Raw genomic sequence first — 72,089 nt, 5'->3', positions numbered from 1 at the left:
AGAAAGAGGAAGTAGAGAAGAAAGAAAGGAAGTAGAGGAGGAAGAAAGAGAAAAAAGAAAAAGTAGAAGAGGAATAAAGAAGGAAGAAAGGGGAAGTAGAGGAGGAAGAAGAGGAAGAGGAGGAAGAAGGAAGAAGTAATGAAGAAAGAGGAGTAAAGGAGGATGTAGAGGAGGAAGTAAAGAAGATAGGAGGAGGAAGTAAAGAAGATAGGAGGAGGAAGTAAAGAAGATAGGAGGAGGAAGAAGGAGGACTCAAAGAAGATAGAGGAGTGGAGGAGGAAGAAGAGGTGGAAGAAGAGGAAGCAAAGAAGATAGAAAGAGGAGGTAAAGAAGGAAAAGAGGAAGGAGGAAGAGGAAGTAGAGAAGGAAAAAGGAGGACATAAAGAAGAAAGGAGGAAGTAGAGGAGGATGACAGAAGAGAGGAAGTAGGAAGATAGAAGGAAGAGGTAGAGGAGGAATTAGAAGAGGAAATAGAGAAGGAGGAAGAAAGGAAGTAGAAGAGAAGTAGAGGAGGAAGTAAAGAAGAAGGAGGAGGAAGAAAGAGGAAGTAGAAGGGAAAGTAGAGGAAGAAGTAGAAAAGTGAGTAGAGGAGGAAGAAAGAGGAAGGAAAAAGGAGGAAGTAAAGAAAAAAGAAAGAGAAAGTAGAGGAGGAAAAAGAGGAAGTAGAGGAGGAAGCTGTCGCTGGTGATCTTGGTTCAGCTGTCTCTGTAGATTTCTCCCTTGCGGTGTACCACACCTGTCTGTGCTCTAGGTGGCACCACCATACAGTTCGTGAACTGGGCAAGGGGCTGGAGATCGAAACACACAAAGAGGCACAGAGAGAGACAGGTCATCCTTGATGCCAGAATGCCCCAAGAATGCCCCCTATATTGGGGCTTATATAGGGAGAGCCATGCCCCAGCCAAACCGCCCCACCAGAAACCACTTTCCTGCCATCAGGAACTCCTGAGGTCTCCTCCTCAGATCAGAGGAAAACAAGTTGTTTCAGGATCTGCGGGTACACAGCTCCCAACACTCTCTCATGATCTTTCCCTCCCTTGCTCATGTATTACCTCCTCCTTCTCTTCAATTGGATTTCTGGAGCTTGGCTTGGTGGTTGGTTGTGTTAGTTCTTTCCTCCAAGAGAAGGCAAAGCAGGAAGAGAGACAGGCTCGTGGCTTGCCAGCGCTTGAGCCCCCTGACTCCCTAGGTTTTCTGGTCTGCTTCCAGAAAGCACTTGTAGCTGCCTCTGAAGGCTATGTTCAGAATTCAGTTCTATTGGCCCACCTATCTGTTTTTATGCCAATACCAAGCTGTTTTCATTAATAATATAGCTCTACAGTAGAATTTAAAGTCTAGAGCTTTTGGGTGTTCTGTTAATTCGCTAGTGTGAGAATTTTTCCAGCTTCATTTTACATATAATAATATATATATTATATAATTGCTATGAATTTTCCTTATATACAATTTTCTCTTTTTTGTTGACACCAGTATTCTTCTAAACATCCTCTTGTTTGTCAGATCTCTGTGTCCCTATGTTATCTCACACAGTCCTCAGAGCCTTGAAATTCTAATCACAGGACCCTGAATGCTGAGCACATATGCAGGTTGCTCCTGTGACAGGTAGCTATTGCTTGACAGCAGGGAAAGCTTTCAAATTGCTGGACAACAAAGCAAAGGGTTGATCCTGGGGTGATGGATAAGGCCCACAGCCAGGAGGGGAATCCTGGGGTGATGGGTAGGATTCACAGCTGCAAGGCCACACATGAAGGTTCCAGGCTCTCACGGATTATCCCACTTGCTTGAGAAACACTTTTATTTGGAGGACTTAGTTTGCAAGGTTCTAAGAGTAAAGAGATATCTATACTGGTTTCACAGAGCCTTTCTAACTCAGAGATCACCAAAATGCTTTAAACCAGCATCAATAACTCTCCTAGTCTTGGCCATGACAAAGGCTCAGTGTCTGTCATCATAATTACCACGTCTATGAAATGGGAATCATAGATTTACCATCTAGGCCTGCTGTGAGGATCTGGAGGGGAAACACACATGAAACTCGCTAGGAGATTCCTAGCAATGTCCCAAGGGACCATTTTAATTGTCTCATTGTTTAGTAACAGCACTACCTCTTGCTCTTACCCTCTGGGTCCTTCTCCAGACACAAAACCAGAAAACTTTTTCAAGTACTCATTTTAGGAAATGAGCCAATTCTCACATGGCTCATTAATGAGGCATTGCCATCTGGGGGCCAGTTAAGGAGTCCCCGCTTGTGAGAGCCGTGGATCTGCTGCCTTCTCCTTTCTCCAAGCTCACCGTCTTCTCCTTCAGGTTTGTGGGTACACCTGAGTCAGAATGAAATCTCTAGAGTGTGACTTTTCTTCATGTTGACCTCTGTGGTGATCCCATGACCTCTGTGAAGTAGGCCCAGCTCTGAGCAGCAGGAACATTTTGGTTAGAGCAGAGGTAGAGCCATTAGCTTGAACTCTCACATTAAGCATCTGATAGTCAAGGGGCAGATTCAGCCTTACCCCAGAAGCAAGTGGCCAGGCCCTGGAGTTGGTTCTACCAATTCACCAGCTGGGTGACCTTTGCCAAATTGCTTATGTTTTCCAGGTCACTGTTCCTTTATCTGTGCAATGGGCAGGTGGAAATATTCTTGGGAATGTCTAACTGTTGCAGTCATTAATAAATACAGCATGTGCAGTCCTTTGGAGCAGCCATGTGGCCCAGCCATATCTACCTACCTTTTTGAGTCCTGATTTCTATCATGTATCTGTTTTTCTGCCATGTTGATGACATCCATATCTAATTCAAAGAGTGTGTCTGTCTCCCTCTTGAATCCCTTCCCATAAATCTATAATAAAATCTCAATGACCAAAAGCAGCAAAGTCAGGGTGACTGTGTCATTCTACACATGACATTCAATTGGTTCTGTCTGCTTCTCTCTGAACCTCTTTCCTTATCTATCCTGGGGGAGGAAAATCTCTGCCTGGACTCCACCACATCTCCAGAGTTGACGAGGATCAACAACAGGAGTGAAGAAAGTTGGGGGTCAGAGCTGTGGAACAAGGATTAGCAACACCACTGCAGGGGCCAAGGTGCTTCTGATTAGTGCTGATTGCAATTACTAAGGTGTAAATACACCCATCATGGCCAATGTCACAGTTGCAACACATGCTACTGAACAGCAGTTGAGATTACACATCATTAATTATACAACGTTTCAACCACCAAATGCACCACACTAAACAACTGGTAGAACAGAGAGTACAGAAAAATGGAGTTGCTCATCAGGATGTATGGAGCTCAGAACCTGTGTTGCCTTTATATGTTTTTAATGCTATGAATCAAACTCTAGCTCCAAACCTTCTATTTAGTCAGTTGCAATAAAGTTAAACACATTCGTAGACACAATAAAATTTATTTAATTGTCATTTTATAATTAACGTTTACTATTGGCTGAGTTTAAGAAACATCTCACAGGAATTTTAACCCCTTATCAATCAGCCACTATAACCAGGAAGACTTTATAGTCCAGTCTTCTTCTGAATCCTTAGGAAACCAAGACACAGAAAGCAGGGATGAAGATTCCAAGTCAAGGAGCACTGGCCAGTATTTGGGACAGGGTGCTGACCTCATCACGTTTTATTTCTCTAGTCAGCCATTAGAGAAGAGGTTACTATTGGAATTTTACAGAAGAGGCTGCCGAGGCAGAATAACACCAAGATCCAAGAGAACATGCTCTAGAGCTTGATATATTTAGACACAAATTCTTATTTACAGTTAAGAGACATGACCTGTGTATTTTCTCACTCCACTGGCCTGGAGATGTCACTGCTGACTCCATGTTGGTATGTCATATTGTGGGATATTTGTACACTGTGAAGAGGCATTAGTGTGATCAGTATAATAAAAGCTGAACGGCCAGTAGCTAGGCAGGTAAGTCTTCTGGGCAGAGAGAAGAAGAGGATAATTGAGGTACTAAGAGATACCATGGAAACACAGGGATTCAGACATACAAAATGAAAGAACGGTAAAAAAAAAATCAAATGGTAAAATGAATAAGTAAGTTAATTTAAGTTATAAGAGCTAGTGGGGGGTGCTGGAGAAATGGCTCAGCGGTTAAGAGCACTGACTGCTCTTCCAGAGGATCCGGGTTCAATTCCTAGCACCCACATGGCAGCTCACAACTGTCTGAAAATCCAATTCCAGGGGATCTGACACCTTCACACCAATGCACATAAAATAAAGATAAATAAATCATAAAAAATTAAAAAAAGAGCTAGTGGGACAAGCCTAAACTAAGCCCAAGCTATCGTAATTAATATTAATTCTCCATGTCATTATTTGTAGAACTTGGCCCAAAGAAAAATCTACCTATGATATCATGGTTGACATTTTGAGTTTGTTTTTCTGTATACATATACATACATATATATATATATATATATATATATATATATATATATATATGAGTGTTTTGTCTTCACCTACGTGTATATTCCACATGTATGTTCCTTGGGAGATCAGAAGAGAGTACTAGGTCCTCTAGAACTGGAGATATAGATGGCCATGAGCTTTTATGTTAGTGCTGGGAATCAAACCAGGTCTTCTGTAAACCCAGTAAATACTGTTTTCTCAAATCTAACCCGCCAGCCTCAATTGTTGATGACTCTTCATTAGCACCAGAGTTTCTGGTTAACTTGCTCAGCTATCACACACTGGAGAAGGGAGGACTATGGCTGAGGAAGGAAGAGGAGTGTGACTCACATGTGGACTCATTGAGTGTCAGGGCTCAGGGTTTGGGCAGTACAAGAGGAATCTGAATGAGAAATAAGGTCCTTGACTTGTGTATCAGGTGACCAGCCAGGTCCCACCTCCTCTTCTCTGAACTACTCTTATTCCCCAATTAGTGTAGGAAAGGGAACAGGTCACCAGTTCTACCTCTGTGAGTTGTTTCCTCCTGATTTTCCCCCAAGGGCCTCACTTTAGTGCTCTTGTTGACAGCATCCAGGGATGTCTTAGCATCCCTACTGGGAACAGAAATGGCCCTTTCCCAGCTCTCCTAGGGAAGCTCAGAGAGGAGGCAGGGTCATAAAATCTCAGGATCTTGCCCCACTGGGAAGAGATGAAGATGTCTGAGCTTGCCTTTGTTAAGCAGGGTTTTATAGGTGCCATCTTCAGCTAGGGCAGGCTTACTTGCAGAGGAACAATGAGATTCAGTCCCTCAAACTCCACAGTACCTTGGAACTTTTCTGGAAGATGAGCTGCCTAGAATCCCAAGTCTTTGGACTCGGTTGTTTTAGTCTCTTTTCCATTAGCAAAAGAAACAGCTAGTTGTGACACAGTCCTTGGATTTACAAGTGGTAAGATGGTCACTGGTGTTTGGCTTGTGGGTGTGGTAAGGCAAGAGGGTCTAGAGATAATAATTAGTCTAGCCATCCATCTCCAGGGCCTCTGTGCATACATCTCAAGCTCCCCAGACCCCTTCCCTTACTTCTTTCCTCTCTTTCTCAACCTTGTGTTCTTACTTCCTTCTTTCCTCCTCCCTTTATTAATTTAATAAATATTTACGGAGTGTCTGTTTCAAGTCAAGTTGAGAAACATAGAATATGGATTTCTGAACTCAAAGATCTCAAGTGAAGCAGAAAGCCGTATCCACGAAAGAGCAGTGATGGTCAATGCCCTTAATGAGACCCCATACCACAGAGACATAGCTTGATACATGTGGACAGAGCAATCATGATTGTTTTTTTTGGGAGGATGGGTGTTGTGAGTCTGCTGTAGCCTAGCCTGGCATTAAACTCTCTATGTATTAAAGTATATCCTTGGATACCTCATCCTAAACCTTACAGATGCTGACTTTGTATGTTGGAACTTTGATGTGTAGACTTTACTGCCTATAAATCAATCATGATGTCTTCATCTGTGAATAATTGGCTCACACACTTGGGCCAGGAGTCCTGGTGTGTCCCTGTAAGCCAAGTCAGAGGCCACTGGGCTAGGAAACCACAAAGGGCTGTGGATCACTATATCATGTCCCAGTGCCTTAGAAACCACACCTCAAATGCTCTTTCCTTGGATCCTTCTACTGTTAATACATTCCAGGGCCTCCCACATTCAGACAGGAGGGGAAACCTCCTTAGAAGACCCAGTTTGTGGCTAGCCATCCGATTCTGTCCTACGAGGGCTCTGGCCTCTGCTGAGTCATAAGCTCAGCTAGATGAACAAAGTGAAGACTTTGCCTTCCTCACATCCCCACTCCAGAAGCTGTGTGCCAGAAGCAGAGAAGGTGACTGAGAGCCAGCTCTGATGACACCCCCCCTAAACTCCCGGTTCTTCCATGCAGAGATTGTGTGTGGAATGAACTGTCCTCTCCAGGCTTCAAGTGTTCACCCATAACACACAGGTAAGAATCCTTCCTTCACTGAGCTGTTTCGATTTTCAGCTATAGTTAGTGCAACAAGAGCTGGAATGTATAATTTACCCAACAAATCAGTTAATCACCCATACAGCCATAGCCTATCAGAGACAATTCTCTCTTACTTGTGTGGGGTTCCAGTGGACAAAAGTGTAACAAAGGGTTTGTCCAAGTTGTTTGGTGTCAAAATTGATATCAGATCCCTCTAGCCTTCTTCAGATTGTCATTGGTCAATGAACAAGAAATGCAGGCTGTCTCTTACCTGGGTTAGAGTGGGAGGTGGCAGCATAACAGGGAAGGCTTCCTGGCTAAGCTGAATCCTGCTGTGGCTGCAGTGTGGGCAACACGGTGCAGGAAGTGATGTGCTCTATAGGGTGAGAGTCTAGGCACATGGTGCAGGAAGTGATGTGCTCTATAGGGTGAGAGTCTAGGCACATGGTGCAGGAAGTGATCCGCTCTATAGGGTGAGAGTCTAGGCACATGGTGCAGGAAGTGATCCGCTCTATAGGGTGAGAGTCTAGGCACATGGTGCAGGAAGTGATCTGCTCTATAGGGTGAGAGTCTAGGCACATGGTGCAGGAAGTGATGTGCTCTATAGGGTGAGAGTCTAGGCACATGGTGCAGGAAGTGATCTGCTCTATAGGATGAGAGTCTAGGCACGTGTCTTAAGGTATGAGAGAGGCACAGGCGTGCAGGATTCTGGGAGTGCTTACATGGCGATTTGTGCATTGAGAGATGGCAGACAGAGGAGACAGATGTGTGCTGAGTCTGGGTCTTGACAGGCAGGCAGGGTAGGAATGACCTGTGCATCTGACTGAATTGACAGGTATTGAGAGTTGTTAAAGGATTTTAACAGGGGCCAGATAGGAGCCCTTCCTTCCTTCTGTTTCCTTCACCTTTGCACCACCAATTCCCCATTATAGAATGGGGATTCACTCCTCAGAGAGGGTAAGGCTTCCCATGGGGAGTCAACAAAGCCTAGCATATTGCTTTGAGGCAGGACCCAGCCCCTCCCTCCCGACTATATCTAGGCTGAACAAAGTATCCCTCCAGAGAGAATGGGCTCCAAAAATTCAGAACTGAAAGTATTTTTAAAAAATTAAAATAAAAGAGACTGTCATGAAGGAGGAATATTTAGAGGTGTAGGCACATGGAGATGCTGATGCACAAATGCCAGGGGAGACGATGGGCTCCTGACCTGGGTGGAAAGGAAGGACAGCTGTGAGGGTTATGAGCAGTAGACTGGTCAGGAGAGGGGATGGGGACAGGGAAAGAGAAGACTGGGGATGTCTAGGAGTATTCTTCATATTTCTACTCCCATCAAAAGCAATTCCTGCTCTAACTATTGTCTTGCTGATTAACATGAGTGGTCCAGGCTGTTTTGAGCAGTGTTAGGAAATTTCCTTTTCATGTCTTTCCTTGAGCGTGTGTTTGTGTGTGCCTTTGTGTTTGCATATGGTTTCATAAATATAGTCAATATTTGTATTGCATTAAATGTGTTCAACTTTAGGGAACACAGCCAAACACACACTAAAGGAATCAGTTGTATTTCCTCTCCTGTTGGATTCAGTAACTCTTGTCAATAGATTCTGTTATTGTAGCCAGGCTGGCAGGGGTGTGGTGATGTGAGACTGAGAAGAGGAGGTGGGCGTTGGTGCTGTGCTGTTCTTTTGTAGTTTCCAGATATGTAATGGTGCTGAGAACCTCAGCCTCCTCAGTGCTCATGAGACAGCTGCCTGTGAAATGCCCTTGGGATGTGGTTCACTGTTCTATGGGAGCCTCTGTTTTTATTACATATTTTCTAATACTTTGTATCAATATTTTGAATACTTCTAGCTTATTCTAGATTACCATTATTTTTTCCCTCCACAGAAAGTGCTCTTTTAAAAGAATTCTTACCTTTGCTTTCAATTAAAAAGATTAATATATTTATCAGGTTTGATTCCAAAAAATTGGCTGCTTTAAATTTAAAGTTCAAACACATATTATATCCAGAATTGATTTCTGTGTGCAGGTGGAGCTAGGAGTAGGAAAGGAAAAAAGGAATTTTCCTGCTCCCATATCCACACCATCCATCATCATTGCCTGGGAAGACTACAGGGTCTTCAGTGCACTGCACACGTGATCTTCTGTCATTACCCATAGGACTATTGTGTGGGCCTGCATCTGAATGATACTTGCTCTGTCTTATTCATCTACTGGTTTACTCTCTATTTTGCATATATCTGTAGTGTATGTGTGTGTGTGTGTGTGTGTGTGTGTGTGTGTGTGAGTGTGTGTGTGTGTGATCATAGACTGACATAGGATCCTTTCTCAGTTGCTCTCACCTTATTCATCGAGGCAGGGACTCTCAGCTGACTTCAGTCCTCATCATTTCAGTTGGTGTAGCTAGCCTTCTCTTTTTGGGGATTCCCTGTTTCGGCTTTCGCAGAGCTGGAATGAGAGGGTGAGAGTGCACACAACATGTCATGTGATAAATGATATTTCGAGGTGTTCTGTGGGATGCTTTAGATATTCATCATCATCCTGAGACATGAGTGTCATCAGCCTCTTTTAATAGATTAAGCAACTGCGGCTTTGGGAGATTCAGTCCCTTAAGAAGAGTGCACAGAAATGGAACCGTGTGCTCAGAACCCACACCCTCGCCTTTCTTTTCTTAATTAAACATATTATTTTTTCTTTTATGTATATGGGTTTTCTTTTCCTACCTGCATGTCTATGCACCACATGTGTGCCTGGCCTGTGGAGTAACAAGAGGGAGTCAGATGGCCTGGAACTGGAGTCACAGGCAGTTATGAAACAGCCCTGAGCTGTCTGTTCCTGGAACAGAAGCCAGTGCTCTTTAACTCTGAGCCATATCTCCAGCATATGTCTTCCCTTTCTGCCTCTATTGCTGAAATGTGACAGGAGACACATACATGAATGTGATTCTCTTACAGGCCCCACCATGTGGATGCTTCCAGGGCAGAACCAAAGCTGGGTTTCTGAGTTCATCCTTCTTGGCTTTTCCAGTGACCCCACGACCAACAGCATCCTCTTCATTGTGTTCCTTCTCATCTACCTGTGCTCAGTCATGGGCAATGGGCTCATCATCCTGCTGATCTGCCTGGACTCACATCTGCACACCCCCATGTACTTCTTCCTTTGTATTCTCTCTCTGTTGGATATGGGCTATGTCACCACCACCATGCCCCAGATGTTGGTGCATCTTCTTGCTAAATCTCAGACCATCTCCTTTGCTGGCTGCTGGATGCAGATGTATGTGTTTGGTGCTCTGGGTATAACTGAGTGCACCTTCTTTGTTGTCATGGCTTATGACAGATACGTGGCCATTTGTCACCCACTTCGTTATACTGTCATCCTTAAGTGGGATCTGTGCATATGGTTGGCAGCTGGAACTTGGATCTGTGGTTTCCTTTTCTCTCTGTTACATACTTTCTTCACTATGAGTCTACCATATTGTGGGCCTAACAAAGTCAACCACTACTTCTGTGAAGGTCCTTCAGTGCGTAGCCTGGCTTGCATGGATACCCACCTCATTGAGATGGTAGACCTGGTCTTGAGTGTTTTTGTGGTTGTTACCCCCATTTCCCTCATTGTGGCCTCCTATGTTCATATTGCCAAGGCAATTCTCAAGATCAAGTCAACCCAGGGACGCTGCAAGGCTTTCTCTACCTGTGCCTCCCACCTGACTGTGGTCACATTCTTCTATGGTCCATCTACTTACATCTACATGAGGCCCAACTCAAGCTACTCTGCTGAGCGAGACAAGCAGATCTCACTTTTTTACAATGCCTTCACTGCCTTGCTCAACCCTGTGGTCTACAGTCTGAGAAACAAAGACATCAAGAGAGCATTTCTCAAGGTGGTGGGGCATGGTAGGGTGGACTAGTGAACCAGGAAATAGGAGAAGCAAAATTAGAGTATTCAATTTTTAAGAAAGGGACAGTGTCTTTATTATATATAACTGACCTATGTGTTTGAACCAACATAGTAATTGGTAAGCAGGGCAAACCACTGTGAAACCATGGTGGCTATTTTGATTGACGGGTTGCACTACGGTATAATTCAAAGCGCCTCAGTAATTCTACTGGATTATACTTGCAGACATTTATTATTATTAAACATATTTTTATTCATTCTTTGGAAACTGCACATTATGCTCCCCAATCCCATCATTTCCCAGTCCTTCCATATATGCCCTCTACCCTTGTAGCTTCCCCCAAAAGAAAATAAAAAATTAAAATTGAAATAAAAAACAGTATCTCACCAACCCCTATGTGTAATGACCTGTTTCTCTATCAGTCTCAGCTTTATCTCACGCCAGTCACAGCCATTGCATCTCCTGCTCTGCTGTACTGTACCACGCTGCTCCTCTGTCCTTCCTGCATCTCCATCACACGTTCATCTGTCGTAGTGGAATTGGAAGATGCGGTGTGTCACACAGTATAGTTTTTCCCCATACAGATTTACTTACAAATGTTCATTGCAAGGAGTCATTGTTCTTGTTCAAGGCCTCTGGCTTCTGTTCTAGCATCAGTACTGGACCTAGACTCCTCTCTGATATCCTATTGTTGACCAGAGTCATGGAGATCCTGTGTCTATGGTTCCACAGGACAGGCCTCTTATATTGACTTGTTCCTCACCACCAAGTCTCCAGTTCTACCTCCTTCCACAGTACAGGAACTGCTTGCTCCCCTTCTCTTTTTCTCCCATCTCTCAACTGTATGTTCTTATCATTACCATCTTTCAGTCATATATTTGTCCACCATGGTGCTGCCACTTCCCTGCACCTTGGGGCTGGAATTCATTATTTGTTTGTGTTTGTAGATATATGTTTGGAGTGATCTTCTGTTCTCTCAAATCATCATGAAGGAGGAACCTTATATACAACATGTCATCCTAGAACAGCAGAAAAGGAACAGTGGACAAACTCAATGACTCAGCTTCTCAAGAGTGACCTGATTCTCTGTTCACACATTCGTTTGGTCTAAGCAGTAGTATGGTCCAGCCTGACAGCAGGAGATGGGAAGGTTTTTGTCTAGAGGGAAGTAATACATGTTTTGTGGCCATGGTCTGATATATTGATTCCTCTACTTAGAAGGAAGCGAGTAACATGTATTATTTAACCAGGTATAGTTCCCAGAACACAGAACATAACTATAAATTAATACAACACATGCTAACTGTGGATAGCATAATAGTAGAGACAGCAGAATGCTGAGACATTATATGATGCTAAGATGATGTGGGACGTCCTTCTGTATATGTGTTTCTTTTATTGGTTATTGAATAAAGCAACTTTGACCTATGGCAGGGCAGAATATATTCAGGATGGAAGAGGTAATAGAGAGAGTAGGCAGAGTCAGGGAGACGTCAGGTAGCTGCTGAAGGAGAAAGATGCTAGAGCTTTTATTGGTAGGCCAAAGCCTCATGGTGATACACAGATTAATAGAATGGGTTAATTTAAGATGTAAGAGCTAGCTAGGATTATGCCTAAGCTATTGGCGAAGCAGTGTTATAATTAATATAGTTTCTGTGTGATTATTCGGGTCTGGGCGACTGTTTACAAAATGGCACCTAATATGGGGTGTGGATACACGTAAGACCTAAAAAAGCTTTTTTTAAAAAAAGGGCTTATTGACCCACAAAAATCGGAGCCAAGTGCAGTTTTTTGCAAGTTGCATTTTTTTTTCCAGATAGGCTTTGTTTGCTGGCAGTGAACAGAGGTATGGCTCCTTTAAGAGAAGGCTTCCTGACTCAGCATTAGCCACAAAATCTGCCTGGGCTTCTTTAAGAGACAGCTTCCTGGGCAGTGCTGACAGCATGAATCTCTGGTTCTTTCTGGAGGTCCCAAACTTAAATGGGGTTGGTGGGCCGATTGCTACAGCTTGCTTAATGGCACTATAGACCTGCTGCGTCCTGTCCCTAGAGCTCTACGAACCATGCTCACTGCCCCAGCTCAGTGGCTATAGGAGTGTAGAAGCAATTACTTACAGCTGATCCCAATACCAATGGGCTCACTGATGGAAACCAAAGCCGTTTGCAGAATGTATTGCTAGACTAATGGAGGCTGTGGAGAGAGTGGTTCTCAGGCCAGAAGCAAGAGATATCATACTGAAACAATTGGCATTTGAAAATGTGTCTCCCATTTGCCAATCTCTAGTGAGACAAATGAAATCTGGGAGCATTTCCAATTTCATGAAGGCATGCGCTGAGGTTAGCCCCTCTTCCTTCAAGGTGTGGCTGTAGCAGCTGTGTTACAGAGACAAACAACCATTCAATTTTATTTATTTATTTATTTATTTATTTATTTATTTATTTATTTATTTATTTATTTAAGATTTCTGTCTCTTCCCCGCCACCGCCTCCCATTTCCCTCCCCCAAATAAGTCCCCCTCCCTCGTCAGCCCAAAGATCAATCAGGGTCCCTGCCCTGTGGAAAGTCCAAGGACCGCCCACCTCCATCCAGGTCTAGTAAGGTGAGCATCCAAACTGCCTAGGCTCCCACAAAGCCAGTACGTGCAGTAGGATCAAAAACCCATTGCCATTGTTCTTGAGTTCTCAGTAGTCCTCATTGTCCGCTATGTTCAGTGAGTCCGGTTTTATCCCAGGCTTTTTCAGACCCAGGCCAACTGGTCTTGGTGAGTTCCCGATAGAACATCCCCATTGTCTCAGTGTGTGGGTGCACCCCTCGTGGTCCTGAGTTCCTTGTTCGTGCTCTCTCTCTTTCTGCTCCTCATTTGGACCTTGAGATTTCTGTCTGGTTTTCCAATATTAGAGTACTACTCAGCAGTAAAAACAATGACTTCTTGAATTTTGCAACCATTCAATTTTTAACTAAACAAGATAGAGACAAGTCTAATCAAGGTAGCAGGGAACCTAGATGCTATTTATGTGGACAAACTGGATATCAGTAAATTTTGTTCCCTTAAAAGAGGAAATAAAGTAAGCCCAAACACCACAGCTTTAACTAAAGATACAAATCAAAAAGTGCCTCTTACACTATGCCCTTGTTTCCAAAATGTTTATCACTGGGGAAAAGACTGCCAGTCCCATTTCCATAGGGATGGTGCTCCCCTGCCTGACGCTAGTACTTCTCCTGCTAAAAGAGAACCTCTGGATCTTCAGGGAAACTGGGTGAGGGGCCAGCTCCAGTCCCATCAGAGAGCTGGAGCAACTCAGCAATTCCAGACAAACGACCCCTTCCTCAGTGGAGGCATATCCAGCAATTACAAAGAGCAAGCCCTGGAAGTGCAGGACTTGAATTGTGTACTTCCTCCTTGAAAATATGAATCCCTGATTCTCTGGTAGTCTGCCTTAACATGATAGCCTACAGCCCTCTCCCTGAGGAAGGCTGGGTCCAAATATAGCCCTTAGTTCTTCCTCTGTACAAGGTATTAATGTAGTTCCAGGATCCTAACTTTACTGTAGAGATTAAAATTGTTGTACAACCCCCCTCCCAAAAAAACTAGTTCCGATCCATGCAGGTCAGCACCATAGCACAGTCGGCTGTTTCTGTATCACACTATAGGAACAACAACTTCTGATGCTCATTTTAGACCCCATGACCAGCCGCCCTGCAGAATGAACACATCCTGAAGCTGCCAGCAATGATGAGGAAGTGAAGACTCACATGTTTACAGCTTCCTTCCTGTGAATTCTCTCTGCTTCCACCCACAAGCACCACCTCTAATGAAGATGCTGAGAGACCACAACTCATTCCTGATGCCCTGGCATTCCTGGTAGACAACCACTAAATTCATCAGCCCCACCCCCGACACCTAGCAGCTAGCTACTTCCTCATATGGCAACTCAATTCACTCTTGGGGTTAGATTAAATGCCTGACATCTGAGGCTACTCAAATTCTGGTCAACCAGGGGAAAGCCTTAGCTGCTGCAAATCATTTTCTAGTGATGTTAGCTGTGCTTATCCTTCAGGTATTTTGTTTCTCTCTCTGTACTTTTACTCAAAATACCTATTGGGCTTTTGTCCCAGGACCCCTTCCTTTTCACTCAGCTACATGGGATTATGAAAAAAAAATATGGTTGTTTTTAATGACTCCTTCTTACTCGGGGAGGAAGGATTTAGTTTCATATGCTATCACCTGGCCAAATACATCAACTTCCAGGGACATTCAGACAGTCCCCCTTATGCTTTTTTTTTTTTTTTGACTCTACCATATTTCCCTATACCAGGAGGTCTGCCTTTAAGGCCCATAAATCTCAAAGTTAGTCAGTTCACTCACAATATCTGGTCTTTAAATGTAACTTCTCCTATAGATGGGTATCAACCAACTGGATGCCAACCTTCCTGGCATCATGTGCTCCCTAAAGGAATTCCCAAATTTGATCCATATGAAGAACTCCTTTCCTGACTAAATGTCCTGCTGAATAGAAGATATTTGCAGGGAGCTGCCTTCTAAGTTTATCTCGGGGAACAAAGCAGAGATGAGACTGTGGAAACCAAGGTGATTGACTGCATGGCTAAATTTCTCACTGGATGTCCCACCGAGTAGAAGAAAGTGACCCAATCATACAAGTACACGGGAAAAGTTGTGCCCAATAATCTATATACTGCTGAATCATTTGGTTTATGGCTTCACAAGACATTTATCGTGAGAACAGTCATTATACAAAAGGTAGTGGGCCCAATGTCTTGCAACTGGGTTTATCTCCATCAGAACACATTCCTCTCGTTTTATTTTCCAAACAGCCTTATATACCAAAACATAAACCGAGTGGGAAATACACCAGCATTCCGTTTCCTAGGTAACCAGGTGAATGATGTTTTGTCACATCCGCATCTACCTGACTGTTGTGTATGCTAGCCGTCTCGTAGGCTTGAATCAGCATCTATATAAGGCATCCTCCAAATTACAAAGAAAGGAGCAAAATATCCTGACCCTTTGTTAGGGCACTTGACAACCTGTCTGCAGGGCTACCTGACCACCTGAGGTGGGGCCTATGGCTTCAGAGCCTGGCTGCCATACCATATAGAAATATGGGCCTACAATCCTTGAAGAAAGAAATTGAAGAAAACACCAGGAAATGGAAATATCTCCCATGCTCTTGGGTAGGTAGAATTAGCATAGTAAAAATGAAAATCTAACCAAAAGCAATCTACATATTCAATGCAATGTCCATTGAAATCTGAACAAAATTCTTCACAGACCTCAAAAGAAAAATACTTAATTTCATATGGAAAGGCACAAAATCCAGGATAACGAAAACAATCTTGTACAATAAAGGAACTTATGGAGCATCACAATCCTTGATTTCAAACTCTACTATAGAGCTAAAGTACTGAAAACAGCCTGGTATTGGCATAAAGACGGACAGGAGGACCAATGGAATTGAATCAAAGACCAGTATGTCAATCCACACACCTACAAAGAACTGATTTTTGACAAAAAACAAAAAAAAAAATATGATGGGAAAAAAGCATATTCAACAAATGGTGCTGACATAACGGGATATGAACATGTGGAAGAATGAAAATAGACACATATCTATCACCATGCACAAAACTCAAGTTCAGGAGGATCAAAACCTCAACATAAAACCAACCATGCTGAACCTCATAGAAGCGAGAGAAGGAAGTACACTTGAATGCATTTACACAGCAGAACCCTTTCAATTGGTCACCAAAAGAACAAATAATCCAATAAAAAATGGGGTAGAGACCTAAAGAGAGAATTGTCAACAGACGAATCTAAAAGGGCTGAAAGATGCTTAAGGAATTGCTGAACATCCTTAGTCATCAGAGAAAGGCAAATTAAGACAACCGCCAGATGCCAGGCATGGAAAACTGGCCAGAACTGACATCATGGCATTTTATTCCTCTAGCCAGCCTAGAAGAAAAGAGGTTACTATCGGAATTCTACAGGAGGAGCAACTGAGGCAGAATAAGGGCAAGTTCAAGAGAACATGCTCCAGAGCTTCATAAATTTTCATCCAAATTCTTATTTGCACCTAAGAGAGACGATCCTTCAGAGAGTTTTCTCACTCCACTGTCATGGGATGTCGCTGCTGACTTCCATGCTACTATGCTTGTTTATTTATATGAGCGTTTTCTCTGCACATTTGTGTGTACAACACATGCATGCCTGGTCCCTGAGGAGGTCAAAGGACAACACCACACCCTCAAGAACTGGAGATATTGATTTTTGTGAGCTGCCATGTGTGTGCTTGGAAACCAACTTGAGCTTTTTCTCATAGCTCAAGTCCCCATTGTAGTCAACTCTTAATTAGCACCAGAGTAACCAGGTAACTTTCTCAGATATTACATGACAGAGAAGGGAGTACTCTAATTTATCCCAAGGTAGTTGAGGAAGGAAGAGGATTGTGATCTAAACAAGGTCTCTTTGAGTGTCAGGGCTCAGGGTTTGGGCTTCATGTAAAAGAGGAATTGGAATGAGAAATTAAGTCTTTGATCTGTGTATCAGAAGACCAGGTCCCAAATCCTCACTTCTGAGCTGCTCTTATTCCCCAGTTAGTCTAGAAAAGGTCACTAGTCCTCAACCCCCGAATTGATTTCACCTTGCTTTTCTCCCAGGAGTCTCCCTGTACTGCTCTTGTTGACAGTATTAGTGTATCATTTGTAGCATCCCTACTGGGAACAGAAATGCCCCTTCCCAGCTCCCCTTGGTAGCTCAGAAAGAAGGCAGAGTTATAAAAACTCCTCATCTGTTCCCAATGGGTAAAGGTGAAGATGTCTGAGCTTGTCTTTGTTAAGCAGGGTTTTATAGATGTCATTTTCAGCAGCTGGTACTGGCATACTTGCAGAGGAAATGACAAACCCAACCCTCAACATCTATAGCACCTTTGAATTTCTCTGGAGATTGAGCTGCCTAGAATCCTGACACACTGGACTCAGGTGCTTCAGGGGGCTGCCCCTTTATTCTCTTTCCTGTTAGAGAAAGAAACAGCTAGTTAGTGACACAGTCCTTGGATTTTCAACTGGTAAGATGGTCTCTGGCATTTGACTCGTGGGTGTTGTTCAGGCATCTGTGGGTTTAGTGATAATAATTGGTCAAGCCATCCATCTCCAGTTCCTCTGTGCACACATCTCAAACTCCCCAGACCTCTTCCCTTGTTGCCTGTATTTCCTTTTTCTCTTTATCAACCTTGTCCTTATATCCTTCTTCCATTCTTCCTTTTTAAATTTATATGCCCAGAGCGTTTGTTTCAAGACATTTTGAGTAAGAGAGTGTGGCGTTCTGGGCTCAAAGATCTCAAGTGAAGCAGAAAGCCATATCCCTGACAAAGCAGTGATGGCCAATTTCCTTAAAGGAGATATCATAACATAGAAACACAGTTTGATATTTTGTGGGTAGAACAACCTTGATTGGTTTTGGGTGGAAAGAAGTTATAAGTTTGCTGTAGCACAGACTGACCTTAAACTCTCTATATATTCGAGTATATCCTTGGACTCCTCAACCTAAACCTTACAGATGCTGGCTTTGTAGGCTGGAGCTACCATGTGTCACCATTTTCTGCTTGGAAATCAACCATGGGGTTTTCATCTGTGAATATTGGACTCAGAGACTTGGACCAGCAGTCCTGGAGGGACACTGGAAGCCAAGTCACAGACCACTGGGCTAGGAAACCACAAAAGTCTATGGATCATTAAACGGTGACCCAGTGCCATAGAAATCATACCTCAAATATTTTTTTCTTAGACTATTACAATTTTAATACATCCCAGGGCTGTGCACATCCAGACACAGGGGAAATTTCTTCAGGAGGTCTGGTCTATGTTCACCTTCCCACTCTTTCCTTGGAGGGCTCTGGCCTGTGCTGAGTCTCCATAAGCTCAACTAGATGGACAATGAAGACTTTGCCTTCCTCACCTCTGCACTTTAGAGCCTGTGTTCCAGAAGCACAGAAGGTGACTGAGAGCCAGGCTCTCCTGTCAAACCACTCAAGTCCCACTTCTATGCCGAGATTGTAATCTGGAATAAGATGCTCTCTCTAGGCAGTAGGTTTTCACCTGTAACACACAGTTTAGAACACTTCCTTCCATGAACTTGTGATTTTAAACTAAAGTTAGTGCAACAATAGCTGAAATATAGAATTAACCCGGTAAGTATTTGTTCTTCTTTATTATTGCAAAGGCTAGGGCATCACCCATATGATATACTCCATCAGAAACAATTCTTTCTTAGCTGTGTGGGGTTTCATGCCGGAAGCAAAGACCTGTATTTTGAGATCTGCATTTTGTTTACAGTCATCTTAAGCTCACAAGTTAAGGAAAATATTTACCTCTATCCCCTCTGCAGGGTCTAGGATATCAACCTGCATCCTATCTTCTAGCAGAGACCTGCAGGCACCAGGCTCTGGAATCAATTAGCATTTTCCTTTGTTAGTCAATAATCACAGACCCTCAGTATTTACTTATCAGCTAGAGATGTCTCCAGACCTGAATTCCAGCAGACCTGAGTTTCCTGACACCCTTCCCTTCCCCACTTTGCCCGTTTGCTATATAACAGCTTCTGAGGAAATAATAAACGGGACGGATTGATCAGAAATCCTGTCTTGTCATCATTTCTCGTGTCTCTTGCCCCTTCATTCCTCTCCTCTAGATTCTTCAGGGACCCCAGTTCGCATCCTGCTGGCCGGGATAGTTTCAGTTAACAAAAGAGTAACGTAGCATTTCTCCAAGTTGTTTGGTGTCAAAATAGATATCAGGACCATCTAGGATTTTTCAAATTGCACCTGGACAATGAACAAGAAATGCAGGTTGCCATCTACCTGGGTTAGGTTGGGGATGTGGTAGCATAACAGGGACATCTGAGCTGACTCCTGCTGAGGATACAGTGTGGGTCACATAATACAGGAGGTGGTTCCCTCTCTATGATGAGAATCTAGCCACATGTCTTAAGGTATGAGAGAGGCAGAAGCATACAGGATACCGGTAGTGCCTGCATGGAGATTTATTTGTTCATGGAGAGATTACAGACAGAAGAGACAGGCGATCTCTGGGTCTTGACAGGCAGGCAGGTTAGGAATGACCTGCACATCTGACTCAATGGACAGGGCTTGGGAGCTCTTAAAAGGATTTTAACAGGGAACAGACAGGATCAGTGTGGTTTCTTTAAAAACTGCTGCAGCGGTCACATGGAGGACTCGTTGATGCAGACAAATGGCCAGCATTGAGAGGGGAAGTGGAGCCAAAGTCCCGCCCTTAAATAGAAGCTATTCGCAGTTGATACCTGCTATGAAAGGCAGAATCTGTCTTTTGCAATAGAGTGTCACTGTGCATATCAGTGATAGCAGGGCAGGCACCATGTCCGGGAGTAGTTAGCCAAGAGAAAACTGATTCCATGGTTTCTTTTTGTTTTGGCATTTTTTTTTTGTTTGTATTTTCTTTCTTTTATTTTTTAAGAAGTGTCTTTTGTTTCATTTCAAATAGAGAATGGGAGGATAAAGATCATGAAGTTGAGTATGGAGGATCTTGGAGACTTTGGAGGAGGGGAAGAATATAATTTAAGTATATTGACTGAAATAATTTTTAAAACTAAAATAGAACAGACCATTAAAATGGGAAATCCAGTAGGTTAGGTGCATGCAGACTCGGATGCAGAAATGCTGGGAGAGATAATGGGCTTCTGACCTGGACTGAAAGAAAGGAAGCGTCATGAGCAGTAACTTGTCAGGAGAGGGGATGGGGACAGGGAAAGAGGAGACTGAGGATGTCAAAGAGTCTCTTTTATATTTCTACTCCCAATAAAATTCTTGCCTTATCCATTGTCTTGCTGATTAACAAGAGTGGTACCCTATTTCAGGCTATTTTGAACAGTGTTTGGAAATTTTCTTTAGATGCCGTTCCTTGAACGTATGTTTGTATGTGCCTATGTGTTTACGTATTGTTTCGTGTTTACATTGCTGAGCAATGGAATAGATGTGTTCAACTTTAGGGAATACTGTCAGGCACACAGTGAAGGGAACATTTTAATTTACTCTCATTGGATCCAGTTACTCTTGTCAGTGCTAGATTTTGTTATTGTAGACAGGCTGGTAGGCATCTGGTGATGTGAAATTGAGGAGAGGAGGGTGGGCATTGGCACTGTAGTGTTCTTTGCAATTTCCAGATGAATAATGGTGCTGAGAACCTTAGCCAAATCAGTGCCTACAACTACCTTGTGAAATGCCCGTTAAGTATTGTTTACTCTTCCATTGGAGTATCTGTTTTTATGATATATATTTCCAATTCTTTGCATACATATATTGAATACTTCTTTTTCACTTTTTCTAGAGTACCATTAATTTTTCCCTCTATGGAAACTCTTTTCTTTTGAAAGAATCTTACGTTTGCTCTCCTAAAATGATAGTTACATTCTATCAGGTTTGATTAAAAAAAAAATCATTGCTTTAGATTTAACACTCAAACTTACATTACACCTGGAATTGGTTGTTTGTCTGCAGAGGAATAGATTAATAAAAAAAATGACTTTCCTTCTTCTAGATCCACACGATCCATCAACATTCCCTGGGAAGACTACAGTGTCTCCAGTGCACTGCACACATGAGCTTCTGTCATTACTCATAGGACTACATGTGTGTGGGTCTGTGTCTGATGTTTGTTCTGTCTTCATCTACTTGCTTTCTCTCTAATTAACATATGTCTGGTGTGTGTGTGTGTGTGTGTGTGGTCAGACACTGACAGGATCCTTCCTAAGTTGCTCTCATCTTTTTCATTGAGGCAGGGTCTCTCAGTTGAACACAGTGCCCATCATTTCATCTAGTGTATCTAGTTGCCTTATTCTGGGGAATCTTCAGTCTCTGCCTTTCCTGACCTGAAATGAGAATGTGGGACTGCATATGACTTATCATGTGTTATGTGGTGATTTCAGGAGTTATTTGATATGCTTTACATAGTCATCATAATCCTGAGACATGAGTACCATCAGTCTAGTTTCATAGATAAGGAGCCTGAGGCATTGGGAGGTTCAGTAACTTGAACTGTGCACTCAGAACCCACATTCCAGCCTTTCTTTTCTTAATTAAAAATTATAATTTTTATTTCATGTGTATGACTTTATGCCTACATAATGTTTGTGTACCATGTGTGTGTCTTCATGTGGAGATAAGCCAATGGAGCCAGATCCCCTGGAAGTGGAGTCACACCGCTCTGAGCAGTCTGGGTTCCTGGAGCAGCAGTCAGTGCTCTCAAACTTTTACCCATCTCTCCAGCCTGGATCTCCCCTTTCTGCCTCTATAGTTGGTCTGTGTCAGGTGACACAGAGATGAATGTGATTCTCTTACAGGACCCACCATGTTGATGATTCCAGGGCAGAACCAAAGCTGGGTTTCTGAGTTCATCCTGCTTGGCTTCTCCAGTGACCCCACGACCAACAGCATCCTCTTCATTGTGTTCCTTCTCATCTACCTGAGCTCAGTCATGGGCAATGGGCTCATCATCCTGCTGATCTGCCTGGACTCACATCTGCACACTCCCATGTACTTCTTCCTCTGTATACTCGCCATGTTGGATATGGGCTATGTCACCACCACCATGCCCCAGATGTTGGTAAATCTTCTTGCTAAATCTCAGACCATCTCCTTTGCTGGCTGCTGGATACAGATGTATGTGTTTGGTGCCCTGGCTACTACTGAGAGCACCTTCTTTGTTGTCATGGCTTATGACAGATATGTGGCCATTTGCCACCCTCTGCGTTACACTGTCATCCTTAACTGGGGACTGTGCATATGGTTGGCAGCAGGGACTTGGATCTGTGGTTTCTTCTTCTCTCTGTTACATACATTCTTTATCATGAGTCTGCCATACTGTGGACCTAACAAGGTTAGTCACTATTTCTGTGACAGCCCTTCAGTGCGTAGCCTGGCTTGCATGGATACTCACCTCATTGGGATGGTAGACCTGGTCTTGAGTGTTTTTGTGATTGTTACTCCCTTTTCCCTCATTGTAACCTCCTATATTCGTATCGCCATGGCAATTCTCAAGATCAAGTCTACCCAAGTCCACAACAAGGCTTTCTCTACCTGTGCCTCCCACCTGACTGTGGTCACTTTCTTCTATGGTCCATCCACTTACATCTACATGAAGTCCAATTCCAGCTACTTCCCTGAACGAGACAAGCAGATCTCACTGTTTTACAATGCCTTCACTGCCTTGCTCAACCCTCTGGTCTACAGTCTGAGAAACAAAGACATCAAGCGGGCATTTCTCAAGGCAATAGGAAATATTAAAGTGTACTGTTGAACCAAAATCAAGTACAAGCTGAGACAGTGAATTCAATGTTTAAGGGACTGTGTCTTTAGTATATGTAACTGACCTGCATGTTTAAAGCCATGTAGTAATTGATAATTGGCATAAACCATTGTGAAACCATGGGCATTCTTTTAATTGACAGAAAACAATAAGGTATAATTCAAAGCACCTCAGTAATCTCACTGGTTTATACCTGTAGACATTTATTCTTTTTAAATATATATTTTATTCATTCTTTGAGAATTGCACATTTTGGTCTTCAATCCCACTCATTTCCCAGTCCTTCCATATCTGCCCTCCACTCTTGTAATTTTCCTTCAAAATAAAATAAAAAATTAAAATAAAGAAATCCAACATCTCATGAACCCCTCTTGTAATGATCTGTTTATCACTGACATCCTTCTCTTACGACAATCACAGCCATTGCATCTCCTGTTCTGTGGTACTGTACCACTCAGCTCCTCTGTCTTTCCTGCATCTCCATCATACATTCGTTTATCATAGTGGCATTGAAAGATCTGGTGTGTCATGCAGTTACCCTTTTCCCATACAGCTTTAGATGCAAATATTCATTACAGTGAGTCATGGCTCTCATTCAAAGCCTCTGGCTTCTGCTATAGTCTCACCTAGACTCCACTCCGACCTGTTCTCACCCAGAGTCATGGAGATCCTCTGTCTATGGTTCTACAAGACAGGCCCCTTCAGGCTCAAAATGAAGGCCCTGGATCTGGGCCTGTGTGGTAGCTGAGTTGGTCAACATGGATCTCCACCAGGCCTCTCCCCAATAAGGGTCAGGGCCAGCTCTTTCCTTCTCTGGGAGAGGTGGGGCAAGCCCCACCCATGCCACTGCCCAGAATGCCTTGTAGTTCTTGGTGGGAAACTAGGCAAGAGTTCTTATAAGTGGCAGCCTGCAGGCATAGGGCCAGCACTCCTGTGGGTAGTGGTCATTGAGGGGAAAGACAAGCTCTCCTGCCCCTACATCAGGGCTGGTAGTGCAGGTCAGTGAGTCATGGGTCCAGCTTTTCCAAGTGCAGTGGCTGGGGAGAGGTAGGATCCTAGTGTTTGGATTAAAGGCATGCGCCACCATACCTGGCTCTTTTGTCATTCCTTTTTTTATCAATGCCCACAATTAACTGGGCACACATGGACTGGGTCACATATCCGGCATCATCAAATGTCTGTGTGCATCCACGGATATCTCTAGTCATCTATGAAAGAATAAGCAGGCAATATGAGAAAGTGACCCAAGAGGCATACTCCTGTTTTATCCCTCCCCAAACCTGAGCCTGTCATCCTCATAGGCACTTCCCTATGGTACGTTGAGTAGTAGGAGCAAACTTATGCTGGTTAAACATAGTTCTATATGACATGTCTGCCCCAACTAATAGGGGACACCAGAACACTGTATCCCATTTCTGGGATGTGCCTGAAGACAGCAATGAGGAGAACCCATTCAAGGGACAGAACAGTGTTCATGATATTTGGTTAGGATGAATAAATGTCTTTCATGTAAGAGTCTATATTGATGAGTGTACTGTGTCCCATGGATTGGTTACATGATCATGAATTTCCATGGAATATAATTGTAAAATGGGAGAGAATAAATGTGAAGAGATCTGTGGGTAGCGTTCTTTGAAACGGGAAGAATACTAAGTCTTTCCATCTCTCCTGAATCTGCATCAGAGTTGTCCTCAACAGTAAAGGACACAGGAGTTAAGTAGATGGGATGACATTATCTGCAGATACCGCTCAGCTCCTTCTCTGATCATACTCTGTTCTGCTTGTCACGGTCATCTTCACTGTCAACTCTTTTGACTATAGAATCACCATGGAACATCTATCTTGGATGTTGTGAGTGTGTTTCTAGAAATGTTTACCTGATGAGGGGTGCTCCTCCTTCACTGTGGTTGTCACTTTTCAAGGGGCTGGGGTTCTAGAATGTATAAAAGGAGAATGGTTTCAGCAAGGACATATATCGGTCTGCTTCCTGGAAATACAATTTGACCTCAAATCTGCTCCTACTACCATGACTTCTCTGTTATTACTATGTCCTTAGATACTCAGAATAAATAGCCAGTTTCTCAAGTGGCTTTATCATTGCAGCAAGGACCATAACTAATAACTTGCCCAGTGAACTGATGAACACCAGGCTCTGGTGTGAGAGTTGGAGGTTCTACATGAACTCAGCAGCATGACCATCTATTGATTTAAAAGCCATCCTTGCCTCACCCTCCTTTTCTTCTGTTCTTCTGTTGAGTTGCTTGTTAAACATTTATCATTCCATACCAATTACGATATCTTATTTCTTGCATGTAGAGATACTGGTATGCTACCAACAGTGCTACAGTTCAGATTCCCTACCTAGAAATCAAGATTAACACTAAATTTCATATGGATGTTTTAGCTGTGAAATGAGTTGCTTAAAACTATCATTTGAAAGACTAAGAAGCATTCTTAAATATTGTCCTTGCCACAATCATCACCATCATCCTTCTTTAGAGTTTGTTGTTACTGCTGTTGTCTTCGTCATTTAACCTGCATCTTCTTAGCTTGCCAGATCTGCGTGTCATTCTCTCGGATTATACAAAATTATAGCCATCAGAGCTTACTTAAGCTTTTCTATCCTCAGAATTTTCATACCTTAGGGCATTTTCTTAGACCTTTAGAATTTGTATGGACTTTTAAACTTTTCTCTTTCCATCTAATAACTTATCAGAGACATGAGTAGCTATCATTGAGAATAGTCATTGCAAGGCATGTTCCTTTAGTGAAAAGTTACAACTGAAACCTATTCATTCTTTAATATGAAGCCTGTTAGCAAGGCAAGCCTGTCTGATTTTTCTTAAGAAGAGACTTAGTAACTCTAGAAGAATGAACAAGGGGGATACAGCCTTGGGGGAAGGTGCTGGTTGCCTCTTGCTGCCTAGCTGACAGTGCATCAGAAGATCAGCTCCCACCTCCCCATCTCTGAGCTGCTCTTATTCCCCAATGTCTAGAAAAGATCACCAGTTCTCAACCCATGAGTTTGTTTCATCTTGCTCTTTTCCCAGAGGTCTCTCTGCACTGCTCTTGTTGACAGCATTCACGGATCATCTTAGCATCCCTACTGGGAACAGAAATGGCCCCTTCCCAGCTCCCCTTGGTAGTCTCAAGGAGGCAGAGTTATAAAAACTCCGCATCTGTTCCCAGTGGGTAAAGGTGAAGATGTCTGAGCTTGTCTTTGTTAAGCAGGGTTTTATAGATGTCATTTTCAGCAGCTGGTACTGGCATACTTGCAGAGGAAATGACAAACTCAACCCTCAACATCTACAGCACCTTTGAATTTCTCTGGAGATTGACCTGCCTAGAATCCTGACACTCTGGACTCAGGTGCTTCAGGGGGCTGCCCCTTTATTCTCTTTCCTGTTAGAGAAAGAAACAGCTAGTTAGTGACACAGTCCTTGGATTTTAACTGGTAAGATGGTCACTGGCATTTGACTCGTGGGTGTTGTTCAGGCCTCTGTGGGTTTAGTGATAATAATTGGTCAAGCCATCCATCTCCAGTTCCTCTGTGCACACATCTCAAACTCCCCAGACCTCTTCCCTTGTTGCCTGTACTTCTTTTTTCTCTTTATCAACCTTGTGTCCTTATTTTCTTTTTCCATTCTTTCTTTATTAATTTATATGTACAGAGTGTTTGTCTGTTTTAAGACATGTTGAGTAACAGACTGTGGAGTTCTGGGCTCAAAGATCTCATGTGAAGCAGAAAGCCATAACCCTGGGAGTGCAGTGATGGTCAGAGTCCTTAAAGTAGACACCACAACATAGAAACACAGTTTGATATTTTGTGGGTAGAACAACCATGCCTGTTTTGGGGTGGATAGAAGTTATGAGTTTGCTGTAGCGCAGACTGGCCTTAAACTTTCTATATGTTTGAGTATATCCTTGGACTCCTCAACCTAAACCTTACAGATGCTGGCTTTGTAGGCTGGAGCTACCATGTGTCACCATTTTCTGCTTGGAAATCAACCATGGGGTTTTCATCTGTGAATATTGGACTCAGAGACTTGGACCCGCAGTCCTGGAGGGACACTGGAAGCCAAGTCACAGACCACTGGGCTAGGAAACCACAAAAGTCTATGGATCATTAAACGGTGACCCAGTGCCATAGAAATCATACCTCAAATATTTTTCCTTAGACTATTATAATTTTAATATATCCCAGGGCTGTGCACATGCAGACACAGGGGAAATTTCTTCAGGAGGTCTGGTCTATGTTCACCCTCCCACTCTTTCCTTGGAGGGCTCTGGCCTGTGCTGAGTCTCCATAAGCTCAACTAGATGGACAATGAAGACTTTGCCTTCCTCACCTCTGCACTTTAGAGCCTGTGTTCCAGAAGCACAGAAGGTGACTGAGAGCCAGGCTCTCCTGCCAAACCACTCAAGTCCCACTTCTATGCAGAGGTTGTAATCTGGAATAAGATGCTCTCTCTAGGCAGTAGGTTTTCACCTGTAACACACAGTTTAGAACACTTCCTTTCATGAACTTGAGATTTTAAACTAAAGTTAGCACCACAACAGCTGAAATGTATTATTTACCCGGTAAGTATTCGTTCTTCTTTATTATTGCAAAGGCTAGGGCATCACTCATATGATATTCTCTATCAGAAACAATTCTTTCTTAGTTGTTTAGTGTTTCAGTTAACCAAAAGAGTAATAAAGCATTTCTTCTAGTTGATTGGTGTCAAAATTGATACCAGGACCCACTAGGATTGCTCAAATTGCAACTGGACAATGAGCAAGAAATGTATGATGTCACCTACATAGGTTAGGTTTGGGAGGTGGTAGCATAACAGGGAAGGCTACCTGGCTGAACCGACTCCTCCTGTGGCCATGGTGAGGGCAACATGATGCAGGAGGTAGTTTCCCCTCCAAGATAGGAATCTAGGCACTTGTCTTAAGATATGAGAGGGACGGAGGTATGCAGAACACCAGGAGTGCTTGCATGGAGATTTGCCCACGGAGAGATTACAGACAGAGGAGACAGGTACTGAGTCAGGGTCTTGACAGGCAGGCAGGTTAGGAATGACCTGCACATCTGACTCAATGGACAGGGCTTGGGAGCTCTTAAAAGGATTTTAACAGGGAACAGACAGGATCAGTGTGGTTTCTTTAAAAACTGCTGCAGTGGTCACATGGAGGACTTGTTGATGCAGACAAATGGCCAGCATTGAGAGGGGAAGTGGAGCCAAAGTCCTGCCCCTAAATAGAAGCTATTCGCAGTTGATACCTGCTATGAAAGGCAGAATCTGTCTTTTGCAATAGAGTGTCACTGTGCATATCAGCGATTGCAGGGCAGGCACCATGTCCGGGAGTAGTTAGTCAACAGGGATCTGATTCCAGGGCTTTGTTTTTGTTTTGGTATTTTTTGTTTGTATTTTCTTTCTTTAATTTTTTTTCAAGAGAATTAAATTCGTTTATTGATTACACTTGATAACGGATGATACACAAGCTTCATTCCCATCTGTTATTTTATCTGATACCATTATTCAATTTTGGTATTGCATAGGGTGTGCCAAACCATTTTATAACCAAATTGTAAAGTTGCTTGGATGATGATCCTTTTAATGGTGAAACTCAAAGTCACAATAACTGGCAGTTTAACCACACCAAGGTTTTTGAAGACAATGGCTTCCACACACCAGGGTGGTGCCAAGTTCCATTTAGAATTTCTTTCTTTAATTTTTTAAAAAGTGTCTTTTGTTTTGTCTTGAAAGAGAGAATGGGAGAAACACATGAAGATGAGTGGGGAGGATCTTGGAAAATTTGGAGGGTGGGAAGAATATGATTTAAGGGTATTGATTCTAGCTCAGGCTATGTTGAACAGTTTTTGAAATTTGCTTTACATGTCTTTCCTTGAGCATATGTTTCCATGTGCCTATGTGTTTACATATTGTTTTAGAAATATCGGCAATATTTATATTGCTGAGGAATGGAATATATGTGTTCAACTTTAACGAGTACTGTCAGGCACACAGTAAAGTGATCGTTTTAATTTACTCTCATTGGATCCAGTTACTCTTGTCAGTGTTAGATTTTGTTATTGCAAAATTGAGGAGAGGAGGGTGGGGATTGAACTGTGGTGTTCTTTGCGATTTCCAGATGGATAATGGTGCTGAGAACCTAAACCTCATCAGTGCCTACAACTGCCTTGTGAAATGCCCGTTTAAGATTGTTTACTATTCCATTGGAGTATCTGTTCTTGTGATATATATTTCTAATTCTTTGTGTACATATTTTAAGTACTTCTTTTTCACTTTTTCTAAATTACCATCAATCTTTTCTCTCCATAGAAATTGCTCTTTTGAAAAAAAACTTTATGTTTGCTCCCACTAAAATAACAGTTACATTCTATCAGATATGATTCCAAAATATTGGTTGCTTTACATTTACCACTGAAACCTTCAGTACACCTGGAATTGATTGTTGTCTGCAGAGGAAGCTAGGAGTAAAAAAAAAAAATGACATTCCTGCTCCTAGATCCACAAGCTCCATCAGCATCCCTCAGGAAGACTACAGTGTCTCCAGTGCACTGCTCACATGACCTTCTGTCAATTCATAGGACTACATGTGTGCTTACTGCGTCTGACTGGCGTTTGTTCTGTCTTCATCTACTTGCTTACTCTCTATTTTGCATATGTCTGTGGTGTGTGTGTGTGTGTGTGTGTGTGTGTGTGTGTGTGTGTGTGTATGTAGTCGTAGACTGGCAGTGAATCTTTTCTAAACTGCTCTCATCTTATTCTTTGAGGCAGGGTCTCTCAGTTGAACACAGTGCCCATCATTTCATCTAGTGTAGCTAGTTGTTTTATTCTGGGGATCTTCTGTCTCTGCCTTCCCAGATCTGAAATGAGAATGTAAGACTGCATACAACATATTATGTGTTATGTGATGATTTCAGGAGTTATGTGGGATGCTTTAGATATTCATCATAATCCTGAGACATGAGCCTCATCAGCTTCATTTGATAAGGAAGAGACTGAGGCATAGGGAGGTTCAGTAACTTGAGAGTATAGAAACTGAACAGTGTGCTCAGAACCCACACCCCAGCCTTTATTTTCTTAATTAAAAATTATTATTGTCCTCGACCAAACAGTGGATAAGGAAAACGTAGCACATTTACACAATGGAGTACTACACAGCAGAAAAAAATAATGATAGCTTGAATTTTGCAGGCAAATGGATGGAGCTAGAATACATTTTTTGAGTGAGGTAACCCAGACCCAGAAAGACATTTATCACACATACTCACTCATAAGTGTTTTTTAAACATAAAACAAAGAAAACCAGCCCACAAATCAAAATCCCAGAGAACCTAGACAACAATGAGGACTCTAAGAGAGTCTTACATAGATATAATCTACATGGGAAGTAAAAAAAGACAAGATCTCCTGAGTAAATTGGGAGCATGGGGACCTTGGGAGAGGGTTTGACTGGGAGGGGAGAGGCAGGGAGGGGAGCAGAGAAAAATGTAGAGTCAATAAAAATCAAATAAAAAAATCAAAGCATATTGCTATGAAAAATTATTATTTTTTATGTGTATGACTTTATGCCTACATAATGTTTGTGTACCATGTGTGTGTGTATGTTGCTATAGAGGTAAGACAAGGGAGTCAGATCCCATGGAACTGGAGTCACAGGCAGCTCTTAGTTGTCTTTTTCCCTGTAATAGCAGCAGTCAATGCTCTTAACCTTTGAGCCATCTCACCCACCTGTATCTTCCATTTCTACCTCTATAGTTGTGGCAGGTGACACAGAGATGAATGTGATTCTCTTACAGGACCCACCATGTTGATGATTCCAGGGCAGAACCAAAGCTGGGTTTCTGAGTTCATCCTGCTTGGCTTCTCCAGTGACCCCACGACCAACAGCATCCTCTTCATTGTGTTCCTTCTCATCTACCTGAGCTCAGTCATGGGCAATGGACTCATCATCCTGCTGATCTGCCTGGACTCACATCTGCACACTCCCATGTACTTCTTCCTCTGTATACTCGCCATGTTGGATATGGGCTATGTCACCACCACCATGCCCCAGATGTTGGTGCATCTTCTTGCTAAATCTCAGACCATCTCCTTTGCTGGCTGCTGGATACAGATGTATGTGTTTGGTGCCCTGGCTACTACTGAGAGCACCTTCTTTGTTGTCATGGCTTATGACAGATATGTGGCCATTTGCCACCCTCTGCGTTATACTGTCATCCTCAACTGGGGACTGTGCCTATGGTTGGCAGCAGGGACCTGGATCTGTGGTTTCTTCTTCTCTCTGTTACATACATTCTTTACCATGAGTTTGCCATATTGTGGGCCTAACAAGGTTAGCCACTATTTCTGTGACAGCCCTTCAGTGCGTAGCCTGGCTTGCATGGATACTCACCTCATTGAGATGGTGGACCAGGTCTTGAGTGTTTTTCTGGTTGTTGCTCCCATTTCCCTCATTGTGGCCTCCTACATTCGCATTGCCATGGCGATTCTCAAGCTCAAGTCTACCCAAGTCCACAACAAGGCTTTCTCTACCTGTGCCTCCCACCTGACTGTGGTCACTTTCTTCTATGGTCCATCCACTTACATCTACATGAAGCCTAATTCCAGCTACTCCCCTGAACGAGACAAGCAGGTCTCACTGTTTTACAATGCCTTCACTGCCTTGCTCAACCCTCTGGTCTACAGTCTGAGAAACAAGGACATCAAGCGGGCATTTCTCAAGGTGATAGGGCCTAGTAAGGTGGACTGCTGAACCACAACCCAGAATAAGCTGAGTCAGTTAATTGAATGTTTAAGGAACAGTGTCTTTAATGTCTGTAACTGACTGTGTATTTGCACACACATAGTAATTGGTAATTGGGACAAACCACTGTGTAACCATGGAGGCCCTTTTGATTGTTGGGCTACATCAAGGTATAATCCAAAACACCTCATTAATCTTACTGGATTATACGTGTAGTGATTTCTTTTTAAACATTTTTATTTATTCTTTGTGAATTGTACATCATACTCCCCAATCCCACTAATTTCTCATTCCTACCATATCTGTCCTCCATCCTTATAACTTCTTCCCCCAAAAAATAAAAAATTAAAATTAAAACCAACATCTCACTGACTCCTCTGTGTAATAACCTGTTTATCATTCTCACCCTTCTCTCACGCCAGTCACAGCCATTGCCTCTCCTGTTCTACGGTACTGTGTCACTCAGCTCCTGTCATCTCCACCACACGTTCATCTGTCGTAGTGGCATTTAACGATCTGGTGTGTCACGCCGTTACCCCTTTTCCCATATAGGTTGACTCGCAGATATTCATTACAAGGAGTCATTGTTGTGGTTCAAGGCCTCTAACTTCTGCTAAAGCATCAACACTGGACCCTCACCTAGACTCCACTTTGATTTTCTATTGTTACGCAGAGTCATAGAGATGGTGGCTATGGTTTCATAGGACAGGCCCCTTCATGTTCTCCAGCAGTTCTTAGATGTTGTAGCTGTTGGGGTGCACCAACTCAAGGCACTGGATCTGGGCCTTGGTGGTAGCTGTGTTGGTCAACCTGGGTCTCCACCAGGCCTCTCCCCAACAAGGGGCAGAGTCAGCTCTTCCCTACTCTGGGAGAGGTGGGGCCAGTCCCCCACTTGCCACTGCCTAGGATGCCTTGCAGCTCCTGGTGAGAAGCTAGGCAAGAGCTCTTACAAGTGGCAGTCTGTAAGAGGCAGGGCCAGCACTCCTGTGGGTGGAGGCCACGGAAGGGAAAGACCGGTTCTCCTGCCCCTACATCAGTAATGATACTGCAGGTCAGTGAGGGATGGGGCCAGCTCTCCCAATGTGGTGGCTGGTGAGGGGTAGGACCAGCCCTCCTGCAGTCAGTGACGGTGAGATGGGATCAGCATGGCACTCAGACATCATCATGTCCTCAGGTGGCAGCCCAGACCACTGACCCTGCATGGCCTTTTGTGGTAATCTGGGCCTCAGACATCAACACAGACCCTAGCTGCTGTTGGACCTCAGACCCAGACATGACCATTGGCAGCAGCCCGGGGCCCGATAACACCATGGCCTCAGGCTCCTCATACCAGCCTCTTCTTCACCACTCTTGAGTCTCCAGTTATACCTCTCTCCCCAGCACATGAACTGCTTCCCTTCTCTTTCTCTTCCATCTCTCCACCACATATTCTTAGATTTCTCATCTTTCCATATTTGTTCATCATAGTGCAACCACTTCCCTTGACCTCAGGACAGAGATTCACTCTTTAAGAAAGGGACAGTATTTTATGTAACTGACCTGTGTTGTTGAACCAACATAGTACTTGACCAGCTACACTAGGGTACAATTCCAAACACCTCAGTAATCTTACTGGGTTATAGCTGCAAATAATCATTTGTTATTCATGCTTATAGCTGTAGGTTGGGAGTGACCTTCTGACCTCTCACATCCATCCCATAGGAGGAACCTTACGTCCAACATGACATCCTAGAACAGAAGGAAAGGAACAGTGGACAAAATCACAATGGCTCCACTTCTCAAGAGTGACCTGCTTTTCTTTCCACGCATTCTTTTGACCAAAGCAAGTAGTATGGTCCAGTCTGAGAGCAGGTGGTGGGAAGATTTTTTTGTCTAGAGAGAAGTAATACATGTTCTGTGTCCATGGTCTGATATGTTGGTTCCTCTACTTAGAAGGTAACAAGTAATGTACATTATGTAACCTGGTGTATTTCACAGAACACAACAGCACCCCTATAAACCACCACAAAACATGCCAAGTGTGGATAGCATGATAATAGAGACAGCAGAAGGCTGAGACACTCTATGCTAAGCAGCACATCACACATTGGCAGAAGAGAAGTACACGGACAGATTGTGGAACAGAACTGAAACAGCTCAGAGAACCAGCTTCACACGTCAATTCAGTGTGATCTGTGGGGAAACACGATGACCTCGTCTGTAAAGTCATGCAATGTTGAAAATGAAGGGAGCTGGGGTCTCCTCAGAACCCTCTAGCTTCTGATCCCATGTGCAGGCAGCAGGCAAGGGCACTTCCCACTGTTGCCTGCTGACTGCTGGCTCCTTTACCACACTTGAATGGTGGTGTGAATGAATTGCCTCTCATCTTCAGAGTAGCTCTTTCCTGATGGAGCAGCAGATTCCTCTCTGATTCAGTGCGTGCACTAGTCTTTCCTCAGCTGAGGACTTCTCCAGTTTTATTCTGTGTGCACATATTTTTGAATAATGTTTATTCTTCATTTTAGTTAATACTCGGTACTACTGTTTATTTATATATTTAGTTTTTGAGAATTCTCAGATATCCTGGGCTAGCCTGGACCTTTCCACATTGCCAAAAGTGACCTTGAAGTTTTTATCTTCCTGCCTCCACCTCCCCAGAGCTGGGACTGTAGGATGGACTGGAGTAATTTTGCTTCTTCAGTGATGTTCTTTGTATTTTAAAAGTTTTCACTTGGGTAAAATATAATTAATGCACTTTTTTTTGAATAATTCACTGTGATTATTCCTGGCTATTCGGGAACTCAGCTGGCTTCAAACTGACAGAGATCCTCCAGCCTCTGCCCTAGGAGAGCTGGGATCAAAGGAATACGCGATACCACCTAGCCAACCACTCTTATCTCTTTTCATTTTGCAGTGAATCTAAGAAATTGTTTCTTGGTCGAATGTCATGAAAATTTACTTCTGTGTTTTGTCTTCAAAGTTTCTTTTAGGTTTTGTTCCATTCTGAATAAATATTGTGTATTGTATGTGGCAAAGCCAAATTTCATTCTTTTTCATGTGGATATCCATGTGTCTCATCCACATTTTTGGAAAATATTATCCTTTGTCCACTGAACATTCTTTATGTCCTTGACTAAAATAGTTAATACATATTAGTGTTTCTGTTTGGGGCGGCAATCCTAGTCTATTAAATGCCATGTCTGGCTCAGGCAAGTATCATCCTTTTTCGGTTTGCTCTGGCTTTGTGGATGATTTCAAAGTGAAAACATTGGTTCTTATACATTGTCCTTCTTTCGAGGTAGTTTGGCCTGCTCTCAGTTACTGGTTTATGGCTATGTGGAGACACCATGACCATAGCAACTCTTATAAAGGGAAGCATGTAATTTGGGGCTTGCTTACCAAATCAGAGGTTTATCCATCATCTAGCATCATGGCAGGGGCATGGCAGAACTCATGTCACTGCAGCAGTAGCTGAGCCCTGCATCCTGACCAATGGCAGAGAGACACTGTCCATGCCATGGGCTTTTGAGAGCTCAAAAGCCACCTCCAAAGACAGGGTTCCTGCAATAGAACCACATCTCCTACTCCTTCCAAAGTGTTGCACTTTCTAGTGACTAAGCATTCAAATATATGAGTCTATGGGAGGGGAACACTAAGGTTTGAATTAGTCCATTGCAGTTTCCTTTGAACCTTAAGATCCACTTGGCAATTTCAAAGAGTAACTTCCAGGATATGATAGCAGCACATTGATTGAATCTGTGTATATGTTTGAGATGTACTAATGGCTTCTGTTACATAAAACACAGCCTTCAAACGATCATGTAAGCTCAATCACACACATATGTGTGTTTATATTTATATAGAGATATTATCTATTTGGATACATATAAAATATATTTTAATGGATAAAATGCTCTTGTTTTGTTTTACCACTTTTTTCATTGGTACCCATAATCGAGCCAGCACCCGTGTAGTGGGTGGAAAGTTGGCATCATCAAATGTCAGCGTGCGCACACAGCTATCTCTAGTAGTCTATGCAGGAACAAGTAGTTGCATGAGCATGTGGACATCCCTTCCACATCTTGAGTCTGTGGTCCCCTAGGACAGTTCCCTGTGGTGAACTGAAGAGGAGGCACAAACTTATTCCAGTTACACATGGTTTTAAATGGCATGAAGGTGGACAGCAGAACATCGTGTCCTATTTCTGGATATCCCTGAAGACAATGGTCAGGAGAAATCCTTTCAGGAGACAGAACACTGTCCGTGGAATTTGGTTGTTCCTTCGGTTTGGAAGCAGAAATGGCTTCCAGGTAAGAGACTATAATGAGGAGTGCATTGTGGTCCACGGGTTGGTTACATGGTCATGAACATCCATGGAATATATTAGTAAAATTGGATATATTGAGTATGTAAGAGTTCTGTGTGTAGCCTTCTTAGAAATGGGAAAGAATGTTAATATGTTTCCATCTCATGGGAATTCTCATCAAACTTGTCCTCAACAGAAAAGGATATGAACACTCTGGTGGTCAGAATGGCATCCTCGGCAGACACCGGATGCCCTGTCCCTGGTCACACTGTCACTGTTTCTTATGGTCATCTTCACTTCCTGTTTTAGACCCAATACTTTTGGAAGTACTCATTTTACCAAATGAGCCAATTCTCACATGGTCCATTAATGAAACATTGCTATCCGGGGACCAATTAACGAGTCCTTGCTTGTGAGAGCTGTGGATCTGCTGCCTTCACTTCCTGAAGCTCACTCTCCTCTCCTTAGGTCCGTGGGCCCTTCTGATACAGAATAAAGCCTCTAAAGTTAGACTTTTCCTTCATGCTGACCTCTGGGTTCGTCCCATGACCATCATGGAGTAGGCCCAGCTCTGAGCAGCAGGAGCATTTTGGTTAGAGCAGAGCTACAGCCATTAGCTTGAACTCACACAGTTACAGATGGGATAGATATGGCAGATTCAGCCTCATCCAAGACGCAAGTGGCCAGGCCCTGAAGTTGGTTCTACCTTTCACTAAATGGGTGACCTTTGTCAAATTGCTCATGTCTTCTGGGTCACTATTCAATATCTGTGCAATAAACATTAAGGGCCATGCTTTGGAAACTCTTCATGCTGTAACCATTTAAAACACCAGGGTGTGCCATCCCTTGGCTCTATTATGTCTGCCTACCATTTTGAGTCCTCACTCAGACAGGTATAATATCAAACCCCAACTTTTTTCCTTTTATATTTCCTCTGGGCATTTCTTTTTCTTTTGCCAGATTCCCAATATGCTTACTGGGAGGCTTTGGGCTTTTCACGTTTTCCAAGTTCTGTCTTTGTCATGTGACTGCTTTTCTGCCATGTTGTTGATGTCCATACCTAACTCACATGATGTATGTGTCGCTCCTCTTGAGCTTCTCTCTATGAATCTATCATAAAAGCTCCAAGCCAGGGTGATTGTGTCATTCTATATGTGACTCAATCAGTTCTGTCTGCTTCTCTCTGAATCTGTTTCCTTATCTATCCTGGTGAAGAATCTCTGCCTGGACTTGACTGCCCCTCAGAGCTGATGAGGATCGCCAACAGGAGTGAGGAGAGCTGGGGTCAGAGCTGTGGAACAAGGCTGAGCAAGAGCACTGGAGGGGCCAAGGTGCTTCTGATTAGTGCCGATTGCCAATTACTAAGGTGTAAATGCACCCATAATGGCCAGTGTCAAGGTTGCAACACATGCCACTGAGCAGCAGTTGAGGAACCTGTGTTTCAACCAGCAAAGGCACCACACTAAACAACTGCTAAAGCACAGACTGCGGGATAATGGAGTTGGAATTGCAGTTCAGAGCTTGTGTTGCCTTTAAAATGCTATGATTCAAACTCTAGCCTCAAGCATTGCCCTAACTCAGATGCTATACAGCTGAGCCGCATTCCTAGGCACTCTGGCTTTGTTTCAAATACAATTTATTTATCATTTCATAATTATCCTTTCCTACTAGCTGTGTTTAAGGAGTAGTTCACAGGAATTCTAACCCCTTATTAATCAATAACTCTCAGCAGGAAGACTTTATCATTCAGGCTTCTCCTTCTAAATCCTTAGGAAACCAAGACACAGAAAGAAGGCAGGGCTGGATGGAGATACGAGTTCAGGGAACACTGGTCAGACCTTCTCGCAGTGTGCTGACATCATCATTTTTATTTTCGAAACCATCCTAAGAGGGAAGAGGTTACTATTGAAATTCTACAGAAGAGGAAGCCCAGGCAAAATAGCAACGAATTCAAGAGAACACGATCCAGAGTTTGGTGTATTTGGACATAAATTCTTAATTGCATCCAAAACACCTGAGCTATTCAGAAAGTTCTCTCACTTCACTGTCATGGGGATGTCACTGCTGACTTTCATGTTGCATGTCATGGTTGTCTCTGTTTGTCTGGTGTTTTTGTGTATCAGTATTTTGCATATACGTATGTATATGTAAGTAAGTATGCATGCATGCATGTATCACATGTGTGGCTGATTCCTGGGGAGGTTAGAAGAAGGTGCTAGATCCTCCAGAACTGGAGACATAGATGGTTGTGAGCTGCCCTGGTAGGTTCTGGGAACCAAACTTAGCAGGAAATCCTCTTTTGCTCCCAGCCACCATCCAGCTCCCATCATTGTTATCTCTTCTTTAGCCCCAGAGTGACTGGGTATCCTTCTCAGATATTCCACAGTAGAGCAGGGAGGACTGCGATTGCCAAAGGTCGTTGAGGAAGGAAGAGGAGTGTGACTCTCATGTTCTCTCAATGAGTGCCAGGGCTCTGGATTTGGGCAGTAAATGAGGAGTCAGAATGAGAACTTACATCCTTGACCTGTCTATTGGGTGACCGGCTCCCTGCTCCTCTTCTCTGAGCTGCTCTTATTCCTCTATTAGCCTAGAAAAGGGAACAGGTCATCACTCCTCCTCCTGTGGGTTGTTTCTTCCTGCTCTGCCCCCAAGGGTTTCCCAGGGTTGCTCTTGTTGACAGCATCCAGAGATCATCTTAGCATCCCTACTGGGAATAGAAATGTCCCTTTTCCCAGCTCTCCTGGGGAGTCTCAGAGAGGAAGCAGGGTCATAAAACCTCAGTATCTGGCCCCACTGGGAAGAGAAGATGTCTGAGCTTGCCTTTGTTAAGCAGGATTTTTTAGTCACCATCTTCAGGAGCTGGAGCTGGTGTACTTTCAGAGGAAGTGAGAGATTCAGTCGCTCAAACTCTACAGCAGCTTGGAAATTTTCTGGAGACTGAGCTTCCTAGAATCCCATCAGTCTGGACTCGGTAGCTTTACTAGACTTCCTCGTCATAGCCACTCAGTGAGACATTCCCTGGATTTACATTTGGTGAGATGGTCACTGGTCTTTGGCTTTGGGTGGGGTTTAGGCATCTGTGGGTCTAGAGATAATAATTAGTCAAGCATCCATCTCCAGGTCCTCTGTGCATACATCTCAAACTCTCCAGACCTCTCCCATCATTGCCTGATCTTCTTTATTCTTTTATCAATGTTATGTCCTTCCTTCCTTCTTCCTTCCTCCCTTTATTAATTCAGTAAATATTTACAAAGAAATTTTCTGTTCCCAATCATGTTGACACATAAAGAATATGGAGTCCTGAGCTAAAAGATCCTAAGTGAAGCAGAAAGCCATGACATAAAAAATATACCAAAAGTCCTCTTTCTTTAGATTCAGCACATCCCAGGGTCTCCCAAATTCAGACATGAGGGGGAATCTCCTTAGGAGAGCTGATCTGTGACGAGCCATCCAGCTCTGTCCTAGGAGAGCTCTGACCTGTGCTGAGTCTCCATAAGCTCAGCTAAATGGACAATGTGAAGACTCTGCCTTCTTCACCGCCCACTTCTCCTGGTCTGAGCTTGCAATCTGAAACAAATCGGCTGCTCCAGACCTTAAGTTTTCACCCGTAACCCAAGGTAAATATACTCCCTCAGCCAACTTTTATGAGATGTTAAACTAAAGTTAGTGGAACATTGGCTGGAGTACACAAATTATTCGAAATAAATATTAGTTGTGTTGTTATTAGAAAGGCTAGGAAATCACACATACAGGTATACTCCATCAGAGGTAGTTCTTCCTTACTTATTTGAGGATTCGTTTAACAGCAGAGGAAAAAAGGTTTGTCCAGGTTATTTGTTGTCAAAATTGATTATCAGACCCCTCTAGGAGTCTTCAGATCATAACAGACCAATAAACAAGGAATTCAGGATGTATCTTACCTAGGTGAGGGGTGGGAGGTGGTTACAACAGAGAAATGCTTTCTTAGCTAAGCTGAGCCCTGCAGGTCCACAGTGTGGACAAGACAGTGAACGTGGTACCCCCCTCCCCCCTTCACAATGATGATGAGAAACTAGGCAATTGCCTAATATATGAGAGAGTCAGAGGCATGCAGAATACAGTACAGGGAGAGCTTTCATGGAGGCTGGTAAATGAAGAGAGAGGAGATGCAGGAGACAGCTGTGTGCTGAGACTTAGTCTCCGTAGAGCAAGCAGGTTAGGAATGACCTGTGCACCCACCTCCAATGGCAGGCATGGGAGATCATAAAAGGCTTTTGGCATCCAGATAGGAGCAATGTGAAAACTTTGAAAGACCACTGCATGAAACACGAAGAGCATGCCGAGGAAGACAAACACCCAGCACTGAGAAAGGGAAGTAGACACAAAGTTCTTCCCTAAACAAGAACTGATTTGCAACTGATACTTATTGGGAAAGAGACGATCTGTTTTCTTCAATAGTGGGGCTGTGCACATCAGTTTCTCTATTCCTGGCCACATGTTCAGGAGCAGTTAGCTAACAGGAGACTGGCTCCATGGTTTTAGTTTGGGTTTGGTATTTTTGTTTGTGTTGTTGAATTTTCTTTTTAAAAGTTTTTTTTTTGTTTTATTTTTGTAGTGTGTTTTATCTTGAAAGAAAATATGGGAGGATAAAGAACATGAACTTGGGTGGAGATGGTCTGGGAGAAGTTGGTGGCAAGGAGAGATATGAGAAAAGTATATTGTATGAAAAAATAAAAAGTAAACGAAGGATTGTATTGAGGAGAAAAATGTAGAGTCAAAGGGTACGCGGAGATGCTGATGCAGAAATGGCAGGAGGAATGATGGGCTCCTTGTCTGGGTGGAAAGGAAGGGCAGCTGTGAAGGTTATGCGCAGTGACTGGTCAGGAGTGGGATGGAGACAGGGAAAGAGAAGACTGAGGATGTCTAGAAGTCTGATATTTCTACTGCCATGGAAAACAATTGCTGCCTTAACCATTATATTGCTGTTTAGCATGAGTTGGGCCCTAGTTCAGACTACAGTGAGCAGTGTTTGTATATTTCCTTAGCATGAATTTACTTGAGCATGAATTTGTATGTGCCCACACGTTTACATATTGTTCCAGAAATATTGTTGATATTTGTATTGCTAAGCAATGCGTCAATGTGTTCAACTTTACGACACAGCTGAGCACACACTAAAGGGATAAATTTAATTTATTCTCCCATTGGATTCAGTTACTGTTGTCAGTACTAGATATTGTTATTATTGTCATGTTGGTGGGGTGTGAAAGGGGGTGGGCGTTGGTGCTGTGCTGTTCTTCTGTAGTTTCTAGATGTAATGGTGCTGAGAACCTCAGCTTCCTCAGTGCTCACTGGACAGCTGCCTGTGAAATGCCCTTGAGATGTGGTTCACTGTTCTATGGGAGCCTCTGCTGTTATGTCTGTGCTTTTCTAACTCTCTAAAAGTATTTTGAGTACTTTTTTCGCTTATTCTAGATTAACATTAATTTTTCCCTCCAAGGAACACGCTCTTTTAAAGAAATCTGATCTTTGCATTCTCTATTTGATAAAGATATTGATCAGGTCGGATACGAAAAGATCGATTGCTTTAGATTTACCACTTTACCTTATAGCACACCTGGAAATGGTTGTGTGCAGAGGGAGACAGGAGTAAAAAAAAATGAAGAGATAACTCTTTCCTCACATATTTACACGATCCATCAACATTCCCTGGGAAGACTATAGTGTCTCCAGTGCACTGCACACATGACCTTCTGTCATTACTCATAGGGCTACATGTGTGAGGACCTGTGTCTGACTGATGTTTGTTCTGTCATCTTCATCTAGGTTTTTATTCTCTTTTTCTGCATGTCTGTGGTGTGTGTGTGTGAGTGTGTGTGTGTGTGTGTGATCATAGACTGACAGGATCCTTCCTCAATTGCTCTCACCTTATTCATTGAGGCGGGGTCTCTCAGTTGAACCCATTGCCCATCATTTCATCTATTTTAGGGATCCTGTCTCTGCCTTTCCGGAGCTAAAATGAGTATGTGATATTGCACACGACCTGTTATGTGTTTGTGCTGTTTACAGGAGTTCTGGGAGATGCTTCATATAGTCATCATAATTCTGAGACATGAGTGTCACTAGCCTAATTTTATAGATGAAGAGACGGAGGCATTGGGAGACTCAGTAACTTGAGAAGAGTGGACAGGAATTGAACAGTGTGCTCAGAATCCACAACACAGTCTTTCTTTTTTTATTAAAGAATATTATTATTTTATTTTCTATAGATAGGCTTTTGCCTACATGCATGTCTGTGCACCATGTGTGTGTGTTGTCTGTGGAGGAGAGATGAGGGGGTCAGGTCCTCTGGAATTGGAGTCACAAAGAGCTCTGAACTGTCTGGTTCCCTGGAACAGCAGTCAGTGCTCCTAACCTTTTAGCCATCTCACAAGCATGAGACTAACATGAGATCTCACCTTGCTGCCTCTATAGCTGGCATGTGTCAGGTGACACATAGATGAATATGATTCTCTTACAGGCTCCATCATGTGGATGATTCCAGGGCAGAACCAAAGCTGGGTTTCTGAGTTTATCCTGCTTGGCTTCTCCAGTGACCCCACGACCAACAGCATCCTCTTCATTGTGTTCCTTCTCATCTACCTGAGCTCAGTCATGGGCAATGGACTCATCATCCTGCTGATCTGCCTGGACTCACATCTGCACACTCCCATGTACTTCTTCCTCTGTATACTCGCCATGTTGGATATGAGCTATGTCACTACCACCATGCCCCAGATGTTGGTACATCTTCTTGCTAAATCTCAGACCATCTCCTTCGTTCGCTGCTGGATACAGATGTTTGTGTTTGGTTCCCTGGCTACTACTGAATGCAGCTTGTTTGTTGCCATGGCTTATGACAGATATGTGGCCATTTGTCACCCACTCCGCTATACTGTAATACTCAACGTGGGCGTGTGCATATGGTTGGCAGTTGTGTCTTGTGTCTGTGGTTTCCTCTCTGCTTTGTTACATACTTTCTTCACCATGAGTCTGCCATATTGTGGACCCAACAAAGTCAACCATTACTTCTGTGAAGGCCCTGCAGTGCGTAACCTGGCTTGCATGGATACTCACATCATTGAGATGGTGGACCAGATCTTGATTGTTCTAATGGGTCTTGCTCCAATTTCCCTCATTGTGGCCTCCTATGTTTATATTGCCATGGCTATTCTCAAGATCAAGTCCACCCAAGCCCGTTGCAAGGCTTTCTCTACCTGTGCCTCCCACCTGACTGTGGTCTCATTCTTCTATGGTCCAGGCACTTACATCTACATGAGGCCCAACTCCAGCTACTCTCCGGAGCGAGACAAGCAGGTTTCACTCTTTTACAATGCTTTCACAGCCTTGCTTAACCCAGTGGTCTACAGTCTGAGAAACAAGGACATCAAGAGGGCGTTTCTCAAGGTGATAGGGCATAGTAAGGTGGACTGCTGAACTAGGATTTAGGTGAACCTGGAGTGGATCAATCACTATTTCATAAATGGCTGTGTCTTTATTGTATTAACTGACCAGTGCATTTGAACCAACACTGTACTTGGTAATTGGGACAAACCTCTGTGAAACCAAGGTGGCTGTCTCTATTGATAAGCTACGCTAAGGTACATTTCCAAAGACCTCAGGAATATTACTGGGTCATAGATGCAAAGATTCTTCTCTTGCTCACGTTTATAGGTGTAGGTTGTGAATGTCCTTCTTTCCTCTCATTCCCATCTTGAAGAAGGAACTTTATATCCAACATGCCATCCTAGAACAGAAGGGAAGGAACAGTGGACAAACTCACAATGACTCAGCTTCTCAAGAGTGACCTTTTTCTTTTACCACACATGTTTTGGCTAAAGCAATCAGCATAGTGTTGTGGACTATTATTTTAACTGGGTAAAGATGTACTGCATTTGTTTACACTACAAAATAATCTTTTAACCGTGTAAAGGTGCATTACATTCATTTATGCTGCATTTGGTTAAGATGTGAGTTTGCACTGCATTTGTTTAATTATATAAAGATGTCTTGCATTTGTTTCACCTTGCCTGCCTAAAGCACTTGATTGGTATAATAAAAAGCTGAACGACCAATAGCTAGGTAGTAGAGGGATTAAAAAGCTGGCAGGCAGAAAGAATAAATGGGAGGAGAAATCTAGAAATGAGAGAGATGAGAGAAGAGAATTATAAGAAAGAGGGGGATATACCCGGGGCCAGAAGCCAGGCGTCTGCCAGCCAGCCAGCCAGCCAGCCAGCCAGATGGTAGAAGCAGTAAAAGCAAGATATGCAGAAGGAAAGAAAAGCAAAATTCTCTGAGGTAAAAATTAGATAAAGATAAGTTAGTTTAAGTTAAAAGAGCTAGCCTGAAATGAGCCTAAGGCTAGGATGAGCATTCAAAACTAATAATAATTCTCCATGTAATGATTCAGGAGCTAGTTGGTGACTCAAAAGAAAAAGCCTGGTAAATTTGGAGCTTCAGTGTGGAGCCTAATTAGAAATTAGGGCCTGATATAGCTGAAAAAGAGAAAACAGAAGGCCAGTATGCTAAATAGAAACAGCAAGCTAAGTAAAAACAGTTGCCTCAGAGGTTGAATGAAGTTCCAGTCAAATACACCTCCAGTCTGGGCCTGCTGGGCTCTCACAGACCAGAGAAGAGGCAGAGCCAGCCATCACAGCCCCAGCAGAGGGTCCTGAAGTAGTTTAGCAGATTAAGGTTTTACTTATCGAAGTAAAGCAAGTTTAGATGGAACAAAAGCCTCTAAACATGTTACAGTGTGTTTAAAAATGTATGTAGGTTTAAGAAAGGAAAGAAAAAGATATAGCTAGTAATAGAAAAATAGGTTAAAATATTTTAATAGAAAAAGTATATTTAATAGAAAAATAGTTGTTTAAAATTCTTTAAAAGAAAAGTAAATTAATATTAAAGTAATAAGACACATAAAGATGAAAAATATACAGGGAGTGTGGAACCTCCACGGTGTTGTGTTGACTTTGAAGGTTTTGAATGTTGATGAGCAAATGAAGGCTGCTGAGAGACATGGGATTGTAAGAGGGACTACCGAATCAGACTAGCTTAGATACTTTAGCAATGCCATAACATTAAAATGGAAGTCGAAAATGCACTGCATTGGGAAAGGGGTTGTGTTTGCTTCTACAGGAAATGAAAGGCTGTGGATTCCTTCTAGGTTAATAATGGTCAGGTTTGGACGGGAAAATGCCCTTAAAAATCCTGGCTACAGACACAAGGAAATAAACCTAGAGAATCTACAGGACAGGTAACATACATTTTACCTGTTCAAACATAAAACAAAAAATCATATTTGGCTGTCGTGTGTACATTGTACAGTCCACACCTGTATTGATGCAGATATGTATGTTGTCTGCGAAAACTTGTATGTTTCCAGAGCAAGGGGACCAGACACCAACAAAAATGGGTGGTCCAGGTGAGCCAGCTTCTCAGAGAGCCTCTGTTGCAGTTCCCTCACAGTTCTGCATCCAGAACAGCTTCAAGGCTGCTGGCTGAGATGGTCCAGTCTCATGGACTAGTCTAGTCAGGACTGCGGATAAGCCTTATGTTTTCCCATTGCACAGAGACCGGACAACAATTTTTATAGCTAGTTTTCCCAGGACTTGACCATTAATACCATTTATCTCAGGTTCCCTAAAGATACCATTGTCCACAGACAACAGAAAGCAGTTCTGAGAAGACAATACCCACATACCTAAGAGGTGAGATGGGTGGCTTTGATTATTTGGTGAATTGGAGATGTTTATTATCATTTTGAGGGGTCTATAGGAATATAGGATAAAAAGACAACTATTAACCAAAAATATCTTACATTGGTATGGATTTGGGTATATTGATACAATTTTAAAGTTACTTTTGTTATACTGTATAAATGATTCTACTTGTTTGTAGTATTGTACCTATGCAGCCCACTTAAAAATGCAGCATATGCCAAAGAAATGCAGGTTAGTGTTTAGCCATCTATAATAATCAAACTTGTAGTTATGTTAGGTATATTTTCCATATCAAACAGTGATTTATTTTAGTTAGATAGATGATCTTCAAACACTTCAACAACCTAGAGAATATGGCACTTAAAATGCTTTGTTAATATAGGGCTTTTCATGAAAGTGAGAAACATCTGCTCCTGGCAGCAACAAGGAAAGGGTATAAAGAATTAAGTGGATAGGATGACATTCTCTGCAGACACCTCTGTGCCCTTTCCCTGGCCATCCTCTCACTGCTTGTCATGATCATCTTTACTTCTACTCTAGACAGAAAGCCAAAAAAAAACCACTTAAAATACTCATTTAATCAAATGAGCCAATTCTCACATGGTCCGTTAATGAGGCGTTGTCAGCTGGATTCAACTAAGAAGTTTCTGATTGTGAGAGCTGTCAATCTTCTGTCTTCTCTTCTTGAAGCTCTGTGGGTTCTTCTGGTGCAGAATGAGATCTCTAGACTTTGACTTTTCCTTCATGCTGACCTTTGGGCTGGTCTTATGCCCAGCTCTGAGCAGCAGGAACATTTTTGGTTAGAGCAGAGGTACAGCCATTAGCTTGAACTCACAGAATTAAGCATGAAATAGAGATGGCAGATTCAGCCTCATCCAAGAGGCCCTGGAGTTGGTTCTACCTTTCACTAGATGGGTGCCGGTTGTCAAATTGCTCATGTCTTCCTGGTCACTGTTCAGTATCTGTGCAATGGGTCTTTAGGACCATGCTTGGGAACCTGTTTGTGCTGCAGGCATCTACAACATCAGGGTGTACTGTCCTTTGGGGTCAACAATGAGGCTCTGTTATGTCTGCTTACCACTTTTTGAGACCTCAGTCAGAAAGGTGTAAGATCTACCCTCGACTTTTTTATTTTATTTTATTTTTCCTCTGGTCTGTCTTTTCTTTTACTTAATCCTAAATATGAGACTTTGAACTTTTCACCTTTTCTGAGGTCTGTCCTCATCATGCTTTTCTGTCATGTTGGTGAAATTTGTGCCTAATTCAAGTGGTGAGTGTGTGTGTGTGTTACTCCCTTTTGAGACCCTCCCTATGAATCTAAAATAAAATCCCCATGACACATGGCAGAGCCAGGTTGGCTGTGTCATTCTTCTTGTGACACTCAATGGGTTCTGTCTACTTTCTGTGAGCCGGTGTCCTTCACTCTCTGGGTGGACAGAAATCTCAGCCTGGAATAGACAGCCTCTTCAGAGCTGGTGAGAATCAACAACAGGAGTGAGAGTAATTGGAGTCAGAGATATTGGACAATGCTTGACAACAGCAACGTAGAGGCCAGGATTGAGTTCCATATGCTTCTGATTAGAGCTCGTTGCCAATTACTAAGGTACAAATGTACCCGTGATAGCCAATGTCATGGTTGCAACACATGCCACTGAACAGCAGTTGAGATACATGTCATTATACAGTGTTTCAACCAGCAAATGCACCACACTAAACACCTGCTAGGGCACAGAGCACAGAAAAATGGAATTGCACATCAGGGTGTATAGAATTCAGAGCTTATGTTGCTTTTACTTTTTTAAAATTGATTTTTATTGAGCTCTACATTTGTCTCTGCTGTTCTCCCTGACCTTTACTTTTTTAAATCTATGATTCAAACTCTAGCCTCGAGCATTGTATTTACTCAGGTGCTATCCAGCTCACCCACATCCCTACATACTCTGTCGTTGTTTCCAATACAATTATTTAATTGTCATTTCATAATTAACTTTTACCATTGGCTGTGTTTAAGGAGCAGCTTGCAGGAATTCTAACCCCTTATCAATCATCACTCTCAGCAGGAAGACTTTATCGTCAAGTCTTCTCCTTCTGAATCCTTAGGAAACCAAGACACAGACAGAAGGCAAGGGTGGATATTCTCAGTCATGGAACACTGGCCAGGACTTGTGGCAGTGTGCTAACACTGTCAGATTCATTTTCTGGCCATCCCAGAAGGGAAGAGATTACTACTAGATTTTATAGAAAAGGCAACTGAGGCAGAATAATATCAAGTTCAACAGAACATGCTCCAGAGCTTGATATATTTGGATCCAAATTCTTATTTGCACCCAAGAGACTTGAGCCCCTCAGACAGTTCTCATACACTGGCATGGGTTGTCTCTACTGATTTCTGTGTTGCCATGTTATGCTTGACTATATTTGTTTGTTTATGTGTATCAGAATTTTGCATTGTGAGCCACCTTGTGGGTGCTGAGAATTGAATCTCAGTCCTCAGGAAGAGCAGTCAGTGCTTTTACTGCTGAGTCATCTCTCCAGCCCCCACCAAAAGCTTTTTGTAGCATTTATTTCATCTTTTAAATGACTTCAAGGTCTGTGATATTCGTCCATTTTTCATTCTTGATGTTGGCAAGTTTAATTTATTTTTTTCTTTGGTATTTGTTGACTATTTTAAAAACACTTAAATATTTTACATCATGAAAAATTGCTTATAATTTTGAATTACAGCTCATAAAAGTGAATATGAAATGATATCTATATATAAAATATATGATTTTACAACACATGAACATGGGTATAAAAAAGACACAGGCTACATGCTAGAGCTAGAAGTAACTAAAGAGGCTAGCCAGCTGTAATAGTATGTGTTTGTGATGCCAAACTTGGGAGCCTGAGGTGGGAGTATCCTGAAATTAAAGACAGTCTGGGATACATAGTCAGACTCTTATCTCAAGAAATAAGCAAAAACTTAGGATGCCCCAGGCCTGTGGATATAACTTTGAATTTTACAGGAATCATTAGGCTGAGACTTGATTTCCTTTCGACTACATTAATAAACCACATTCCACACTTCTTAAACAAAACAAGGTAGCAAAATACCTCATTAACTTTTCTTACCTCAAGGACAGAAAACTTAATTATAGTATTTTTTAAGAATGTAGAACCAAGTCTGAGACCCTGACACACAGACTTTGTAGTGAGGTGGTAAAATAAATGCACGCCTTAGTAATGATAATGATGGTAGGATAGAGATGGCCATTTTTTATTCTCTTTGTGAACACCCATTTGTCTCAAGACCAAGTTTGAAAACGCCATCTTTTCTTCACTGAATGATCTGTATGTCCCTGACTGAAATGCATTGACTTGTACCTGAGCTGTCAGTTCTAGTCTAACTTCCATATTAGTCTTCATAGCCACTACCATAACTTCCTGGTTTCTATAGCTCTGTGGTAGGTTTGAACTTGGCAGGCAGAAATCATCCTACTCTTTTCTTCTTTTCAAGAATATTTGATATCTTCTGAGTCCCTTGCACTTTTTGTTGAACTTTTGGATCTGCTTGGCAACTTCAGTAAAGAGGGAACTAGGACTACGATAGAGGCACATCAAATTAGTTTAGGATATGAGGGCATCTTAACAAACAAAAGTCTTCTGATTTAGGAACCACAAGCCTCCAAACTACTATGTGTCCTCAATGCCCACAGTGACCTAGGTGTTATCTGATGTACTGGGTCACAGAGTGCATGCATAGGAGACATGCACCATCAAATATCAGTGTGCACCCCAATATAACTCTAGTAATCCATGAAAGAACAAGTAGATTAAAAGAGGAAGTGGCCCAAATAGTCTACTCCATATACATTCCTTCCACAACCCGAGTCTGTGGTCCCCATAGACAGTTTCCTATTCTGTATGTAGGAAGAGGAGCAAACTCATGATGTTTACATATGGCATTGAGTGGCATGCCTGATCCACTTGAAAGTGGACAATGGAGCACAGTGTCCTGTTTCTGGGGTGTCCCTAAAGACAGTGGTGAGGAGAAATCCTTTCATGGCACAGAACACTGTAAATGACATTTGTTGTTCCTTTGGTTTAGAAAGAGAAATGTCTTCCAGGAAAGAGTCTATATTGATGAGTGCACTGTGGCCCATGGGTTTGTAAATTGGTCATGAACATCCATGGAATATAATTTTTAAATTGGATAGAATGAGTATGGTATGGAGAGATTTGTGTGTATCCTTCTTAGAAATGGGAGAGAATGTTATGATGTCTCTGTTTCATGTGAATCACCATCAAACGTGTCCTCAACAGGAAAGGATATGAAGAATTAATTGAATGGGCTAACATTCTCTGTCAGCCTCTTCCTGTGCCATATCCTCTCACTGCTGTCATGGTGATTGTCACTTCCATCTCTAGATACAAACCTGAAAACCTTTTGTGGTACTCATCTCACCAAATGAACTAATTCTCACATGGTCCATTAGTGAGACATTGTCATCTGGGGGCCAATTAAGGCGTCCCTGTTGTGAAAGCTGTGGATCTGTTGTCTTCTCTTCTTGAAACTCACATTCTTCTCCTTGGGTGTGTGGGTCCACCTGGTGCAGAAGGAAACCTCTAGAGCTTAACTTTTCCTTCATGTTGACCTCTGGAGTGACCCCATGACCTTTGAGGAACTGGCCGAGCTCTGAGCAACAGGAACATTTTTGGTTAGAGCAGAGGTACAGCCATTAGCTTGACCTCATACAATAAATCATGTGATAGACTTGGCAGATTCAATGTCACCCAAGAAGCAAATGACCAAGCCCTGGAGTTGGTTCTACCATGCAAACTAGCTGGTTGACCTCTGCCAAATCACTCATATTTTCTGCTTCACTCTTCATTTACATGTGCAATGGACAATTAGGACCATGCTTGACAATCTCTTGTTGCTAGAGTCATTTTAAAAAGCAGGAAGTGAAGGTCCTTGGGGCAATAATAAAGCTCTGTTATATGCCTACCTTTTTGAGTCCTCAAACAGAAAGATGTAACAATCCTCTACATTGGTTTATATTTCTCTCTCCTCTGTCTTTTGTCAAATTCCAAATACCCTTTCTGTGGAACATTGGGTTAATTCACTTCTTCCAAGTTCTGTCCCTACCAGGTAACTGTTTTTCTGCCATGTTGCTGACATACATGCCTAACTCAAATGGCATGGGGGTGTGGGGTGGGGAGGGATGGGCGTGTCTTCTCCTGTCGTTTTCCCTATGAATCCATAATAAAATCTCCATGACTAAGAACAACAGAGCCAAAGTGACTCTATCACTCAATCAGTTTTGTCTGCTTCTCTGAATCTGTTTCCTTATCTATCCTGGTGGAGAAGAATCTCTGCCTGGACTCAACTGCCCCACAGAACTGATGAGGATCAACAACAGGAGTGAGGAGAGTCAGAGTCAGAGCTGTGGATCAAGGCTTAGCAACAGCACTGGAGGGGCTAAGGTGCTGCTGATTAGTGCTGATTGCCAATTACTTAGGTGTAAATACACCCATGATGGCCAATGTCATGGTTGCAATACATGCCACTGAACAGCCTTTGAGTTTACAGGTCGTTATACAGTGTTTCAACCAGCAAATGCACTGCACTAAACAACTGCTAGAAAACAGAGCCCAGGAAAATGGAGTTGCTCCTCAGGATGTGCAGAATTCAGAGCTTGTGTTGCATTTATGGTGTGGGAGGTCCTTCTGTCTGTTTGTCGCTTTTCTTGGTTAATGAATAAAGAAACTGCCTTGGCCTGTTGATAGGTTAGAACTAAGGAAGGCAGGAAAGATGGACTGAATGCTTGGAGAAAGAAGGGTGGAATCAGACAGATGCCATGGATCTGCCACTGGAGATGGATGTGCTGAAACATTGCTGGTAGGCCACAGCCATGTGGCGATACACAGATTAATAGGATGGGTTAAATTAAGATGCTAAGAGTTAGCCAATAAGAAGCTAGAGCTAATGGGTCAAGCAGTGATTTAATTAATACAGTTTCTGTGTAGTTATGTCGGGGCTAAGCTAGCCGGACAGCTGGGAACTGGGCAGCCGGACAAACAAGCAACCTCTCCTCCTACACATTTACATTTTTCATGCTATGATTCAACTCTAGCTCCAATCATTCTACTTACTCAGGTACTATAGTGCTGAGTTACATTCCTAGACATTCTGGCTTGTTTCTAATACAATAATGGTCATTTTATAATTAACTTTTGCTATTGACTTGTTTAAGAAGCAGCTAACATGAATTTTAACCCCTTATCAATCAATCACTTTCAGTAAGAAGAGTTTATAGTCCATCCTTCTCATTTTTAATCCTTAGGAAACCAAGGCACAGACAGAAGGCAGGAATGGATATGAGAGTGTAGTAATAAGGGCGCAGGGCTGCGTCCGAAAACACCCCAGCCGCCTGCCCTGCCCGGCTAGCTTTACCCGAAATAATTACACAGACACTGTATTCATTTAAACACTGCTTTGGCCCATTCCTATCTAGCCTCTTCTAGGCTAATTCTCACACCTGGACTAGCCCATTTCTTATCATCTGTGTAGCACCGGTCTTACCGGGAAGATTCTAGCCTAAGTCCATCCTGGGTCGGAGCTTCAGAGCGTGCGTCTTCCCTGGAGCAGGTAGCATGGCGTCTCTCTCTGTAGCGTCTGCTCCGGAGAGGAGAGCTGTCGAGTCTGACCTCACTTCCTCTTCCTCCCGGCATTCTGTTCTGTTTACTCCTCCCACCTATCTCCTAACCAATGAGAGCCAAGCAGCTTCTTTTATTTTAACCAAGGACCTTCCTCCATCATGAGAGGTCATGAAATACTGGTCAGAACATGTAAGAGAAGACGGACATCATCACATTTTATTTCTGTAGACAGCCAAGAAAGAGGTTACTATTGTAATTCTACAGAAGAGGCAACCAAGGCAGAAGAAGATCAAGTTCAAGAGAACATGCTCCAGAGCTTGATATATTTGGATTCAAATGCTTATTTACATCCAAGAGACACAAGCTCCTCAGAGAGTTTTATCACATCACTATCATGGGGATGCCACTTCTGACTTTCATGTTACTATTTTATGGTTGACTATTTTTGTTTATTTGCTTATGTTTCAATATGAGTGTCCATAAATATGTACACTCATATGTATGTGTGCACAGTATGTGTATGCCTGGTCCCTGGAAGGTCAGAAGAGGGTACTAGATCCTCTAGAACTGGACATAAAGATGGTTGTGAGCTTACATGTATGCTCTAGGAAGCAAAATTAGTGTTCTGTAAGAGCAGTAAATCCTCTTTTTCTCATAAGCATCCTCCAGCTCTCATTATTGTTATATCTTCATTACCACCAGAGGTTCTGGCTAACTTGCTCAGATATTACATGGCAGAGAAGGGAGGACTATGATTTCCCCAATGTAGTTGAGGAAGGAGGAGGAATGTGACTCAAACATGGTCTCAATGAGTGTCAGGGTTCAGGATTTGGGCAGTGAATGAGGAGTCAGAATGAGAACTTATGTCCTTGACCTGTGTATCAGGTGACACGGTCAAACCTTCTCTCCTTTGAACAGCTATTATTGCCCAATTGCTCTAGAATAGGGAACAGGTAGGTCTCCACTCCTGCTGTGGGTTGTCTCCTCCTGCTCTTCTCCCAAAGGTCTCCCTGTAATGCTCTTGTTGACAGCTCCAGGGAGCATCCCTACTGGGAACAGAAATGGCCCTTTCCCAGCTCTCCTGAGGAATGTCAGAGAAGAGGCAGGTTTATAAAATCCTCAGGATCCGGTCCCACTGGGTAGAGGAGCAGATGTCTGAGCTTGCCTTTGTTAAGTGGGATTTAATAGGTTGCTGTCTTCAGGAGCCGAGGCTGCCCTACTTGCAGAGAAAATGAAGATTCAGTTGCTCAAATATTACAGCAGCTTGGAATTTTTCTGGAGATTGAGATGCCTAGATTCCCATCTCTCTGAACTCAATTGCTTTAGGACACTGAGAAGATAAAGAAATAGTCACTTGGAAATACATTCCTTATCTTTACAAGTGGTAAGATACTGGTATTTGAGGTATTTGATTGTGCATGGGGCTAAGGCATCTTTGGTACTAGAGATGAGAAGTAGACAAGCCATCCTTATCCAGGTCCTCTGTGCATACATCTCAAATTCCCCAAACCTCTTTCCTCATTGCCTGTTCTTATTCCCTCTTGTTTTCAACCTTGTGTTTTTGCTTCCATCTATTTATTAATTTAATAAATCTTCACAGGCAGTTTTTTGCTTCCAATCATGTTGACACATAAAGATATGGAGTCCTAAGTCAAACAATTCCAAGTGAAGCAGAAAAATATATCCCTGAGAGAGCAGTTATGGCCAATGTCTTTGAAGAAGTCTTCCCAAACACAGTCACGGCTTCATAGTGTTTGTTGGAGAGAAACCATAATTTTTTTGCTTTATTTTGTTTATCTTGGTTAGTCCTCTGTAGCCTAGCTTGGCTTAATCTTGAGGAGGGCTCTGTCCCATTCTAAATCTCAATAAGCGCAACTTGATGGACAATGGACTTTGCCTTCTTCACCTCCCCTCCTCAGAGCCTATGAGCCAGGAGCAGAGAAGGCGACTGAGAGGCAGGCTCTGATGTCTCACCCCCTAAACTTACTTCCCCCGTTCTGAACTTGTAATCTGAAACACACTGCCTATTCCATGCCTTAGGTTTTCACATATAACATACAAGTAAAATAGCTTCCTTCAGTAAACTGTTGTGATGTTAAATTAAAGTTAGTGAGATTTTAGCTGGAATACATTAAATTATCTAAAATAAATGTTAGTTGATTTTGTTATTAGAAAGTTCAGGAAATCATGTATACAGCCTTACTCAATCAGAGATTTTTTCCCTGAGTGGTGTGGTGTTTCAGTTAACAAGAGAGAAATAAAGGGTTTGTCCAAGTGTTTGGGTGGGGGTGGGTCAAAATTGTTATCAGGACCTCCCATGTTCTTCAGATTGCAATCACCCAGTGAACAAGAAATGCAAGTTATATCTTATGTGTGTTAAAGTAATAGGTTGTAGCACAACAGGGAAGGCCTCCTGGCCTATCTGAGTCCTGAAGTGGCCACCATTTGTGCAACACTGTGGAGGGGGTGGTTCCCCTCCATGATTAAAAGCTAGGGACTTCTCAGTGTATGAGGGCGGCAGAGGCATGCAGAATACTGGGAGGGCTTAAATGAGAATATGTGTGTTTAGAGAGGCGATGGAAGAGACAGTTGTGTGCTGAGGCTAGTCTCCATGGGGCAGGGGTTTAGTAATTATCATCCAACTCAAATGACAGGCATGGGCGATCATAAAAGGCTTTCAGCAGGGGCCAGGTAGGAAGAGTGTAAAAACTTTGAAAAAACCACTGCAGCAGTCACATGGTGAGCAAGCTGAGGAAGACAAACACCGAGTATGAGAAAGGGAATTGGACATAAAGTTCTACCCCTAAACAAGAACTTATTTGTGAAATAAACCAGTTTCCTTCAATAAGCAGTCACTGGGACTATAAACTATAGTCTATGACTAGATACATGCTCAGAAGTAGTTGGCAAACAAGAGACTGACTCCATGGTTTTGGTTATGATTTGGTATTATTTTTTTAAATTTCTGTAGTTTTACTTCATTTTGTATTGAAAGACAATATGAGAGGAAAAAGAACATGAAGTTGGGTTGAGATGGTCTTGGAGAAGTTTGGGGAGGGCAAGGATATGATCAAAGTCTATTGTGTGAAAATATATTTTAAATATTAAAGAAAAGGAAAAGACTGTATTTCGGAGGAAAATGTAAAGGCAAGAGACACATGGAGATGATGATGCAGAAATGCCAGGAGAGATGATGGGCTCCTGACCTGGGGGGGGAAAGGAGCGTCAGGGTTATGAGCAGTAGAGTGGTCAGGAGAGGGGATGGGGACAGGGAAAGAGAAGACTGAGGATGTCTAGGAGTCTCTTTCATGTTTCTGCTCCCATCAAAGCACTTCCTGCCTTAACCATTGTCTTGATGATTAGCATGAGTGGTGCTGAAGTTCAGTCTCTTTTGAGCAGTGTTAGGAAATTTCCTTTACATGTCTTTCCTTGAGCATGTGTTTGTAGGAACCTTTGTGTTTACATATTGTTTCAGAAATATGGTTTAAATTTGTATTGCTAGACAATGCATCAACAGTGTTGAACATTAGGGAATAAGACAGGCACACAGTAAAAAGAATCATTTTCATTCACACTCCCACTGGATCCAGTTACTCTTGTCAGCACTAGATTTTGTTATTGTAGCCAGGCTGGTAGGTGTGTGGTGATGTGAGACTGAGAAGAGGAGGTGGGCGTTGGTGCTGTGCTGTTCTTTTGTAGTTTCCAGATGTAATGATGCTGAGAACCTCAGCCTCCTCAGTCCTCACTGGATAGCTGCCTGTGAAATGCCCTTGAGATGTGGTTCACTGTTCTGTGGGAGCCTCTGCTGTTTTTTTTTTGTGCTTTTCTAACTCTCTCTATGAGTATTTTGAGTCCTCTCTGTGCTTATTCTAGTTTACCATTCTTTTGCCCTCCAAGGAAAGTGGTATTTTAAAGAAATCTTGCCTTTGCTTCTCCTAAAATGATAGATAAATAGATTTATCAGGTTTAAATCTAAAAATTTGGTTGCCTTAAATTCATCACTTAAAGCTATATTGCACATAGAATTGATTGTTTATGTATATCAGAAGGTAACTGTAAAAAAGAAAGAAATGACTTTCCTGCTCACAGATACACATGATCCATCAGCGTTCCCTAGGCCAGTGCATTGTATGCATGAACTTCTGTCCTTACTCATAGTTACATATATGGGGATGTGTCTGGCTGACATCTGTTCTCTTTTCTTCATCTACTTGTGTACCCTCTTTTGCATATGTCTGGTGCCCCCAGTGTGTGTGTGTCTGGTCAGAAACTGACGTGGAGTTCTTCTTCAGCTGCTCTCACCTCATCCCTTGAGGCAGTGTCTTTCAGTTGAATGCAGTGCCCCCCATTTCATCTTGTGTAGCTAGCCTTCTTATTCTGGGGATGCCATGATTTTGCCTTTCAGATATGGAATGAGAATCTGAGGACTGCACACAACATGTCAAGTGTTTTTTTCTGGTTCCAGTAGTTTTGTGACATGCTTTAGATATTCAACATACTCCCGAGACATTCCGTTCATCAGCCTCACTTGATAGATGAAGAGACTGAGACATTGGGAGGTTCTGTAGCTTTGGAAGATGCACAGAAACTGAACAGTGTGCTCAGAAACCACATCCCAGTTTTTCTCTTCTTAATTAATAAGTATTAGTTTTTTATTTTATGAGTATGGGGTTTTGCCTACTTACATACCTGTACCCGTGTGTGTGTCTGGCCTGTAAAGGTGAGAGGAGGGAGTCACATTGCAATCTGTGAGCAATTCATCCTCAACATAGCAGCAAGTGTACTTAAACTTTGAGTCATCTCACTAGACTATATCTCTCATTTCTGCCTGTATAGCTGTCATGTTGCAGGTGACTTATAGATGAATGTGATTCTCTTACAGGCTCCACCATGTGGATGATTGAAGGACAGAACCAAACCAGGGTTTCTGAGTTTATCCTGCTTGGCTTCTCCAGTGACTCCACAACCAACAGCATCCTCTTCACTGTGTTTTTTCTCATCTACCTGAGCTCAGTCATAGGCAATGGACTCATCATCCTGCTGATCTACCTGTACACACATCTGCACACTCCCATGTACTTCTTCCTCTGTATACTTGCCGTATTGGATATGGGTTATGTCACCACCACCATGCCCCAGATGTTGGTGCATCTTCTTGCTCACTCTCACACCATCTCCTTTGCTGGCTGCTGGCTGCAGATGTATGTGTTTGATGCCCTTGCTGCTTCAGAGAGCATGTTGTTTGTTGTCATGGCTTATGACAGATATGTGGCCATTTGCTACCCACTGCATTATACTGTCATCCTCAACTGGGGACTGTGCATACGGTTGGCAGCTGGTCCTTGTGTCTGTGGTTTTTCCTCTGCTTTGTTACATACGTTCTTCACCATGAGTCTACCATATTGTGGGCCTAACAAGGTAAACCACTACTTCTGTGAAGGCCCTTCAGTTCTTAGCCTGGCCTGCATGGATACCCACATCATTGACATAGTAGACCAGATCTTGATTGTTCTTATGTGTTTTATTCCAATTTCCCTCATTGTGGCCTCCTATGCTCACATTGCCAAGGCTATTCTCAAGATCAAATCTACCCAAGCCCGTTGCAAGGCTTTCTCTACCTGTGCCTCCCACCTGACTGTGGTCTCATTCTTCTATGGTCCAGGCACTTACATCTACATGAGACCCAACTCTAGTTACTCTCCTGAGAGAGACAAGCAGATCTCACTCTTTTACAATTCCTTCACAGCCTTGCTCAATCCCTTGGTTTACAGTCTGAGGAACAAAGACATCAAGAGGGCGTTTCTCAAGGTGATGAAGCATGGTAGGATATAATATTAAACCAGGATCCAGGAGTTGTTGGAGTATATTATCACTTTTTGATAAAGGATATGATATTTTTTGTATTTTATTTTGGTAATTTGATGTTTTATTTTGCTCTTCTGTGCATTTGACCAACATAGTACTTGGTAACTGAGACAAAACTCTGTGAAATCAATGTGACTATCTTGATTGTCAGCTATTACCAAAACTCCAGATGCACCTGACCTTTTTCCACTGTGGGATGTGGGCTCTCCCTGAACCCCCTTCTCAGGCTGTTGTCAAACTAGGTATTGCCTTGAAATCCAGTCAGACGTTTTGTTTTATGTGGCATCAATAAGCCTCAAGATCATCGTTAGATTTGGTAAGAGAGTTGTGAATTCTTAAAGGAAGGAATTAGTTAAAAGAGAAGGTTTTTTTCCCACATTAAAAAAATGAGAAAAACATTACAATGGAGAGATTTGGGTCTCTGTATGATAACATGCTTAAACAGTTTGAAAATGGAGTGATTAAATGAGATGATATCTAATTTAGCTGGGATTAATATAATGTCAATTGTAAACATTATCAGCTTTGCTATTTTTGTCTTATTACTAAATACATTGGTTAATCTGAGTGCTAATAAACAGGCCTTAGAATAACCTAATAAAATAGATCCCAGAGATACTCATATCTGAACAGAGGAATTTAATGGAGAGTCAACTTCCGTGTTGCATTGTAAGAATAGAGAGGAACAGTATAAGGTTTTCAGACAACTAAACTTAATATGTCCAGTAACCTTACAGGAGTTGTCAAATGGCAGAAGCATGTTTACAGCTCACTAGACTCCTGTGCCAATGTTAGATTTAAAGAGATTCAAGAAACCAATAGTCTCATATGGCAAGCATTCACCTTTTGTGAAGCAAATGCTAAACTCGTGGCCAGTTTGTAATAGAATTAAACCTGATGACTGGATAGAATTGGTTAAAGGTAGTTTAGAACCTGTTCCACAGTTACAATGGAGTACCTCGCTGAGAGAAGAGGCTAAGATTATTGAACAACAGCGTAAAGGTAGAGATAGGGAAATCTCCCAAGAGCAAACTCTTTGAGAAAGAAACTATACCACAATAGAGAGGCAAACTGTATATGATGATCTCACACAAAATTTATGCCAAGCAGCAGCTTTGAATGCTGGGGACAAAATTGGAGAAATAGGGAAAAAAATTGAGTCATTTACTAAAGCTATACGGGGCCCAAAGGAAGTCTTTACAGATTTCTTACAAATATTGACTTCAGCAGTAAATAGAATTGTTGTAGGAGGTCACTTGTTTGTTCCCAGCTGCTTGGCCCTGAAATAACCACACAGGAAGTGTATTAATTAAATCCCTGTTTGGCCTATGCCTATTAGCTCTAACTTCTTATTGGCTAGCCCTTACATCTTAATTTAACCCATGTCTATTAATCTGTGTATCACCACATGGCTGTGGCTTACAGGCAAGGTTCCAGCTGGCAGCTCATGTCTTTCCCCTCTGGTGGCTACATGGCATCTCTCTGTCTCCACCTTCTTTCTTCCAGCATTCAGTTTCATTTTTCCCACCCAGCTCTATTCTATTCTATTCTATTCTATCACAGGCCAGGCAGGTTCTTTATTAATTAACCACTAAAAGGAACACACATACAGAAGGACCTCCTACTCCATTTCCCCTTTTCTGTTTAAATAAAAAGGGTTTAACTTTAATATAGTAAAATTACATATAACAAACAGATATCAAGCAAGAAGTAAAGTTATAACAGATTTGTCTACTTTATCTTTTATTCTAACTAAGGAAAACTATAATTATAACTGTATATTCTTCAGCTCCATCAAAGATTCCAGAAAGATATAATATTACCTAAGCTAACAGCTAGTACATTATAAACAACTTCCAAAACTCTAGAATTGATAAAGATATCTTGCTGCCTAGACAGTCACCCAAAGCTCTTCTGTATCATTGTGGGCACCTATCTTTAGCTTACTGGCCCATAGTATCTGTCGGAATTTTCCATCAAGCAGGAAATTTCAAAGACAGTTCTGCCTATATTGGTAGTTTGTCAGTCACTTTCTTCTGTGTCCTGCCGAATGTCTGGCAGTCTCTTTCATGAAGCAGGAACACAGAAGGATTGGCAAATTGAGCAATCATTTCTCTGTGGGTCCCGCATGTCTAGCTCACTCAGTGTAACATCAAGCAGTCCAGGCAAGAGCAGTTTCTTGCCCAAATGGCTAACAAACTCCACAAGGAGCCTCTTTGATATCAATCATCCTCTTGAAGTAGATTAGTGCTGCCAGGAACATGTGTATCTCATGTCATGGAAAGTACTAAGTTCTTAAAACATTTTAAATGCCATATTATGAAGGTCTCTGAAAGATTTGAAGAATACCTATCTAACTGACATATATCTCTATACATCTAGAAAACCTAACTAACATGACTAAAAGCTTGACTATTATAGATGATCATATATTACCCTGTATTTCTTAATTATATATTACATTTTCAAATGTGCTACAGAAACACAATACCTTAATCAAGAGCAGATATATAACAGAATTGACCTAAAATTTGCATCAATAAACCAAGATTTATACCAAGGAAAATTATTCATCTCTATAGAATATCCCCCTTTAATTATCAATAAACCAAGATTCATACCAAGGAAAATTATTCATCTCTATAGAATATCCTCCTTTCATTATAAACAAACATTTATAAATAATATGTGGTATTTGGGGCATAATTCTCTTCAAACTGCTTCCTGCTTTTTGTTGGGTGATGTATTTTTGGGAGTGTACATGGTAACCTTTTGTGGGATCTTCGTCCATCAATCCACATTAGTCTAGAATTAATCCACAGGTTCTCATCTTCTGTGGAAACAAAAGAAGAATCTCTTTTCCAAAGCAACATATTTTTAAATCCAAATTCTAAAGTCAAGATACCTTTATGTTGGTTTATCTTAGCAGCCCATACAATGAAATATCTCTCTGTACTTAGCTCCTTCACAGCTAAAAAAGTGAAAGAAAACACAATAATATACCTAATCCAGACTCTGTATATTCCATCTTTACATGGCTTGTTCTTACTCTATTACTTTTTAATGTTTATTTTATTATCTTTACTGCTTTAATATATGACTTCTGTACTCTGTCTCTTTAAAGGCTTTGTTTAATCATTTTTAAAATGATTTGCTTCTTTTTTTTTTTTAATTTTTTTATTGATAAAAGGAGGATAAAGAAAAGAAAAAAAAAACAAATTTCCACCTCCTCCCACCAGCCTCCCATTTCCCTCTCCCTCCTCCCACTCTTCTCCCCCTCCTCCCACCCCTCTCCCCTTCCCCCCACTCCTCTCCCCCTCCCTTTCCAGTCCAAAGAGCTGTCAGGGTTCCCTGCCCTGTGGTACGTCCTAGGTCCTCCCCCCTCCATCCATATCTAGGAAGGTGAACATCCAGACTGGCTAGGCTCCCACCAAGCCAGCACATTGCATAGGATCAAAACCGCGTGCCATTGTCCTTGGCGTCTCATCAGCCCTCATTGTTCGCCATGTTCCGAGAGTCCAGTTTTATCCCATGCTTTTTTGTAACTCTTTATTCTCTTTTTTATTCTCTCTCTCATGACTATGTACATTTATCCAAAACTTTGACCCATTCAGAGGTCTTTTCCATATGTATTTGTCTTCATTGGTTATCTGTAATCCTTTTCTGACAAGAACTACGTTTTAATACTAAGTAGGCATGGCTGGGGCCAACTAACCCTGTCTATTTGCTCCACCCAGTCCAACATGGTGGAGGCACATTCAATATCTCTGCAAGCCGTACACACCACCCCAGTTCCAAGTATGCAGCGGGTCTATGTTGAGCCATTAAGCAGTTTGTAACATGTTGCTCACAGACCCCATTTAAATGCTCTGTAGCCAGACCTCCCAAAAGAGTCAGAGCTGCTCATGCTGGTGGACCAGCAAGCCCCTGTTTTAAAACTCACGGTTTTTGTTTGTTTTTTGTTTTGCTACCACTGAATCAGGAAGACCTCTCTTAAAGGAGTTACATCTCCGGTTGTCGCCAGTGATCATAGCAAGAAGCTGCATTAAACTCTGTTTTTTTTTTTTGTCTGTGTCTAGAATTCCTTTCCAAGCCTTTTCAGGTTTTATGTGGATTTAACTAGCACAGGTTGGCATGCCAATCTAGTGTTGGACGCCACTTGTTTGTTCCTGTCGGCTCAGCCCCAAAATAATCACACAGAAACTATATTAATTAAATCGCTGCTTGGCCTATTAGCTCTAGCTTCTTATTGGCTAGCTCCTACATCTTAATTTAACCCATTTCTATTAATCTGTGTTTTGCCACATAGCTGTGGCTTACCGGCAAGGTTCCAGCTGACAGCTTGCATTTTTCCCCTCTGGCAACTACATGGTGTCTCTCTAACTCTACATTTTTTTCTCTCAAAATTCAGTTTAGTTTTCCCCACCTAGCTCTATTCTACCCTATCACAGGCCAAGGCAGATTCTTTATTCATTAACCAATAAAAGCAACACATATACAGAAGGACTTTTCATGCCATGGAATGATACCAAATTCAGAAGTCAGGCAAATAATAATTGAATCTCTGGCCAATGTAAAGGAAAAAAGAGGGATGTACATATGATAGAATAAACGGGTAGACTATTGAATCTGCTCTGAGAAGAAGGAGGATATAGATATGATAAGATAAAAAGGTAGATTATTGAATCTACTTTTAAAAGGCAGCTACTAGTTTTAAATGTTTTACATTGGATTAGACTTTTGTATATTGTATACAGATTTTGTATATTGATACAAATTTGAGATTAATTTTGTTAAAACATACTGTACATATGTTTCTAATCTTGTCTAATAGGAAGAGCAGGACACAAAAGAACTGCTAAACATTGTCAGGACAAGGAAGGCCAGCCCCTCAGAATATCCTGCTTCACAGAAAAGTTTGTTGGATATTTCGAAGATGGATGCCTCAATGTTGCAGAGGAACTTTGAGTGACAGTCCAGTAAGCCAGTTGTTTTTGTCATTTCTTACATTTTTTGGAAGTTACTTGCTTTTACTTTCTATTTACTTAATTAATATTATTTCCTTCTTGGTTCTCTGAGGGTGATGAAGACTAGATAGTTATAGTTTTCCTTGTTTATCAGACACAGAAAGCAAGTTATGATAGAAAGTAAATTAGATACAAAACTTTGGACTCACTATGATAGAATAAATATGGAGTATTTTCTCTGAATTTGTCAAATGCAAATGGGCAAGACATTGTTGATATATTTATTGCCTGTATATATTATGTATAGTCATTGTACTTATTGTATATAACTTTTCTTATATTAATTATAGCCTTCTTTTTTATTTTAGTCAAAAAGTGGAAATGTAATGAAATTTAATTTCTACTTTAATAAATGAAGCTTGCCTGAAGATTAGAGCTTAAAACTGCTGTACTGGTCAGCCTTACAGACCAGACAAAGGTGACATACACATCCCAGTAACCACATTAGTCATAGAAATCAGGTGGTAGTGGTGCACGTCTTTAATCCTAGTACTAGAGAGGCATATAAGACAGGAGGAGACAGCTCTCAGGCAGTCTTATTCTGAGGATTCCTGGAAGCGAGATCACCATTTCGTACTGAGGTAGAGGGAAGAGCGAATGGCTGGTTGTTCTGCTTTTCTGACCTTCAGGCTGAACCCCAATATCTGTCTCTGGGTTTTTATTACTCATTCTTACAGCACTGTGTCCTGTTTCGGGAAACCCCTAAAGACAGTCTCAGTTGAACACAGTGCCCATCATTTCATCTAGTGTAGCTAGTTGTTTTATTCTTGGGATCTTCTGTCTCTGCCTTCCCAGATCTGAAATGAGAATGTAAGACTGCATACAACATATTATGTGTTATGTGATGATTTCAGGAGTTATGTGGGATGCTTTAGATATTCATCATAATCCTGAGACATGAGCCTCATCAGCTTCATTTGATAAGGAAGAGACTGAGGCATAGGGAGGTTCAGTAACTTGAGAGTATAGAAACTGAACAGTGTGCTCAGAACTCACACCCCAGCCTTTATTTTCTTAATTAAAAATTATTATTGTCCTCGACCAAACAGTGGATAAGGAAAACGTGGCACATTTACACAATGGAGTACTACACAGCAGAAAAAAAATAATCATAGCTTGAATTTTGCAGGCAAATGGGTGGAGCTAGAAAACATCATTTTGAGTGACGTAACCCAGACCCAGAAAGACATTTATCACATGTACTCACTAATAAGTATTTTTTAAACATAAAACAAAGAAAACCAGCCCACTAATCAAAATCCCAGAGAACCTAGACAACAATGAGGACTCTAAGAGAGTCTTACATAGATATAATCTACATGGGAAATAAAAAAAGACAAGATCTCCTGGGTAAATTGGGAGCATGGGGACCTTGGGAGAGGGTTTGACTGGGAGGGGAGAGGAAGGGTGGGGAGAGGAAGGGAGGGGAGCAGAGAAAAATGTAGAGTCAATAAAAATCAAATAAAAAAAATCAAAGCATATTGCTATGAAAAATTATAATTTTTTATGTGTATGACTTTATGCCTACATAATGTTTGTGTACCGTGTGTGTGTGTATGTTGCTATAGAGATAAGACAAAGGAGTCAGATCCCCTGGAACTGGAGTCACAGGCAGCTCTTAGTTGTCTTTTTCCCTGTAATAGCAGCAGTCAATGCTCTTAACCTTTGAGCCATCTCACCCACCTGTATCTTCCATTTCTACCTCTATAGTTGTGGCAGGTGACACAGAGATGAATGTGATTCTCTTACAGGCCTCACTATGTTGATGATTCCAGGCCAGAACCAAAGCTGGGTTTCTGAGTTTATCCTGCTTGGCTTCTCCAGTGACCCCACGACCAACAGCATCCTCTTCATTGTGTTCCTTCTCATCTACCTGAGCTCAGTCATGGGCAATGGACTCATCATCCTGCTGGTCTGCCTGGACTCACATCTGCACACTCCCATGTACTTCTTCCTCTGTATACTTGCCATGTTGGATATGGGCTATGTCACCACCACCATGCCCCAGATGCTGGTGCATCTTCTTGCTCACTCTCACACCATCTCCTTTGCTGGCTGCTGGATACAGATGTATGTGTTTGGTGCCCTGGCTACTACTGAGAGTACCTTCTTTGTTGTCATGGCTTATGACAGATATGTGGCCATTTGCCACCCTCTGCGTTACACTGTCATCCTCAACTGGGGACTGTGCATATGGTTGGCAGCAGGGACCTGGAACTGTGCTTTCTTCTTCTCTCTGTTACATACATTCTTTACCATGAGTCTGCCATATTGTGGGCCTAACAAGGTTAGTCACTATTTCTGTGACAGCCCTTCAGTGCGTAGCCTGGCTTGCATGGATACTCACCTCATTGAGATGGTGGACCAGGTCTTGAGTGTTTTTCTGGTTGTTGTTCCCATTTCCCTCATTGTGGCCTCCTACATTCGCATTGCCATGGCAATTCTCAAGATCAAGTCTACCCAAGTCCACAACAAGGCTTTCTCTACCTGTGCCTCCCACCTAACTGTGGTCACCTTCTTCTATGGTCCATCCACTTACATCTACATGAAGCCTAATTCCAGCTACTCCCCTGAACGAGACAAGCAGGTCTCACTGTTTTACAATGCCTTCACTGCCTTGCTCAACCCTCTGGTCTACAGTCTGAGAAACAAAGACATCAAGAGAGCATTTCTCAAGGCGATAGGGCATAGTAAGGTGGACTACTGAACCACAACCCAGAATAAGCTGAGTCAGTTAATTGAATGTTTAAGGAACAGTGTCTTTAATGTCTGTAACCATGGAGGCCCTTTAGATTGTTGGGCTACATCAAGGTATAATCCAAAACACCTCATTAATCTTACTGGATTATACGTGTAGTGATTTCTTCTTTTTTTAAACATTTTTATTTATTCTTTGGGAATTGTACATCATACTCCCAAATCCCACTAATTTCTCATTCCTTCCATATCTGTCCTCCATCCTTATAACTTCTTCCCCCAAAAAATAAAAAATTAAAATTAAAACCAACATCTCACTGACTCCCCTGTGTAATAACCTGTTTATCATTCTCACCCTTCTCTCACGCCAGTCACAGCCATTGCCTCTCCTGTTCTACGGTACTGTGTCACTCAGCTCCTGTCTTTCCTGCATCTCCACCACACGTTCATCTGTTGTAGTGGCATTTAACGATCTGGTGTGTCACGCCGTTACCCCTTTTCCCATATAGGTTGACTCGCAGATATTCATTACAAGGAGTCATTGTTGTGGTTCAAGGCCTCTAACTTCTGCTAAAGCATCAACACTGGACCCTCATCTAGACTCCACTCTGATTTTCTATTGTTACCCAGAGTGATAGAGATGGTGGCTATGGTTTCATAGGACAGGCCCCTTCATGTTCTCCAGCAGTTCTTAGATGTTGTAGCTGTTGGGGTGCACCAACTCAAGGCACTGGATCTGGGCGTTGGTTGTAGCTGTGTTGGTCAACCTGGGTCTCCACCAGGCCTCTCCCCAACAAGGGGCAGAGTCAGCTCTTCCCTACTCTGGGAGAGGTGGGGCCAGTCCCCCACTTGCCACTGCCTAGGATGCCTTGCAGCTCCTGGTGAGAAGCTAGGCAAGAGCTCTTACAAGTGGCAGTCTGTAGGAGGCAGGGCCAGTACTCCTGTGGGTGGAGGCCACGGAAGGGAAAGACCGGCTCTCCTGCCCCTACATCAGTAATGATACTGCAGGTCAGTGAGGGATGGGGTTCGCTCTCCCAAATGTGGTGGCTGGTGAGGGGTAGGACCAGCCCTCCTGCAGTCAGTGACGGTGAGATGGGATCAGCATGGCACTCAGACATCATCATGTCTCAGGTGGCAGCCCAGACCACTGACCCTGCATGGCCTTTTGTGGTAATCTGGGCCTCAGACATCAACACAGACCCTAGCTGCTGTTGGACCTCAGACCCAGACATGACCATTGTCAGCAGCCCGGGGCCCCATAACACCATGGCCTCAGGCTCCTCATACCAGCCTCTTCTTCACCACTCTTGAGTCTCCAGTTATACCTCTCTCCCCAGCACATGAACTGCTTCCCTTCTCTTTCTCTTCCATCTCTCCACCACATATTCTTAGATTTCTCATCTTTCCATATTTGTTCATCATAGTGCAAACACTTCCCTTGACCTCAGGACAGAGATTCACTCTTTAAGAAAGGGACAGTATTTTATGTAACTGACCTGTGTTGTTGAACCAACATAGTACTTGACCAGCTACACTAGGGTACAATTCCAAACACCTCAGTAATCTTACTGGGTTATAGCTGCAAATAATCATTTGTTATTCATGCTTATAGCTGTAGGTTGGGAGTGACCTTCTGACCTCTCACATCCATCCCATAGGAGGAACCTTACGTCCAACATGACATCCTAGAACAGAAGGAAAGGAACAGTGGACAAAATCACAATGGCTCCACTTCTCAAGAGTGACCTGCTTTTCTTTCCACGCATTCTTTTGACCAAAGCAAGTAGTATGGTCCAGTCTAAGAGCAGGTGGTGGGAAGATTTTTTTGTCTAGAGAGAAGTAATACATGTCCATGGTCTGATATGTTGGTTTCTCTACTTAGAAGGTAAGAAGTAATGTACATTATGTAACCTGGTGTATTTCACAGAACACAACAGCACCCCTATAAACCACCACAAAACATGCCAAGTGTGGATAGCATGATAATAGAGACAGCAGAAGGCTGAGACACTCTATGCTAAGCAGCACATCACACATTGGCAGAAGAGAAGTACACGGACAGATTGTGGAACAGAACCGAAACAGCTCAGAGAACTAGCTTCACACGTCAATTCAGTGTGGTCTGTGGGGAAACACGATGACCTCGTCTGTAAAGTCATGCAATGTTGAAAATGAAGGGAGCTGGGGTCTCCTCAGAACCCTCTAGCTTCTGATCCCATGTGCAGGCAGCAGGCAAGGGCACTTCCCACTGTTGTCTGCTGACTGCTGGCTCCTTTACCACACTTGAATGGTGGTGTGAATGAATTGCCTCTCATCTTCAGAGTAGCCCTTTCCTGATGGAGCCGCAGATTCCTCTCTGATTCAGTGCGTGCACTAGTCTTTCCTCAGCTGAGGACTTCTCCAGTTTTATTCTGTGGGCACATATTTTTGAATAATTTTTATTCTTCATTTTAGTTAATACTCGGTACTACTGTTTATTTATATATTTAGTTTTTGAGAATTCTCAGATATCCTGGGCTAGCCTGGACCTTTCCACATTGCCAAAAGTGACCTTGAAGTTTTTATCTTCCTGCCTCCACCTCCCCAGAGCTGGGACTGTAGGATGGACTGGAGTAATTTTGCTTCTTCAGTGATGTTCTTTGTATTTTAAAGGTTTTCACTTAGGTAAAATATAATTAATGCACTTTTTTGAATAATTTACTGTGATTATTCCTGGCTATTCGGGAACTCAGCTGGCTTCAAACTGACAGAGATCCTCCAGCCTCTGCCCTAGGAGAGCTGGGATCAAAGGAATACGCGATACCACCTAGCCAACCACTCTTATCTCTTTTCATTTTGCAGTGAATCTAAGAAATTGTTTCTTGGTCGAATGTCATGAAAATTTACTTCTGTGTTTTGTCCTCAAAGTTTCTTTTAGGTTTTGTTCCATTCTGAATAAATTTTGTGTATAGTATGTGGCAAAGCCAAATTTCCTTCTTTTTCATGTGAATATCCATGTGTCTCATCCACATTTTTGGAAAATATTATCCTTTGTCCACTGAACATTCTTTATGTCCTTGACTAAAATAGTTAATACATTTTAGTGTTTCTGTTTGGGGCGGCAATCCTAGTCTATTAAATGCCATGTCTGGCTCAGGCAAGTATCATCCTTTTTCAGTTTGCTCTGGCTTTGTGGATGATTTCAAAGTAAAAACATTGGTTCTTATACATTGTCCTTCTTTCGAGGTAGTTTGGCCTGCTCTCAGTTACTGGTTTATGGCTATGGGGAGACACCATGACCATAGCAATTCTTATAAAGGGAAGCATGTAATTTGGGGCTTGCTTACTGAATCAGAGGTTTATCCATCATCTAGCATCATGGCAGGGGCATGGCAGAACTCATGTCACTGCAGCAGTAGCTGAGCCCTGCATCCTGACCAATGGCAGAGAGACACTGGCCATGTCATGGGCTTTTGAGAGCTCAAAAGCCACCTCCAATGACAGGGTTCCTGCAATAGAACCACATCTCCTACTCCTTCCAAAGTGTTGCACTTTCCAGTGACTAAGCATTCAAATATATGAGTCTATGGGAGGGGAACACTAAGGTTAGTCCATTGCAGTTTCCTTTGAACCTTAAGATCCACTTGGCAATTTCAAAGAGTAACTGCCAGGATATGATAGCAGCACATTGATTGAATCTGTGTATATGTTTGAGATGTACTAATGTCTTCTGTTACATAAAACACAGCCTTCAAACGATCATGTAAGCTCAATCACACACATATGTGTGTTTATATTTATATAGAGATATTATCTATTTAGATACATATAAAATATATTTCAATGGATAAAGTGCTTTTGTTTTGTTTTACCATTTTTTTCATTGGTACCCATAATCGAGTCAGCACCCGTGTAGTGGGTCGAAAGTTGGCATCATCAAATGTCAGCGCGCACACACAGCTATCTCTAGTAGTCCATGCAGGAACAAGTAGTTGCAGGAGCATGTGGACATCCCTTCCACATCTTGAGTCTGTGGTCCCCTAGGACAGTTCCCTATGGTGAACTGAAGAGGAGGCACAAACTTATTCCAGTTACACATGGTTTTAAATGGCATGAAGGTGGACAGCAGAACATCGTGTCCTATTTCTGGATATCCCTGAAGACAACGGTCAGGAGAAATCCTTTCAGGGGACAGAACACTGTCCGTGGAATTTGGTTGTTCCTTCAGTTTGGAAGCAAAAATGGCTTCCAGGTAAAAGACTGTAATGAGGAGTGCATTGTAGTCCATGGGTTGGTTACATGGTCATGAACATCCATGGAATATATTAGTAAAATTGGATATATTGAGTATGTAAGAGTTCTGTGTGTAGCCTTCTTAGAAATGGGAAAGAATGTTAATATGTTTCCATCTCATGGGAATTCTCATCAAACTTGTCCTCACCAGAAAAGGATATGAACACTCTGGTGGTCAGAATGGCATCCTCGGCAGACACCGCTGCCTTTCCCCTGGTCACACTCTCACTGCTTCTTATGGTCATCTTCACTTCCTGTTTTAGACCGAATACTTTTGGAAGTACTCATTTTACCAAATGAGCCAATTCTCACATGGTCCATTAATGAAACATTGCTATCTGGGGGCCAATTAAGGAGTCCCTGCTTGTGAGAGCTGTGGATCTGCTGCCTTCACTTCCTGAAGCTCACTTTCCTCTCCTTAGGTCCGTGGGCCCTTCTGATACAGAATAAAGCCTCTAAAGTTAGACTTTTCCTTCATGCTGACGTCTGAGTTCGTCCCATGACCATCGTGGAGTAGGCCCAGCTCTGAGCAGCAGGAGCATTTTGGTTAGAGCAGAGCTACAGCCATTAGCTTGAACTCACACAGTTACAGATGGGATAGATATGGCAGATTCAGCCTCGTCCAAGACGCAAGTGGCCAGGCCCTGAAGTTGGTTCTACCTTTCACTAAATGGGTGACCTTTGTCAAATTGCTCATGTCTTCTGGGTCACTATTCAATATCTGTGCAATAAACATTTAGGGCCATGCTTTGGAAACTCTACATGCTGTAATCATTTAAAACACCAGGGTGTGCCATTCCTTGGCTCTATTATGTCTGCCTACCATTTTGAGTCCTCACTCAGACAGGTATGATATCAAACCCCAACTTTTTTCCTTTTATACTTCCTCTGAGCATTTTTTTTTCTTTTGCCAGATTCCAAATATGTTTACTGGGAGGCTTTGGGCTTTTCACATTTTCCAAGTTCTGTCTTTGTCATGTGACTGCTTTTCTGCCATGTTGTTGATGTCCATACCTAACTCAAACGGTGTATGTGTCGCTCCTCTTGAGCTTCTCTCTATGAGTCTATCATAAAAGCTCCAAGACTGAAAACAACAGAGCCAGGGTGATTGTGTCATTCTGTATGTGACTCAATCAGTTCTGTCTGCTTCTCTGAATCTGTTTCCTTATCTATCCTGGTGGAGAAGAATCTCTGCCTGGACTTGACTGCCCCTCAGAGCTGATGAGGATCAACAACAGGAGTGAGGAGAGCTGGGGTCAGAGCTGTGGAACAAGGCTTAGCAACAGCACTGGAGGGGCCAAGGTGCTTCTGATTAGTGCTGATTGCCAATTACTAAGGTGTAAATGCACCCATAATGACCAGTGTCAAGGTTGCAACACATGCCACTGAGCAGCAGTTGAGGAACCTGTGTTTCAACCAGCAAAGGCACCACACTAAACAACTGCTAGAGCACAGACTGCGGGAAAATGGAGTTGGAATTGCAGTTCAGAGCTTGGGTTGCCTTTAAAATGCTATGATTCAAACTAGCCTCAAGCATTGCCCTAACTCAGATGCTATACAGCTGAGCCGCATTCCTAGGCACTCTGGCTTTGTTTCAAATACAATTTATTTATCATTTCATAATTATCCTTTCCTACTAGCTGTGTTTAAGGAGTAGCTCACAGGAATTCTAACCCCTTATTAATCAATAACTCTCAGCAGGAAGACTTTATCATTCAGGCTTCTTCTTCTAAATCCTTAGGAAACCAAGACACAGAAAGAAGGCAGGGCTGGATGGAGATACGAGTTCAGGGAACACTGGTCAGACCTTCTCGCAGTGTGCTGACATCATCATTTTTATTTTCTAAACCATCCTAGGAGGGAAGAGGTTACTATTGAAATTCTACAGAAGAGGAAGCCCAGGCAAAATAGCAACGAATTCAAGAGAACACGATCCAGAGTTTGGTGTATTTGGACATAAATTCTTAATTGCATCCAAAAGACATGAGCTATTCCGAAAGTTCTCTCACTTCACTGTCATGGGGATGTCACTGCTGACTTCCATGTTGCATGTCATGGTTGTCTCTGTTTGTCTGGTGTTTTTGTGTATCAGTATTTTGCATATACATATGTATATGTAAGTAAGTATGCATGCATGCATGTATCCTATGTATGGCTA

General features: G+C 42.4%; 5 protein-coding genes and 1 pseudogene across 5 annotated transcripts; all 6 read left to right on the top strand.

The window, feature by feature from the left end:
• The first annotated feature begins 9,347 nt into the window (after positions 1–9,347).
• LOC142833721 (olfactory receptor 2A12-like) lies at positions 9,348–10,292 on the top strand. The gene has a single exon (XM_075945411.1). The coding sequence runs from the start codon at positions 9,348–9,350 to the stop codon at positions 10,290–10,292; it is 945 nt and encodes a 314-aa protein (XP_075801526.1).
• An 11,388-nt stretch (positions 10,293–21,680) lies between these two features.
• On the top strand, positions 21,681–22,628 carry LOC142833321 (olfactory receptor 2A12-like). The gene has a single exon (XM_075944614.1). It carries the CDS (start codon positions 21,681–21,683, stop codon positions 22,626–22,628), a length of 948 nt encoding a protein of 315 aa, XP_075800729.1.
• Positions 22,629–30,461: 7,833 nt separating this feature from the next.
• On the top strand, positions 30,462–31,409 carry LOC142833320 (olfactory receptor 2A12-like). The gene has a single exon (XM_075944613.1). The coding sequence runs from the start codon at positions 30,462–30,464 to the stop codon at positions 31,407–31,409; it is 948 nt and encodes a 315-aa protein (XP_075800728.1).
• Positions 31,410–42,143: 10,734 nt separating this feature from the next.
• LOC142833319 (olfactory receptor 2A12-like) lies at positions 42,144–43,140 on the top strand (annotated as a pseudogene).
• Positions 43,141–56,960: 13,820 nt separating this feature from the next.
• On the top strand, positions 56,961–57,902 carry LOC142833772 (olfactory receptor 2A12-like). Its single transcript, XM_075945502.1, has one exon. The coding sequence runs from the start codon at positions 56,961–56,963 to the stop codon at positions 57,900–57,902; it is 942 nt and encodes a 313-aa protein (XP_075801617.1).
• A 6,819-nt stretch (positions 57,903–64,721) lies between these two features.
• On the top strand, positions 64,722–65,669 carry LOC142833757 (olfactory receptor 2A12-like). Its single transcript, XM_075945483.1, has one exon. The coding sequence runs from the start codon at positions 64,722–64,724 to the stop codon at positions 65,667–65,669; it is 948 nt and encodes a 315-aa protein (XP_075801598.1).
• The last annotated feature ends 6,420 nt before the right edge of the window (positions 65,670–72,089 follow it).

The sequence above is a fragment of the Microtus pennsylvanicus genome, chromosome 13 (assembly GCF_037038515.1).
Source record: "Microtus pennsylvanicus isolate mMicPen1 chromosome 13, mMicPen1.hap1, whole genome shotgun sequence".
Classification (NCBI taxonomy): Eukaryota; Metazoa; Chordata; class Mammalia; order Rodentia; family Cricetidae; genus Microtus; species Microtus pennsylvanicus.
This window is presented reverse-complemented; position numbering and strand designations above follow the sequence as displayed.

Excerpts from the sequence above, each read along its gene's own strand:
- LOC142833772 (XM_075945502.1), top strand. The coding sequence starts at position 56,961 with ATGTGGATGATTGAAGGACAGAACCAAACCAGGGTTTCTGAGTTTATC.
- LOC142833721 (XM_075945411.1), top strand. The coding sequence starts at position 9,348 with ATGTGGATGCTTCCAGGGCAGAACCAAAGCTGGGTTTCTGAGTTCATC.
- LOC142833321 (XM_075944614.1), top strand. The coding sequence starts at position 21,681 with ATGTTGATGATTCCAGGGCAGAACCAAAGCTGGGTTTCTGAGTTCATC.
- LOC142833320 (XM_075944613.1), top strand. The coding sequence starts at position 30,462 with ATGTTGATGATTCCAGGGCAGAACCAAAGCTGGGTTTCTGAGTTCATC.
- LOC142833757 (XM_075945483.1), top strand. The coding sequence starts at position 64,722 with ATGTTGATGATTCCAGGCCAGAACCAAAGCTGGGTTTCTGAGTTTATC.